The sequence below is a fragment of the Antechinus flavipes genome, chromosome 5, assembly GCF_016432865.1.
Source record: "Antechinus flavipes isolate AdamAnt ecotype Samford, QLD, Australia chromosome 5, AdamAnt_v2, whole genome shotgun sequence".
Taxonomy (NCBI): Eukaryota; Metazoa; Chordata; class Mammalia; order Dasyuromorphia; family Dasyuridae; genus Antechinus; species Antechinus flavipes.
Genome location: NC_067402.1, coordinates 98,786,680 through 98,858,768, shown reverse-complemented (window position 1 = coordinate 98,858,768; position 72,089 = coordinate 98,786,680). Strand labels below are relative to the sequence as shown.

At 33.3% G+C, this 72,089-nt stretch overlaps 4 protein-coding genes across 4 annotated transcripts; all 4 read left to right on the top strand.

Annotated features, from left to right (window-relative positions):
- The first annotated feature begins 5,059 nt into the window (after positions 1-5,059).
- On the top strand, positions 5,060-5,992 carry LOC127564492 (olfactory receptor 13-like). Its single transcript, XM_052001050.1, has one exon. The coding sequence runs from the start codon at positions 5,060-5,062 to the stop codon at positions 5,990-5,992; it is 933 nt and encodes a 310-aa protein (XP_051857010.1).
- Positions 5,993-25,466: 19,474 nt separating this feature from the next.
- On the top strand, positions 25,467-26,399 carry LOC127564517 (olfactory receptor 2A5-like). The gene has a single exon (XM_052001097.1). The coding sequence runs from the start codon at positions 25,467-25,469 to the stop codon at positions 26,397-26,399; it is 933 nt and encodes a 310-aa protein (XP_051857057.1).
- Positions 26,400-45,623: 19,224 nt separating this feature from the next.
- LOC127564513 (olfactory receptor 2A12-like) lies at positions 45,624-46,565 on the top strand. Its single transcript, XM_052001086.1, has one exon. It carries the CDS (start codon positions 45,624-45,626, stop codon positions 46,563-46,565), a length of 942 nt encoding a protein of 313 aa, XP_051857046.1.
- Positions 46,566-69,396: 22,831 nt separating this feature from the next.
- Positions 69,397-70,338, top strand: LOC127564603 (olfactory receptor 2A5-like). The gene has a single exon (XM_052001237.1). It carries the CDS (start codon positions 69,397-69,399, stop codon positions 70,336-70,338), a length of 942 nt encoding a protein of 313 aa, XP_051857197.1.
- The last annotated feature ends 1,751 nt before the right edge of the window (positions 70,339-72,089 follow it).

Genomic DNA, 72,089 nt, shown 5'->3' with positions numbered 1-72,089 from the left:
AAAACTTACAGGCTCTCTGATCTAAATGAGAAAATAATGGGACATTACCTCTGAGTGTCAGTTTTCTCATATATAAAATAATAAGAAGAAAAGCATCTGGATTACAGGGTTATCATGAGAATCAAATGTATAAATGTATGTAAAGTACTTTGTAAAACTTAAGTCATTATTCAAGTGACAGCTACAATATTTTTACAACTTCTCCAGTGTTCTAACTGGAGTGTGATGCTAATGTCATATTATTCCACGTGATTCTAAGGTTTGCAAATATTAAAATAATAAGAGAAATATGGAAATGTTTTTAGAATATGTTTCATAGGAGTTATTTGGGTATGACTTCACTGGAATTCAATGTCACAAAACTGTTTAGGAATTGATGTACCTTAGATACATGAATGAAGTGAAAGATAGATAAATATCTATCTTAATTATCTATCTATATTAATTTGGGGGATGGAGGCAAAAAATGTGACCAAGAACTATTAACTCATTTATGTGATTTGGAGAACAAGATGAAAAAATGCAGTCACTAAGAGTTCTTGGGTGAAATAAGAAGGAAAAAGCTATTTTGACAGCTTCTACTCAGGAAAAGAAAAATCAAGGTGAAGAAGAAGCCTACTGAGACACAAAGGAAGATTAGATTCAGTAGCAGCAGCACCTTGAAGAAGTAAAGAAAAAATGTAGAAAGATAAATTGAAAACTAGTAGAATCAGGCTTTCTAATAATGGGGTTTGTTCTCATTCTATCAACTAGTTGACTAAATTGTCAACTGTCAAAAATAAAAATGTCAAAAATCCCAGGTTACCATGCCTAATTATTTGCTGGCCCATTTCAAGTATCTAGAGCAAGACAGTGAGAAACTCTTGAGAATTCATTGGCTAAAAAATTAGATTTTTGCTTTATTTGTTTACTTGATGAATAAAATAGCTCTTTGTCTCAGCTTCAAGAATAAAAAAGAGGGTTTTATTTTCTTTTAAAAAGCCAAAGAGAATAAAGTTATGAAATTATCATAGTCCCTGACATTTTTCTGAGCTGTTTCTCATGGAGAGATCACTTGAATTTCTAAACTATTAAGATGCCAATGATAAAAGGACAAATAATCACTAATCTAGGAGTCCCTGGGCTTTAAAGAATCCCACAGCTTCCTGAGGAAAAGGACAAAGTGTTGATAGAGAATGATTCCAAAAAGGAGTTTGCTCAATAAGTGTGCCATTATAAAAATAAATCTTACTCAAATTATAACTAATAGATTCCATTGAGATACTCTGGAAGTTTTCTTCCCTCCCCAAATCCTACATTTTACTCCCATTCCTACTACCCAGTGTCCTAAGATCCAGCTCTTAGTTATTGCCTCTAATCTGTGTAGCACAGTATAATGTACTGACACAGAGACTTTGGATTGAAATTCATTCTTTTTTTCACCTATGGAGAGTGTGTTGGGGGAAGATATAAGTGGGGAAGGGGAGGGAGGACCATGAGAAATGAAAGAGCACATACTCTATTAAAAAAGGGGCATTAAAAGGAGTATACAGGAGTGTGATCCAGGAGCCAGATCACTGTCACCTAGAAAAGTATTAGCTTCTCCCAATCTCAACAAATTCATATTCAGGAATGAACAACAAGAGCACATATTTAGTGGAAGGTACTATCTAACATATTAGATGATAATGAATAGAGGCAGCTAGATGACTCAGTGGATAAATTGTTTGGTTTGGAATTAGGAAGATGTGAGTTCAAATTCAGATTTATTCACTTACTAGCTTTTTTTTCCTTGAAGATAACTCAGTGACTCAGTGAATGGAGTCAAGAAGATCTTAGTTCAAATTCAGTCCCAACAATTCACTAGTTGGGTATCCCTGGCAAGTCACTTAACCACTGTTTGCCATTGGAGGAGGAAATAGCAAACAACCTCAGTATTTTTTTTTACCAAGAAAAACCCATAATGGGTCACAAATACATCTCTCAATAATGAATAACAACAATAACAATATGTAATGGATATCTAGAATATGATCTCTGTCTTGAAATTCCTATGTATAGATACTTCTGTGTATTGAAACTTTCTACTTATGGCTTTTCCCTTGAATTTCTCTCACAGGAGCCCTGTGTCATCCTGTAGGGAATAAAGAGGTGGGTAAATGCATTTTGATTAATGATTGGGCTCTTATTTTCCCTGAATGGGTATGATGCCCCATGGACCTTCTTACTGAACTTTGTGATAATTGAGATGTAAGATTATATTTAGTTATTAGGGAATGAAAATTCTCTATTTTTTGAGAGATGACTCTCTCAAATCACATCTCAACTAAAACCAAGGGGGATAGTGAGATTTCAGTATGCAAGACATTTCCAAGACTGATTGCTAAAGAGAATGGGAACTTAGACATAAAATGATAACTTATAGATGAGCCTCAACTCTGTTTTTGGTGAGGCTTCCTTTAAGTTCATGCCCAACAATGAGGTAAAAAAGAAGGGCTTTTTCATTAGGCTCACAAGATATCACATAGAAATCACAGATTTTTGGATGAACAGGACATAGAAAGTCAAAGGATTGTTGAAACACAGATTTGAACTGGAAGAAACCTTAGAAGTCATCTAGTACTATTTTCTCATGTTACAGCTGAGGAAACTGAGGATCAAAGAGGTTAAGTATCTTCCTCACATTTCACTTTTATCATTTACTCTCCTCCATGTAATCTGTGATGACTCAGCATCCTTACTGTTCCTTGCTCACAATATCTCATCTCACTATTCCATGAATTTTCACTTGTCAATACACCATGCTTGCAGTTATCTCTCTCGTTACACCACCGGACTTCCCTGACTTCTTTTAAGTCTCAGTTAAAATTTCACCTTCTATTAGAAGTCCTTTCCAGTCCTCTTTAATTCCTTTTTTTGTTGATTATCTACAATTTATCTTGTATTGTATTTGTTCATGGTTATTTGTTTGTTGTCTCCCCCATTAGAATGTGAGTTTGTCTATCTTTTGCCTTCTTTATGTTTCCAGCAGTTGTCACAGTGCTTGACAAATAGTAAGAATATAAGAAATGCCTGACTAACCAAGATTACACAGTTAATAAGTAAAGCTGGGACCGGAGGTCATGTCTTCTAATTCCAAATGTAGCACTCTTGGGAGGTCTAGGTGATGATTCATAACAACAGACAAGTTCAAGGCATCAATAGCCAGATTAATATCTGGATGGGGATAGCATGATTGGCTCCATTAGCTGCTTTGCTACTAAAATGCTGATATGCATTGTATGGATCCTGGGTACTCTGTTTCCTTTCAATTTCTCTTGTTCATGATCATTGCAGAGAATAGTTGTTGGTAGGAGTTTCACATGACATAACTAAATCCATGAGGAGCCAAAGAGGACAAAGGAATCCTTCTGACCAGATCTTGGCTTATAGAAATTACTGCCAGTAATGTTGGACTGTGCTATTCTCACCCCAGACTACAGACCAGGTAGTTAGTCTTTCTGCTACCAACAGTGATTGTTGCCTGAACTGAACACATTCTAGAGTTAATTTCTTCAGAAGTGGCATAGTAGGTGAGCTACTCTTATTTTCCCTTCCACAGACACTCAGAAGACAGGTAAAATAATTTATTTGGGATGCCCTAGGCAATGAGATGCCAGGAGACATTTGGGGTAAAAATTCTCATTATTCTTTTTCTATTGTCACTACAAAATTGAATTGTGCAATTGAGTCAGGATAACTAAATTTATCAAGTGACAGTCAATATCACAGGAAGGTAAGAAAAGAATGGGATATTGGGGGCCCAAGTAGAAAAGTATAGAGATAGTAAGACAACCTCCCCCATCATGTCCAGCACAGAGTAGGGGCTTAATAAATGTTTCTTCCTATCTTGATTAGGTAATTAGACATTATGGAGATGAGTTTATATTATGTTATTGCTACTTTGGTAATGATCTATTTTTAGCAACACAGATTTGGGCTCCTCAAAAGGACTAATATAAAAATAAAAGTATGAATCCTGGGACCTTTAGATTCACTAATTCTCTCTCTTAATAACCACATCAGAAGGTCTGTCTTTGATCTTTTACTTTTCACTCTTCCAAATTTCCTATTAAATCAAAATGATGAGCTTATCAAAAATCAAGATGCATGTTTCCTGTCCACAGATGCTATTCTGCTTCCTTTGTCATTGATTCTTCTGGATATTTTCCTCCAACAATCACTTTCTTACTTCTCTTCTGCCCTATAACTGCATATGCTAGAAAAAAAGAGTGATTTTTGAAAGTATATGTGTAGTGATGTAATATTTCATTATTAAAATGTGAGTTCTATGAGAGAGATATTTATAGTAAGTGATATTATTACATATAGTATACTATATAGAACATAACACTATAGATATAATATGTGATACTATTACATATAGTAAGCAAAAACTGATTGCTTTTTCTATTTGAAATAAAGGGGAAAATATACACATTTGCTATATAGTATACCTATTATCCAAAAATCAAGCAAAGCAAGACAATAAGGTGATGGGAAATTTTTTAACCTACAGAGAAAATTATGAAGATTACCAAATATAGCACTGAGGGATTGTCATATACTTAAGAAGGAGGATTCACAACAATGGAGACCAGGTATGTTTTTAAAATAATCTCTTTGGCAAGGAAGACAATATGATGTAATGTAGAGGAAGGAATCATCAGACTCGGGAAGGTCTGATTCAAGTCCTGCCTTTGACATATAGATATCAAAGTGTGCCCACATAAGTGTGGGCAAATCCTTTAATCTCCTAGTGCCATTTTGCAATGCTTAACAGCTATAAATTGCAGAGAAGTTACTAATCTTCATTAAAGAAAAATTATAGAAGTTACTTGCTGGAAATTCAATATTTGTGTGGAAAAAGAACTACTACTAATGTGTTATTTTGATCAAAATAAGATGTCTAGAAGTACATTAAAGTAAGGTTGCTCAAAAGATTCCATACTCATACATTTCAAAAATGTACAAAACACTGGATAATAGCTGTCTTTACAACACTTTGCCTAAATGATCTTTTTGTCTCTGTCACAGAAGTATGATAAACAATCAGACAGTGGTTAAAGAATTCATTCTGATGGGATTTCCTGTTGGCCCTGACATGCGAATGTTTCTCCTTGGACTCTTCTCTCTGCTATATGCCTTCACCTTAATGGGAAATGGCGTAATCTTAGGACTCATCTCTCTGGAGGCCAGACTCCACACCCCCATGTATTTTTTCCTCTCACACTTGGCGATAGTTGACATTTCATATGCCTGTAATACTGTGCCTCAGATGCTAGCAAACCTGCTGGACCCAGTCAAGCCCATCTCATATCCAGGGTGCCTAACTCAGACATTTCTCTTTTTGACTTTTGCCCTCACAGAATGTCTTCTCTTGGTAGTAATGTCTTATGATCGCTATGTGGCAATCTGCCACCCCCTCAGATATTCTGTCATCATGAATTGGAGAATGTGTATCTCTCTAGCACTCACTTCTTGGGCCCTTGGGTTCCTTCTGGCCTTGGCCCACTTAATTTTATTGCTGCCATTGCCTTTTTGTGGTCCCCAGAAAATCAATCACTTTTTTTGTGAAATCTTAGCTATTCTCAAACTTGCTTGTGCTGACACTCATATCAATGAGATCTTGGTCTTGGCTGGGGCTGCTTCTGTGTTGGTGGGACCCCTTTCCTCAATTGTAATTTCCTACATGCGAATCCTCTGTGCAGTCTTGCGTATCCAGTCAAGGGAAGGCAGACAGAAAGCTTTTTCTACCTGCTCATCCCATCTCTGTGTAGTAGGACTCTTCTATGGCACTGCCATCATTATGTACATTGGACCCAAGCATGGGAACCCCAAGGAGCAAAAGAAATATCTTCTTCTGTTCCATAGCCTATTTAACCCAATGCTGAATCCCCTTATTTATAGTCTAAGGAACCATGAAGTAAAGGGTGCCCTAAAGCGAGTGCTAGGGAAAGGAAGACCATTCTAAAAGATTTAACAATTAGAATTCAATAATTATGATTATATTCTGATAAGAATTATAAAAGTAACCTGAAATCTGATTTCATATTGCTTAATAAATAAAAATAGAATATAATTTTTCTATAATATGAGGAATATGAACTGGATGTCCTCTGATATCCCTTTCAGCTCAAAATCAATTAACCTATGAGTCTTCAAAAGAATATATATTTCACTTATCTTTTTGAATAGTCTGTAGAAAATTTCTAAGGTACTAAAGTACCAAAGGATACATGGAATACTTCTACTTAGGTGTTTGTAATCAAGTTCCAAGTGTATCCTAAAAGGATTTTGAGTTTGGAAGTTTTAAACAATGATCTGGAAAATCATTCAAGGCTACATTGAAACTCTACATCCTGAAAGCAAATTCCAATACATGACTACCATGCTACAAAAACATTATGAAAATATAAAGTAAAAAAGAACAACACTAGAATTGGTCTTTGTAGGGAGCTGGACAGGCAGGGGAGTTGTTTGGAGGCAGGGCTAATGTTGCATGACTGTACTTAGATAGATCAAAGCCACTGTTTGTTCAAAAATATGTCTAACAACACTTATGGTGGGCAAAAAATTGAAAAGTGAGGAGATACTCATCAACTAGGAAGTGGATCAACAAATTGTGATGTGATTGTGATGGAATAATAATGTGCTATAAGAAATGATAAGCAGAATGATTTCAGAAAAACCTAGGAAAACTTAATAGGAACTCATGTGAAGTGAACTGAGCAGAACCAGGAGAATATTACAAATGGAAACCATGTTGTAAAAGACTTTACTATTCTAATTAATGAATAGCAATGGTCCAAAGGATTTCTAAAAGGTCCATGATAAAAATGCAATTTATCTCCAGAAAGAGAAAAATTTTTGACTATCAATCGCTTTTAAATTATGCTTGTTAGAACTTTCTCTATTTTTCTTTTTTTTCTGTGTTTTCTTTTGCAACATGTCTAATATGGTAATATATTTTCTGTTTTGCATGATATCACATGTATAATTGATATTAAATTGCTTATCTTCTCAAGGATGGGTAGGGATAGGAGGATGGGAAAGAGTTTAGAACTCAAAGTGATTAAATAATGAATGTTAGATATTTTATATGCAATTGGGAAATATTGAATTAAATAAATAGAAGATACATATTTTTTAAATTATTTTTGCCATATCCCTAGTACGTACTTTACTCATGACTCTATTGTTAACATTGTTAAATCTATTCTGTAAGGCAATATATGCTTTTCCATTTCAATAAGTCTATTTTAAAGGCGTTTTCTTCAGATAATTTCTATTTCCTTTTCCAAACCCTCTTGCAAAGTTCTCATTTTCTTTCCCCATTTTATCTCTAATTCTCTTTTAAAATCTTTTTAAAATTCTTCTAAGAGCGCCTTGTGAGATGGGAACCAATTCATGTCACTTTTTGAGGCTTCATCTGGAGATGATCTGCTTATAGTGTCATCAGAGTTTGAAATCTGTTCTTCTCTTTCTCCATAAAAGTATTTATGGTCAGAATTTTTTTTTGCTTTTTTGCTCATTTTTTAAAATGTTGGGGGTCTGTTTTTAGGGCAACAGGGGGATTGTCCAAGCCTCCTCTATAGGTCATGGCTATACCAGGTTGATGCTGAATGGATGTGACCAGATCCCAAGTTATTCTAAGATTCAGAGGCTCACTATTTGCCTTTTGTATTTGCGTTGAATGTCTTACAGTTTATCTGCTGATCTACTGGTTTGCAACCAGGACAGAGTAGTCAGCACTGCTGTAGATTCCTCCAATTAGATTCCTTTGCTCATGGGACTCCACACTACCCTGAGACCCTGCACTTGTCCACACTCAACCCCTCCCTCTGTTCCTGATTGAAACAAACCTTTTCCGAAGTTTTTCCCAACTATCTTCTGAAGTTTGTTACACTCCAAATATTTGTGACTTCTGTCACTCTGAAACCAATTCAGAGGCTTGATTTGGTGTTGATCTGAGAGAGATCAAGGAGAGCTCAGATAAAGATGTCTCCTCTCCACAGTCTTGGTTCTACCCCATTAGTGACTTTCCTAATTGCCATCTTCATATTTAGTCAATTATATTTTTTAAGGAATTGTTTTCTTCAGTGAATTTTTGTTCTTCCTTTTCTAAGCTGTTGAGAATCAACAGCTTACATTTGAGATTGACTTTCTTGAAGTCCTCCTAAGCTATCTTAAATGGAAAATTGTTTCACTCTGTCTCTATGTAGGTTCTGTCACTCCAAAATTTGTTCAGAAAATTGATTTAAAGTTGTTTCTGAGGGAAATGGATGAGAACTCAAGCAATTTAATGGTTTTTCTATGCCATCTTGATTCTGCCCACTGGAATTTTTTCACATCTTTTAAAACTGAGTTCTATTTCTGGTATACAAGGGACACTGTCCCAAGCTTCTTACAGAGGAATACAGGGTCCTGACTCCTTAACTGTTGCTTTGGGATTTCTGGGCCTTGTGGCTTCCCTGCTGCACTGGAGACTGGAAGCTTCAGAGTTGGTCTGCTGTAAATTGTTTGGTCACATCATGAGCATACTTTGTTGGGGTATCAGAGCCTCCGATGTTGATCTGTGCTAGGGTTAAAGGCTTTATACTGGCTTACCTGAGTCACAACTGTGCTGAGCTGCAATTCTTTTTTATATAAATAAAAGATTTTGGAGAGCTCAGACATGTTCCCATTTTTTTCTCTGCCATCTTTGCTTTGCTTCCAACAAAGACTCTTAAAAAGATTTTGGGAATATTTCAGGACGAAGGGGAAGAAACTACTGGACATATGGGTGAGCTGATTTACTAGATGGTTCTTCAATCATTCAACAGATCTTGTATTAGGATGTTGGCTTTTTCCACTTCCTTGTAAGTCACTGTTTGGGAAGGCAGTCATTCAATGTAAATTATTCTGAACTATAAGTTATTTTTATTAATTTTTTTTTATTTTCAAAGCATATATATGGATAATTTTTCAACATTGACCCTTGCAAAACCTTGTGCTCCAAATTTTTCTCTCCCTTCTCTCTATCCTCTCCCCTAGGTGCCAAGTAATCATGTTAAAATATATGTTAAATCCAATATATATATATATATATATATATATATATATATATATATATATATATATATATACACACACACACACACACACACACACACACACACATATTTATACAATTATCGTGCTGCACAAGAAAAATCAAATAAAAAAATGAGAAAGCAAAATGCAAGTAAATAACAAAAAGAATGAAAATTCTATGTTGTGATCCACACTCAGTTGCTACAGTTCTCTCTCTCTGGGTGTAGATGTCTCTTTTCATCATGAGATCATTGGAACTTGTTTCAATCATGTCATTGTTGAAAAGAGCCATACCCATCAGAATTGATCTTCATATAATATTGTTGTTGCCCTGTACAATGATCTCCTGGTTCTGCTCATTTCATTTAGCATCATGAACTATAAGTTCTAATGGCAAAGAGTTTTTGTTATTTTGAAACTCCTTTCTAACAAAAAAAAGACCTTAGGCTTTCTAAGATTATAAATATACATTATGAATTATTTTAATTTCTGCTTATTTTCTTTTGCTTGTGGTAAGAGAAAAGAGAAATAGAAAACCATAATACTGGCTGTGAGTGATAGAAAATGTATCTGAATTCATTTTCTTCAAATTTTGTTTGGATGTATTTGGAGAGAAAAAGAATAAATGTTGGGGGTTTGGCTTTTATCCGAATGTTCACAATTCATTTTTTTCATTTTGTCAAGAAATAACATATGATCTCTTTAAAAAAGAAATTTTTAACCTTTTTGCATGTCATGGAAAGATATCTCTTGAACACAGATTGTCACATTATTGGCACCTGCAACAATAAATAGTTTTTACAAAATAAATGAGGGTGATGTTTGAAATGAAAAAGCTAAGAATGAGATTTAAAATTTGATGTCATCTAATTCATTTTTCATGCATAATTCTAAAGTGTTGGCCTAATTATGTTAGCAAAAATTATGAACTAATTATGATAATAACTGACATTTTATAGCACGTTAAAGTTGCCAAAATACTTTTAATAAATGAACCAGACACAGACTATCATCAAGGTATTGCCATCAGAAATGATGATTGGATACAAATAAATTTATAGAAGGATAAAGCAAGGGTTATCAGTTGGAATAAATATAACTTTAAATAATGTATGACAGTTTTGCAAATTTTGATGTTCTTAACTTTTGGCTCCTATAGTTCCTGAGGCTCAAAAGAATACTCTAGATATCCATTTGTCTTGAACTCCACCAATTCTCCCCAGGTCAACTGAGCTGGATTATTTTTACTATTGGAGACTGCTTTGAGGCAGTAGAGAACAGAGGGAGTTCAGAAAGCTCCTGACATTATTGCTCACCAGAAAGAGAAAGATGTGTAGTCCTTACTAAAATTTCTCTTGTGTAAGAAAAATGCATAGTCCTTATAAAGTATATGTAAATCTTGCATAAATTACATATAGTTTAAATTATATTTGATTTACAATGAAAAAAAATGTAATATATATACATTATTAGTAGGAGTCATCATCTCCCAGCACACATACCAGCTCAGCTACACATTGGATAAACACATTCTAGCTCTTACCATGACACAGAAGTGCTCTATTTCTTTAATTATCAAATCTGGCATTGCTCTATTTGGCCATAATTCCCTATCATTCCAGTTCTCCCCTTGACTAACTTCTCCTAAACCTAATCTTTGCCCCAATGAAGACCTCTATTTATTACATTTGTTATGGCTTCATATTTCTCCCTTACTAATCTGGACCCACTAATTAGCCATATAAACCCTACACTTTCCTTTGCACTCAAATCCTTTGCCTAACTATCCTATTACTACTAATTTATTGACAAAATTCAGCTCCGGATTATTTCTCTCTTCCTAGCTTCCATTCTCTTCTTCCAATCCTATTCATAAACTGACCAATGAAGAAGGAGGAATTCCTATAACCATGTTGATGAGGTAGATTATAAATTCATATTAGCCAACTTAATTGAGCCTTCATTATGACTAATCAGTTCTTTCATCCCTCCTAAATTCTTTCCCTAATCTTATTATCCACAATTTTCCCCAAAAACTTTCTCTTGAATCCAAAACTTCCATAAGCATTTCTACTCTTCTCACCCTCAATCAATGGCTTGCTTATTACTTCAAAGAGAAAATGAAACCATCCAACATGACCTCGCACATTCATTCTATTCCCAGAAACAGAAATATCTAAATCTGACTTTGGGAGATAAATATAATGATATATGCAAAAGTTTATGGCTGTCATTCCATTTTATTCAGTAGATGCATCTAGAATGTCATGATCACTAATGAAGTTCATATCAACTTCATATTGCAATTCATATTAGCCAATTGGACAATTTTGTAGACAATGGTTCCATAATTGTGTTCTATCATTCCTGTAATATATATTCATTTCTCATCTGTTCCTCTTAGAATCTCTAGTTTCTTTCAAGTCTTGTCTCAACTGCCACCACAAAAATGAAGCCTGTCCAAATTCCTTCAATGCTTGATGCCCTTCATTCTCTTCCCCACATAGTACAATGGAAAAAGCCAAAAATTTGGTTCCAATATCACTTCAGATACTTGCTTACTACCCATGTAACCTTAGGCTAGTCCTTTTCCTTCCTAGGAATTCAGTTTCTTTATTTCTCATATGAGGAGGTTGGTTTGTATGGCTTCTGGTGTCTATTCTAGCCCCAGATCTGTTATCTGTGTTTTCTTTCCTCCTAAAATGTAAGGTCTCTAAAGTCAGAGCCTAGTAATTCTCCCTCCTCTACTGTGAAGTAATATATGGAAATGGATTCAGGTTTTGCTTAGGGTAAGTCCAGAGACTTTCATTCCCCATCAAACTCTGGTCTAGTTCCCAACCCAGATTTAAAAGGATTTAAGTTCAAGATAAAAGCAATAAAACTAGCTTCATAGGATTTTTTTTCATACTTCTAATGATACCCTTCTCTTTTATATGGCTTTTCTAGATTTAAAAGTATACTTGTGAATTGTCATTTGTTTCCTTAGGAATCTTATTATATATTACTACTCTTATACAATATTTATCCTGGCTGGTAACTATTTATTCCATTCATGTTAAGATTTGAGTATTAAGGTGGGTGGCTAGGAGGTACAGATTAGGCATATGCCTGATGATGCAGAGAAAATTTTCTAATGCCACTGAACAGTCTCCATCAATAAGCTTTCTGCCAAACTTATCAGTTGAGAATCAATTCAGTCAGTTAGCCTAAAGTAGTTTTTAGAAAGGGGAAATTAAGTAAAGTTGCAAAACACCACAAAAATATTCTTACATATGTCTGTAATTCATGCTTCCACAGATGTGTATAAAGTGCAAGGGGACACTCTATTTGAGCTTGGAAGTACTCATGACAAAACATAACTTAACTTCTGGTTGCTCATCTCCTAATGAGCCACGCTCATCATTTCAGTTCACTGAAATCCAGATATTGTTGTTAATTGATATTAGAAGCTACTAAGAACATTATGGGAAGACATGCAATTTAACATCTTCCAGATATTTTGAAGCACACAAAGTCCTTCTTTGACTAAAGAAAGTCAGTCACCTCTCCTATCAAGTTGTTCTTCCTAAGGGGTTTGATATAACTAGCCTTCTCCTAGATTACCATTCATTAGAATTCTTCTATTTCATCTAAGTTGATAGAATTTTTCTAGTTCATATAGTTTTCTGGGTAAGCAGCCAGGCACAGTTTTAAATGTGAAAACATTTTACAAATAAAATCATTTCAAATGTATTGACCTGCAGTAATTACTAATCACAATTATCATTTACCCTCAAAGCATTATTGCAGTGCTCAATTAAGACAAATGGGATAATATTGACAATTTAGCAATGTGCCTAGCAAGCAGAAGATGCTTTAAAAATACTTATTCTATGCAAAATGGATAATTTTAATTATATTAAATTTAACAAGTTTTGTATAAATAAAACCAATGCAGACAAAATTAAAAGGAAAGCAATAAACTGGGGGGAAATTACATTCAAGGTCAAAAGATATGAACAGGCAATTTTCAGATGAAGAAATTAAAATCATTTCTATTCATATGAAAAAGTGCTCTAAATCATTATTGATCAGAGAAATGCAAATTAAGATTTACCATTACATACCTCTCAAATTGGCTAAAATGGAGAATAAGATAATGATGAATGTTGGAGAGAATGTATAAAAACTGGGACACTAAAACATTGTTGGTAGAGTTGTGAACTGATTTAACCATTTTGGAGAGCAATTTGGAATTATGCCCAAAGATGTGCTGTACATACTCTTTGATACAGCAATGTTTCTATTGGACCTGTATCCCAGAGAGATCATAAGAGAGGGGAAGGGACCCATATGTGCAAAAGTGTTTGAGGCAGTCCTTTTTGTAGTAGCAAGAAACTGGAAACCACGTGAATGTCCATCAGTTAGAGAATAGCTGAACAAGTTATGATATATGAATATTATGAATATTAGTGTTGTATTAGAAATGATAAGCAGGATGATTTTGGAGAGGCCTGAAAAGACTTACATAAATGGATGCTTAAAATGAGCAGAACCAGGAGATCATTATACACAACAACAACAAAATTATACGATGATCAATTCTGATGGACATGGCTCTTGTCAACAGTGAGGTGATTCAAACCAGTTCCAATGGTCTTGTGATGAAGAAAGCCATTTGTACCCAGAGAGAGGACAATAGAAACTGAATATAAACCACAACATAGTATTTTCACTTTTTTTGTTGTCTGTTTGCATTTTGTTTTCTTTCTCATTTTTTTCCCTTTTTGACCTGTTTTTTCTTGTGCATCATGAAAATTGAGGAAATATATAGAGAAGAATTGCATAGGTTTAACACATATTGGATCACTTGCTGACCTGGGGAGGGAGTGGAGAAAAAGGAGGGGAAAAATTAGAACACAGGATTTTGTAAGAGTGAATGTCAAAAATTATGCATATATAAATTTTGAAAATAAAAAAGCTTCAATTTTTTAAAAAATGCTTATTCTAAAAATAGAGACAAGATGGCAGAGAAAAGCTAGCTACTCTCCTGAACTCTCCCTAAAACCTTCCTAAAAACCTTTAAATAATGGCATAAAACAATATCTAGAGCAGCAGAATCCACAAAAGAACAGGATAAAATAATTTTTCAGTCAAATTTATAAGGTAGGCAGGAAAGATCTGTTGTACACAGGTGGGAATGGAGCCATAGTCCAACATAGACCAGGTCAGTGCAGACAAAGCCCCAGAAAATTAGGAGAATCCTTAGAAGCCACTGAATCAGAAGCAGCTAAAGTGGCTGCTTCTCAGTCCATACATTGTAAGGGAGATGAATAACTGAAAAGAAATTACAGGGGCCTCTTTGCTGGCACTGGGGTGCTTCTCTTATACTTAGACCTGGGTTGTAGCCTAGGTTGACAACACTAGGAGAAGGAAGAGCCCTAGCACATAATACTTTGTAGTTGCGGTAGAGCAGGGATTCTTGTCATGTTTCTAGGACAAACATTTAGCAATCAAACTATTAAAAAAAATTGAAGCAAGTTTCTAATAAAGTCTCATGGCTCAAATATATAGAAAACTGAGTCAAATTTATAGAAATAGGAATCAATCCCCAACTGACAAATGATCAAGAGATATGAACAGTTTTTAGAGAGAGTAATCAAAGGTATCTCTAGCCATATAAGAAAGCATTCTTAGTTACTATTAATTCAAGGGAATACATTTGAAACAATTCTGAGATACTACCTCATATCTATTAGATTGACTAATAGGACAAAAAAATGACAAACATTGAATGGGATGTAGAAAAAAATGAGATATTAATGCAATATTGGTGGCATTGTGAATTTACTCAACTATATATTAGAGTAATTTGAAATGATACACAAAGGGCTATAGAACCAAGTTTACTCTATGACCTAGCAGTACCTTTACTAAATCTGAATTCAAAAATATATTTTAAAATAAAGGAGAAAAAGCTAATGTGTACAACATATTTATCACATACTTACCGCAGCTCTTTTCTCGTGGCAGAGAGATGGAAAAATCAGTTGGAAAATGGCTGAACATATTGAGCTTGGTGGTTGTAATGGTATACTTTGCACTATAAGAAATTATGAGCAGGACGCTCTCAGAAAAACTTAGAAAGGACTATCTGAGCTTACACAAAGTGAAATATACTGTGTTCAAAGTAACAGCAATATTGTAAGATGATCAGCTATGAATGACAGTTATTCTCAATAATACAATGAAATGATTCAAGAAAACTCTGAAGGATTTACAATGAAAAATGTTATCTAAGCCTTGACAAAAAACCATGATATCTGAATAGCTTACTTTTTTTCTATGTTTTCTTTCACAACATGACTCCTATGGAAATATGTATTATATGACTACACATTTATAATCCATCTTGAATTGCTTATCTTTTCAATGGAGGAGGTGGGAAGGAAGAAAGGGTAATTTAGAATTTAAGGTTTTAAAAATAATTTTAAAATGTTTTATATGTACTTGGGGAAAATAAAATAATAAGAATTCAAAAAGAAAGCTGAATCCCTTACCAACTTCCCTTTTAAATAAAAGATCATGAAAAAATTCCTCAACCTCAGTTACATCAGATTTCTGATAGTGTTCTTTCACTTCATCCAAGGTCTTTCAAAGACTTTTCACACTTAATTAACAGACTATAGTTAAAACTGTTTGGATGATTGAACATTTTATCATTTATTTTAGGTGGGGCCATGTAATGATTGATTTAATAACTCACTCAACTCATATTTGCATACTAAAGTTTTTTTGCATATCGATGGTTGTTCACTTCATAATTTAAAAGAAAACTTGAAAAAAAATCAAGTTTAAATGCATCTTTATTTTTTCCTACACCCTAGTTCTAAATTTCCAATAATTATCAGCAATTGAATAGTGATACCTTATAACATCATCACAAGCCTAATAATATTGCAAGCCCAAAGCTTAAAAGATACATATGAATCTGTTGAGGTTTATTCACAGTGGGGAAGTGTCATTCATTTACTAAGTGGCAGAGAATATCTTGAACCCAGAAACAATGATTGTGGATCTAGCACTCTTGCTCTTCAATATGCCAAGTCTGTATAGTTTGGTGGCAGGCAGTCAGACTGTGAAGAGCTTCAAATTTCAAGTTAAGTACTGTGTAGCATATCCTAGAGGAAACATGGAGCAACCAAGGACTTTTGAGCAGAGGAGTTATGTCATCAGGCCAATATATGTGTTAAATTTTTTAAGCAGGTAGAACAATTATTTGGAAAGAAGGGAAACTGGACCAAGGAGAAAAAAAAAGAAATTAGAATTATGTTGTCATATTTCGAATCCTAGGAGGATATGAGGGCCTTATGCAAAGTTATATAGGTAGAGATAAGATTCTACCAATGTTGAGGTTTAGGTGATTATAATTTGATTAAAATTGTAAAGTAATAGAAATTGAGAGAGCAATTTCACATTAACAATCCAGTTGAAGTCAGGAGGACCTGAGTTCAAATGTGATCTCAGAAACTTAACACTTCCTAGCTATATGACCCTGGGCAATTTATTTAACCCCAATTGCCCCTGAAAAAAAAGAAAAAAAGAAAAATCCAGTTGAGTTGAGGCAAAACACTGAAATTAAATAAGTATGTTTCACATGTTGATTTTCTTATTTTCTGTAACCTGGAATAAGACACTTTCCCTCTCTGGTCTTCCATTTCCTCATCTGAGAAATGATCAGATTTGAAAAGATTTTATTTAAGAGCCTAAACAGCTTTAAATACTGTGATCTTTAGAATCTTTGAAATGAAAACATTTCATAGTTATTCTCCAGTCACAAACTCCGGGAGAAAAATGTATGTCTCCCCCTTGGGAAAATCTAGTCCCACAAAGCTAAACAATAATAAGTTCCAAAGGGGGCTCTCTAGCAGATAATTTCCTGATCACATTCTATTTTAGGAGTCAGGAGGCTTCAAGATTTTAAACAGTATTGGGCTCTTTGAACCAGTAATAAGCCCAAGTATTTTAGTACTACTTTTTATAATTTATGATTTCCAAGTCATAGGATGTAAACTGCAATTTTTTTTTTGATTTTCCTGTGTGGTAATGAAAATATCTCCTGTATTTACTCTTGAATTCTCCCCTCCCTGGAATCCCAAGAGAGAATAGAAAAGAGTGAGAAGCAATCCCCAGATTTCCCTACAGGGAGGAGATATTTAGATTGATGTCCCACAGATCTTTCTCCTGAGCTGAATCCTCAAGAGTATCTAGGGAAGTGACAGATTTGAACCGATCACAGGGGGAAAAAACCCTTCCTTTCTAAGCAACACCCAGATGCTGCTTCCTATTAGGAGGGACAGTGAGAGCTCCTGTGTGTAGGACTTGGAGATTTTTTTTTCAGGCTAAATTCCAGGTAAAGATCAGTGCTTTTGTCATGTTGAACTTAAGTGATTCATTTGCCCTGGATGATGACTTAGACATGAGGGGTGATTGGCAAATCAGAAATCACCAGCATTGGGAAGGGAAAGCAAATGTCTCCCCTGAGGTGAGCATATTGCTGGCTATAAATCTAGAGTCATAGCAGCAAAGTCATGTACCACTTCCAGGAATAACTTCCAACAAGGATACCCAGTAAACAAATGGTTCTCTGATTCCCCTCAAATCCCAATTTTGGGGAAGTGGTGATTCTTGGTATCAGATGGATCTGGCAAGTTATGTACATGATAAGGAGCTAAAGAGAAATTAAAGGACAACCACACAACTTGAGCATGATCAATATAGGATTACATCTAGAAACAGCTCAAAGTGTGGCTATGGGTCCAAATTTAAAGAAAACAAGGATGTGTTCCACTTAGGGGTGTTTTAATGCTTCCCCTGTCTCTAACATATACATATTCTGGAAATAGTCTTTGGTGTGAGAGGCCAGACAAGAGAACTTCCCTTCTGACTCTCCTTTGGTCACCCTGGTCAGAGCGGATCAGTACTGTGCTCTGTGAGAGTTCTAAACTAGTAAAAAGTTCAGGTCCAGTGTGGGAAGGATTCTCATTTTGATTTTTTACTGTAACAGGAAGAAGTTACCTTTATTGTTCTTTTATGATGGATGCTACAATGCTTCTATGCTATAAGTATTCTACAAAAATTGTTTGAACTTTAGTGAAACAAACGTGTCAGGGAACTGGAACAGGTTTTTTACATATATATATATGTATATATGTATATGTGTGTATATATATAATGAGACAACTCTCAGCCCATGAAGAAATCTGGTAAAACTTCCTTAGCATACGAAGCTTTTCTCAAACAAACTAAGTTTATTCAGTTGTATATTCAATTTGCCTTGATTCAGAATTGAATTCATTTATACCTTCACCATATATTTACTACTATGTTCAAAGGGGGCGGAATATAGGGTTGTGATAGAAAAATGTCTTTAGAGTCAGGAAAGCATGCTTGTGACATATATTGTATAACCCTGATTATCACTTAAATTCTCAATCTTTCAAAAAACTGTTGAGACTTAAATTATAGAAAAGTTGATTAACTATATCCGTAGAGAGATCTTAAACACTCAAGGTTCTTTCAACAATGAAGTCTTTCAACAACAGCAAACAATGAAGGTTTGGATTTTAAGGGTAAAAATACAAAATACAAAAATAAGCATTGAGATAGTAAAAACAGACATCTTTAACCTCTTTTTGACTTATAACTTCATTGAGGAGATTAAGCAGGTATATAAAGAATAATAATTCTCCATATTGTGCCAAAATATCTATGAGAGATCCAAACATGAAGAAAATGAGGTGGGGGAAAGGATAAGGGAAAAAATACTTAGATGTCAAGGCACAGGTGACAGCATGAGTAAATTCACAGGACATATCATAAGGTTGTCACAGTACTCACATTGGTAAGTGGTTCAGTTTATATTATGAATATACTGAATACAGCTCTCTTATTCCTGCTCCCTTTTATATAGTGGAATTATTATTGAAGCATCAATGACCAAAAAAATATTTTCCCCCTAATTCTAGGACTGCTGCTATTTACAAGATTCTCTGCTATTTTTATATTCAACTTTTATTTACTTTTGAAAAGGAAAATAGAGGTAAACACAAAATATCTATTGTTAATTGAGCCTTTGAATAATAAGGAAAGATACAGGGATTCAAAGGTAAGTTTTCAATGATCTAATTATATCATTGGAACTAGAGTGGTTCCTGCTTAAAATTGGGTTATGGCAAGTTGGTTACTTTTATCATTAATCTTCACTTTCAATGATTACATTCTTAAAGATTACTGTTAACTGTAACTAGCTCTTATTGAAAAGACAATTGGCATTAAACTACTGCCAGCTCTACAAACAAAAACCGTTTCTTACTTCAAAGTATCATAGACATGAAGAGACCTTAGAATGACATCTAACCCAACCCCCCTCATTTTATAGATGAGGAAACTGAGGCCTGGAGAATGAAACTTAGTTGTTCAAACCCACACAGCTAATAGGTGGCAGTCAGGATTCTCCCAATTCCAAATTCAATGTTCTTTCCATTTTGCCATGTAGTTTTGCAGCAGATCAATTCTCAAGGGTTACAGCTGTATAAAGAAACCATCCTCCTTGGTGTATTGTTATTTCCATTTTCTTCCTGCCCCAGTGCCTTCCTCAGAAGGAAGTCTTATTCCTTCCTGGACCCCTAGATAGATCAACCTCAATATTGGTGTCTTCCAGTCTTAAAAGTTCTGTCACATTTCCTGAAATGTTCATAATAAATATAGTTTTCTTTTGCCATTGTCCTTTGAATTACTGAAAGTCATAGAAGCCGAATAGAAACACAGAACTTTAGGGTTAGAAGGAACCTTAGATATCATTTGCTTCATATCCTTTATTTTAGGATGCCCAAAAAGATGAAGTGGCTTTCCAATAGTCAGGTTTGAAAGGAAATGTGATGTAATAGAAAGAGGACATGATTGGGAGTCAGAAGACTTGCATTCAAATCCTGGCTCTATTACTTGCTACCTGTCCTACCTTAGATAAAGGACCTTAACTCTCTGGTTCTCCCTTTCCTCATCTGAAAAATGAAGGGGTTGTACCAGATAAGTTTCGAAGTCCATTCCAGATCTAAATTCCCAGTGCTTTGCATGGGGCCTGAACTATAAGGAATGTCTATTGACTGATTGATTAAAATTTATAATGCTATGAATTCCTGTCATCTGTTGTTTCGAGGAATGCAACACAGTGAGGTTATATAATTTACTGCATACAAAACTTACTAAGGTTAAAATATACTTAAAGATCATTTTATTCTTCTGTTTGTTCTTATATGGTCCAAACTGAACAACATACTGGATTAATCCATCTTTGTTTCTTATCTTATTCAAGTCTTGCTTTTTATAAATAATATTTACCTAGCTTATGCATTTTGAGTTTTACTTTTCTTACATGTATAAAATGAAATAATTTGAAAATTATTTTAATTTGTATTTTATTTTGGTCAATCTAATGGAAATGAGATTATGAAATAAGGAAGAAAACTCCTTGTTGACAATAACATATGGGGAGAAATTTAATACTTGCCTACAATGTCAAACAACATTTCAAATCTAATCTTGCATTTTTTACTGAAGGAAAATTAGTGAATAAATAAGGAAGAGAAATATTGTTGGGATTGTTTTCAATTCTTCAGAACAGCTCACACTGGAGACTAAATATATTATATAGAAAAAAAGCCTGGAAAATGGAAATCAAAAATCTATAGTATTTATTAGTGTATCTGTAATAATAATTATTGTAGTACTATAACATATATTTGTGTATTATCTGTAGCACTTATTATTTCCAGCCTCAAATTCTCATTCTAACAAAAATAAAACTAGAAGGGATTAAGTAAAGGCAAGAATAAGGATCTTTAATTGAAAAAATGGCAAACTTGATGGTGTGGAAAAAAATATGCAATTATTATACTCCTAAAGCAAAGAAAATAATTTTAAATAATCTCTTTTTGTATTGTTTTCTCTGATAATAGATAGATATCTTAAGAAGTAACAATTCTAATTGTCTAAGTGACTAATTCTAAATGGAATTAGAGATTTTAAAAGGGTCACATCAGTAGTCAATGTCAAAGGGAGATTTTGTAATCCATTCTCACTTTAAAAAAATTTGTTGATATATTTTTATATAGCTTATATGTTTCTTATATCCTTCTTCTATCCCTCTCAGCAAGTCATCCTTTATAATCAATATTTTTAAGAGGGGAAAAAAAGCAAAACTATTTGATACTTTAAAAAAATCTGACTTTAAATATTCATTTTTTTCACTCTTGTAAACCTATAGCTCGGCATATATAACTATAACTCTTTTGCAGAAGGCGAAATCTTTTAGTTCTAAAGTCTCTAACAATTTGTTAATTTTATATTTTTTCCATTCATTAACTTTTCTCTTAGATTTTTCCATCCCTAAGATCTATTCATTATTTAAGGCATCATTATTATTTTTTTTTTGCTATATCTCTTTTTTTTAAATTTTATTTTATTTAATAATAACTTTGTATTGACAGAATCCATGTCAGGGTAATTTTTTACAACATTATCCCTTGCACTCGCTTATGTTTCATTTTTTCCCCTCCCTCCCTCCACTCCCCCCCAAGATGGCAAGCAGTCCTATATATGTTAAATATGTTGCAGTATATCCTAGATATAATATATATTTGCAGAACCAAACAGTTCTCCTGTTGCACAGGGAGAATTGGATTCAGAAGGTAAAAATAGCTCGGGAAGAAAATCAAAAATGCAAATAGTTCACATTCGTTTCCCAGTGTTCCTTCTTTGGGTGTAGCTGTTTCTGTCCAACATTTACCCATTGGAACTCAGGTCTCTTTGTCATAGAAATCCACTTCCATCAGAATACATCCTCATACAATATCGTTGTCGAAGTGTATAATGATCTCCTGGTTCTGCTCATCTCACTTAGCATCAGTCCATGTAGGTCTCTCCAAGCCTCTCTGTAGTCATCCTGTTGGTCATTTCTTACAGAACAATAATATTCCATGACATTCATATACCACAATTTACCCAGCCATTCTCCAATTGATGGGCATCCATTCATTTTCCAGTTTCTAGCCACAACAAACAGGGCTGCTACCAACATTTTGGCGTATACAGGTCCCTTTCCTTTTTTTAGTATCTCTTTGGGGTATAAGCCCAATAGAAACACTGCTGGATCAAAGGGTATGCACATTTTGATAACTTTTTGGGCATAATTCCAGATTGCTCTCCAGAATGGCTGGATTCGTTCACAACTCCACCAACAATGCATCAGTGTCCCCGTTTTCCCGCATCCCCTCCACCATTCATCATTATTTTTTCCTGTCATCTTAGCCAATCTGACAGGTGTGTAGTGATATCTCAGAGTTGTCTTAATTTGCATTTCTCTGATCAATAGTGATTTGGAACACTCTTTCATATGAGTGGTAATAATTTCAATTTCATCATCTGAAAATTGTTCATATCCTTTGACCATTTATCAATTGGAGAATGGCTTGATTTTTTATAAATTTGAGTCAGTTCCCTATATATTTTGGAAATGAGGCTTTTATCAGAACCTTTCATTGTAAAGATGTTTTCCCAGTTTGTTGCTTCCCTACTAATCTTGTTTGCATTCGTTCTGTTTGTACAAAGGCCTTTTAATTTGATATAATCAAAATTTTCTATTTTGTGATCAGTAATGGTCTCTAGTTCATCTTTGGTCACAAATTTCTTTCTCCTTCACAAGTCTGAGAGATAAACTATCCTATGTTCCTCTAATTTATTTATAATCTCGTTCTTTATAAGGCATCATTATTAAATACCCACTAAGTTTGTGCCTTTTTTCCCCTGATCCATGAATTATTGTTTCTTTTGCATTGTGACATTAAAAATGTGCTTTGTATTTCTCTCTTTTTGTATTTATATGCAAATTTTCTATGTGTTTATATGTGGACTATTTTTGAAAGTGACATATGGTAGTGAGGATTACATACATTTTAGTGGCTTTTTTCAGAAGGAAATCTTTTAGCTCAATTCTTCAACATTTTGTTACTTCTATATTTTTCTATTTGTTTACACTTCTGTTGTATTTGTCCACCCCTGAAATCATTCCTATTGGGTTGAGTCTTTGCCCTTAGTAGCTTCTGCCAGGATGGGACTGGTCTCAGATTAATTTCAATCTCTTTACTTTAGCACTGATAAAGCCACTTATACTGCCCACCTGCCCAAATTCCTTGCAAGGCTCTCTTTCTTTTCTCCCTTTCTTTAAATAGAAGCATCTTCCTTTCTTGTATATATTTGAAAGTACTTTGTGTTCTTTTGCATGTGTACACATATACATACATTTGAACCCCATACTATTTCAGAAACACTGAAATATCTCAATCTGTTAACAACAAAAATAGTTTTTAAGTATTAAATAATTAGTTTAACTATCAGATAAAAATCTATCAAATGTCCTATATCTTCTTTGCCACTTACAACAATGCAGTCAAGCTGTTCTGTCCACCAAAAACAGACAGCTAGGTGGCAAAGAGAAAAGAGTACAAGACTGGAGTCAGGAAAACTTGTAAATACAAATCTGGATTCAGACACATATTAGATGTGGCCAACTCATTTAGCCTTATTTGTATCAATTTCCACATCTATTAAATGAGTTGGAGAAGAAATTGCAAACCATTCTACCATATTTGCCAAGAAAACCCAGTTAGGTTTATAAAAGGTAAAAAATGACTGAATAACAATAACAAAAACAAAATACCTTTACTCTGTTCTAACCTGTTGTCCTGATTCACTATTCCCCCTACCAACTGAATTAATCTTAAAGAGTACTGATTTGAGAAGGCTTTTGTTGCTATGTGATGCTTGACCTGGTCATATTTTTTGAAACTTATCCTAGGCAGGAAAAATGGTAGGTATATCTCTGATGTTTAAAGAGGTTTTTTTTGTTTGTTTGTTTGTTTGGTTTTTTTTTTTTTTTTTTTTTTTTTTTGCTATCTCACTGGATATTTAGGAGACATCTTAAACTCATCCAAAACAGAACTCATCTCCCCCCTAAATCTTCCAGTTTCCCTTCCCTATTACTTACTGTAAGGCAGTGCCATCCTCCCCATCCTTCTTGCTTACAGGTTAGGAGTCCTCCTGGATTTTTCACTATACTTTATACTCTCCCCTATATGGGTATGAGAGCTTGGGAGCTATTGCTAAGAGTCTGTTCATTTCATCTTTGCACTTAGCTCCTCTCAGATACTGCTATCACTCTAGTGGTGGCACTCTAGTGCAGACTCTCACTACCTAACCAGCATTTTTGCAAAAAATTTGTCTCAAGTCTCTCTGCAGTTCAATCCATCCTCCTTTTAATCATTAAAGTTATTTTTCTTAAAGTACAGATCTGATCATATCATTGTGACCCCTTATTCTATAAATTCCAAGGGCTGCCCATTGGCTACAGGAGAAAATATAAAATTTTCTGCTTGATATTCAGAATCCTTCAGTTTCCTCTCCTAATTTTATTGTCTTCTTCCTCAGTGCTACTCTTCTAGCTACATACTGGCCTCCTGGCTGTTCCATAAAAAAGACATTCCATCTCTGAGCTCTAACCATTCTTTCTGGCCAGCTCCCTTGGTACTCTCTCCCTTCTCCACCCCAACTATTGCTCTCCCTGGCTACTTAGAGGCTCAGCTAAAATCTCACTTTCTATAGTAAGCCTTCCTCAAACATTTTTAATTACGTCTACCCTCTACTAATTACTTACCATTTTTCCTGTATGTAGTTTGTGTGTACATAATCATTAGTATGTTGTTGTATTCATTAGATTGTGAGTTCGTTGAGACAAAAGATTGTTTATTGCTGCTTTTTGTATCCAAGCACTTAGCATTATGCCTGGCCTATGGTAAGCACTTAATAAATTATTATTGAATTGAATCTCATCATTTTACATTTGAGTAAACAAAGGCTCAGGGAGCTAAAGAGACTTGGCCAACATCACAGACACAATCCAGAACTTGTTCCCCTTCACTATGTTACATTTGCTATTGGCAAGCAATAATTGCTTTCTGGGACCTGATTTCAAATCTGACCTCAGATATTTAACACTTCCTAGCTGTGTGACCCTGGGCAAGTCACTTGACCCCAGTTGCCTCAGCAAAATAATAATAATAATAATCTTTTGGTACCTATTTGAGCTATATCTTACATTATATTTTCTTCCTTTTTTATCTTGGATTCTAAAAATTAACCATAATATCTCTAAAACTGATTGTTTTAAAATCTGGAAAACATAAGGAATGATGCCTAAACACTATAATTTAATTTAGTAAATAACCAAGATTCAAAAATATTTCTCAGCTGTCATGCTTGACTATCTCTGTCACAGGAGGATGTGGAAAAATCAGACACTGATCACAGAATTTATCCTTCTGGGATTTCCTGTCAAGCGAGAAATACAGATATTCCTCTTTGGGCTCTTTTCCTTGTTCTATGCTGTCACTCTTCTGGGGAATGGCATCATCCTGGGACTCATCTGTATGGATTCTCACCTCCATATTCCCATGTACTTCTTCCTTTCACATCTAGCCATTGTTGACATGTCCTATGCTTCAAACACTGTACCAAAGATGCTTGTAAGTCTACTGAACAAATTTGGAACCATATCTTTTGTTCCCTGTATAATGCAGATGCTTTTATATTTGGGCTTTGCCCATGTGGAGTGTCTTATCTTGGTGGTGATGTCTTATGATCGTTATGTGGCAATCTGCCATCCTCTCAGATATGCTATAATCATGAGCTGGAGAAAATGTAGTATTTTGACTCTCATTTCATGGGCATTTGGTTTCTTCCTTGCCCTGATCCATGTGGTTCTCTTTCTGAGACTGCCCTTCTGTAGATCCAGGGAAATCAACCACTTCTTCTGTCAAATCTTGTCTTTGCTCAAGCTTGCATGTGCTGATATTAGACTCAACAGCCTTGTTATCTTTATAAGTGCTGTGATCATCCTAGTTGGACCTCTCAGCTTGGTTCTGATCTCCTATATGCATATTCTCTCTGCCATCCTGAGGATCCAGTCTAGGGAAGGTCGGAAGAAAGCATTCTTTACCTGTTCCTCGCACCTCTGTGTAGTTGGGCTTTTCTTTGGTAGTGCCATCATAATGTACATGACCCCCAAATCCAAGGATCCAGAGAAACGACAGAAAATTCTCTCCCTATTTTATAGCCTTATTAACCCTATGCTGAATCCCCTCATTTATAGCTTGAAGAATGCAGAGGTGAAAGCTGCTCTGAAAAGAGTTTTGAGGAAGGAAAAGCATTTCTAAAATATATGACTTGCTCATAACCAGTTCCAATTTTTTGTTATTATTGGTGCTTTTCATCTGAGTATAAATCAAAGATGTCTGCTTTTTCTGTATCTCTGACCAGTAATTTTATCTTATTTTTAAGTTTATTTTTAATACACATTGCTTTATGAATTATGTTGGGAGAAAAAAAAATCAGATCAAAAGGGAAAAACCATAGGAGAGATTAAAAAACAGAAAAAAGAAGTGAACACAGCATGTGTTGTTTTACAATTAATCTCAGATTTTTTTCTGGATGCAGATGGACTTTTCTATCCAAAGCCTGGGATTGCTATGGGTCATTGAACTCCTGAGAAGAACCAAACCTTTCCTAGTTGATCATCACACATTCGTGTGGTTATTGTGCTCAATGTATTACTTATTCTGCTTATTTCACTCAGTAGCTATTTGTCATAATGTAACTTCTTTCCTTATTATTCCTTACAAAGCACTATCCTCCATACTAAGGGTGGATCTTACTTTTCAAAGAGGCTATAGCAGGGACTAAACTATATAAGAATACTTCCATTGTATGAACCTTGGATGAATTCTTGAATAAATTATTTTATTGATGGAAGAGACCTTGTAAGTTATTTAAAAAACTACTGTCTCAGATGTCATAGCTTTTGTTTTATAATGTTTTAATGCAATAATATGTGTTATTATATATTATTTATATTTACATTTTAGCAGAACATAAGGCTCCTAAATCCAAATCACTTTTATATTTATATTCTCATCAGGTTGTGCATGTCTGTCATATAGAAGGTATATAATAAACAATGATTGGTTGATTAATTAATTGTTCTTTTCCATTATAAACAAAATATGGGTATCAACCATTTTTTTAAAGTTCTCACCATCTTACACTATGATGCATATTGTCAAGATTATTTGAATAAATGTTAGATAAAAGAATGAATATAATGTGACCTACTCAGAGAATAATGATGGTAATAACAATTCATTTTCATGTAGTGCTTTAAAATGTATATTTTCCTTTTCTAATCTTATAAATTAAAGAGTTTAAATTTTTTCTCTGTTTTATGGAGGAGAAAACTGAGTCTCAGAAGAAACAGACAATTTGCCCAAAGTCTCTGATCTAGCAAATATAAGAGCTGAATTTCAAAGTTATGCCTATCTTCTTTTCAATAACCCAAATAAGCTATTTGCCAATCTCTGCTTGAACACTTTCAGTGGCAGGGAGTTTACTACCTTTATGGGTAGTATTCATTGATACATAAGTTTAATTAAATATGTTCTTTCTTAACATTAGTCCCAAATATGACTCCCTATAATTTTCACTCATTTATCCAAGTTTTTTTCTGAAATTATATGGCATAAATCTAGTCTTTTTTTTTTTTTTACTGGGAATCTTATTAATGGGAAATATCCTAGGCCTATGAGTTTAGCATATACCACATAATAACAGCCTCCCTGATCCAATCTTGAAGAATTAAGTGAGTCTTTAGGTCAATAGAATAGATTTGATAAAGTATGAATTTGGAATTATATGTCTATAAGATGAGTAAAAACTTCCCAGAACTATCTATCAGTAATAAAGAGGATTTCTTTGGATGCTATGTATAACTAGCTTCATGAACAATACTAATTGTGGTAAAGAAGAGATTTTCACAGAAGGCAAAATTGAAATTGAAAGAGAATTGGAAGAGTTCTGATAGTAGCTTCTTAAAGACTATGACTTGTTATTTTTTAAAATAATCCTTGTCTTAACACCGAAGACAGTGCTTTTCACATAAAAGATATTTTATGAATATTTGTTTGATAACAATAGCTCTATAAAATTGAATATACTGTGTTACCAGGATAAAATATAGGTTAGTTATGGATAACAACTGATGTGATTATATTAATACAGTTGGAACCAACTTTTTTCATCTTCATGCAAAATAAGAGAAAATTTGCTTTAGACTGTAAAATCAAAGAGCACATGGTACAAAGAAAAGATAATTTTATAATAGATTTCGAGCCAGAAGAGACCTCAGAGGTCACGTCATCCAACTCCTTCATTATTACATTAGGGGAATTAAAAAATTAAATGACTTTTCCAAAATCACACAAATAATAAGAGAAAGAGCTGGAATTTGAACTGATGTCTTCTATTTCCAAAAAGACAAATAGGTAACGAGAGTGCCAAGTCTGTAGTAAGAAAGACTCATCTTCCGCAGTTCAAATCTGGCTTTAGACACAACTAATTTTATGAACCTGGGCAAGATAACTCTGTTTGCTTCCATTTCCTCAACTGTAAAATGACTTGGAGCAGGACATGGCAAACCACTTCAGTATGTTTGCCAAGAAAACCTCAAATGAGGTTACAAAGAGTTGACATGACTGAAATAACTTAATAACCTGTCTCCAAACCCAGTGCTTTCTCCACTATATCATGAGAACTCCCTGACTTAATTTCTGTGTCTAGAGAATTTTACTTTCATCCTATCCATACTGAAATCAATTTCAATTCTTTTAAAAGCATCAGAAAGAATACTGGTAGGAACAAAACCTCCAAAATACTATACTACAACATCCTTTCTAATAAACTGGTACATAAAAAGCTGAAGTTAGAGCTCTTAATAGACGTCGCATTTACTTGGGACCTTCAATTATGTTGACATCTTGGTCTCTTATGGCCAATACAACTGCTTCATCAGGTTATTTCAGTCATCTGATGACTTTGAATATAGGAGTGTGTGTGTGTGTGTGTGTGTGTGGGTGTGGGTGTGTGTGTGTGTGTACATTTTCAACAAAATAAAATCTGATCTTATAGTTATATCAGACCTTAATGGCAAGTCCAAGTAATTCCTCCATGTATTACCTTGGTTGAGACCATGATATACAGTCACTTTGGAGTTTGACATTAAGCTGTCTCTTCTCAAAAGATTTCTTTCAGTCTAACAAAAGGGATTGATTTCATGCCAATCATGGAATCTAAATTGCTGTCACCACATCAAACATGTTCCTTGAAATAGTAAGGTTATAGGTAAGTATTCTGTGAGGTACTACATAAGGTAAAAAGGTAAAGAAGGACAAACATCAAATCTGAAGAATTCACTATTCAACCAAACTGTGAGAAAAACTAGGAAACAGTGCCATTGTATTCAAATGGCTCATGAAGATAAAATTCAAAAGGATATATGACTTAGTCATTAAAGGTGACATCATAAGAAAATGTGAGGAGCAATGAAGAAATTACTTTTGAACTATTTGTATATGGGGAAATTTCATAACCAAAGAAAAAATAAAAATGATCATAAAAGATAAATATAGTCATAAAATTTGTGTTTTGTTAAAACAAAACCAATGCCCTGAAAATTAGAATGGAGATAGGTAATTGTGGAAAAAAATATAGTAAGTGTCTCTGCCAAAAGTCTCATATTTCAGAGCACGTCTTGAAATTTGTAAAACTGAGAGGAATACTCCCATAGTAAACTGGTCAAGTCATGAACCATGGATTTTTGGGGAAAAAAACCTCAAGATATGAACAATATAAAAAAATGCTCCAAATCCTTATTAGAGAATATAAATGAAAGTAACATTTAGATTCTACCAAATAATCTGTGAGATTTTTGAGCATGGCAAAAGAGGAAACCAATAAATGCTAGAGAATTGATAGGAATACAGTCATGTTATGGACTTTAATATGGTAGTCAGTTTAACTAAGATGACGAAAAGGTATTGATAAATGTTGGAGGGGATGTGGGAAAACTGGGTCTCTAATGTATTGTTGGTAGAATTGTGAAATGATTCAACCATTCTGGAGAGCAATTTGGAACTAAGCCCAAAGGGCTATAAAACTGTGTATACTTTTTGATCCAGCAATGCCACTACCATGTCTATATCCCAAGAAAATGATAAAATTTAAAGTAAGAAATCTAATTAACTAAAAAAACTAAGAATTGGTTATGTGGGAAAAAAATCCATTAAAATAAATAACCTTTGGTTCATTCGATTAGAAAAAGGAGAAAAGAAAACTACATTATCAGAATTAAAAATGAAAAGGGTGAACTTACCAACAATGAAGAGGAAATTAAAACAATAATTAGGAACTATTTTGCTCAACTGTATGGTAATAAATCTCATCATTTAATTGAAAATGGATGAATATTTACAAAAATATAAATTTCCCAGATTAACAGAAGATGGAATTAAACACTTAAATAATCCCCTTTTAGAAAAAGAAAGATTTTCTGTTTGACCCATACATTCTTTAAGATTAGATTATTTAATTTCTAATTAAATCTAAATAAAAATTTCTAAAATTAAATCTAATTAAATAAAGTCTATTTTTCCATGACTCCTTTTTACACTTATTTTTATTGCATCATGATCTGGAAAGGATGTATTTAGTATTTCTGCCTTTTTGAATTTTACGGAGAGATTTTTATGCCCCAATACATGATCAATTTTTGTGTAAGTTATATACCACTGAGAAAAAAGTATATTCTTTTCTATCCCCATTCAGTTTTCTCCAGAGGTTGAGAACATCTAATTTTGCTAGAATTTTATTCACCTCCTTAACTTCTTTCTTGTTTATTTTGTAGTTAGAATTATCTTATTCCAAGAGGAGGAGTTTAAAGTCCCTAGCTAGTATAGTTTTGCTTTCTATTTCTTCCTGTAGCTCACTTAACTTCTCCTCTAAGAATCTGAATGCTATGCCATTTGGTATATATATGTTTAATTTTAAAATTTCTTATCTATGGCACCTTTTTAGCAAGAAGCAGTTTCTCTCCTTATATCTTTTAATTAGATCTATTTTGCTTTTGCTTTGTTTGAGATCAGAATTGTTACTCCAGGTTTACTTTACTTCAGCTGAAGCATAACATGTTCTGTTCCAGTTTTTTGCCTTTTGTATCTTTCTGCTTCAAATGTATTTCTTGTTAAACAAAATATTGTAGGATTCTGGTTTTTAATCCACTTTGCTATCTGGTTCACTTTTATGGGATATTTCAATCCATTTATATTCCGAGTTTTGATTAATTACTGTGTATTTACCTCCATCCTCTTTCCTGTCTATTTATACTTTTCTTTCTCTTTTTATCCTGTCCCTACTCACCAGTGTTTTCCTTCTGACCCCAACCTCCCTTAAGTTGTTCTACCTTCTATCAGCCCCCCTCCTTTTATTTTTTCCTTTCCCCTCCTAATTCTTCTCAACTCTTTTATCAGCCTCCTTTCTTCCCTTTTATTTACCCTCCTACTTCCCTATAAAGTAAGACAAATTCCTATACCCTACTGTGTATTTTATTCCCTCTTTGAGCCATATGCAATGCTATTAAGGTTCAAGCAATGCTCATCCCACTCCCTTCTTTCCTTCTTCTATAATAGGTCTTTTGTGCCTTTTGATGTGGTATAATTTAACCCATTTTACCTCTTCTCCCAGTATAATCATTTGATTCCACCCCTTAATTTCTTTCTTATATCACAATCAAAATCAATTTAAACTCACAACTTCTTTGTATGTCTCTTCTAGGTCCTGATAAAGATACAGTACTCAAGAGTTACAATGATCATCTTCTCATATAGAAATGTAAACATTTTCACCCCAAATAATCATTTTTTTTTCTTTCCTCTTTGGCTTTTTATGCTTCTTTTGAGTCTTGTATACAAAGAATAAATTTTCTATTCAGCTCTGGTCTTTTCATCCAAAATGGTTGAAATTCCCCTTTTTCAGCAAGTACTCATCATTTCCTCTGAAAGATATGCTTAATTTTGCTGGATAATTGATTCTCGCTTGTAGTCCTTTGCCTTCTAAATTATCATATTCCATGTCCTCAAATTGTTTAACATAGAAGCTGCTATATCTTGGGTAATCCTGAGTGTAGTTCCTCAGTCTTTAAATAGTTTTTGTCTGGCTGCTGGCAGCATTTTTTGCTTGACCTGATAATTCTGGATTTTAGCTACAATATTTCGCTACAATATTCTTTGGAGTTTTCAGTTTGGGATCTGTTTCAGGAGATCATCAATGGATTCTTGCAATGATTATTTTATTCTTTGGTTCTAGGATATCAGAGCAGTTTTCCTTGATGATTTATTGAAAGATGCTTGAAAGATGTGGCTTTCAGGTAATCCCATAATTCTTAAATTAGCTCTCTTAGAAATAGTTTCTAGGTAATTTTTTTCCATCAATGAGGTATTTTACTTTTTCTTCAATTTTTTTTTGTTATGTTTGACTGATTCTTAATGTCATAGTTTGGTGTCATTAGCTTTCACTTGCCAATTCTAATTGTCTTCAGTTCATTTTATCTCTCTTTTTCCATTTGGCTAATTCTACTTTTCAAGGAGGTGTTTTCCTCAATAGATTTTTTTTCCCCATCCAACAATTTTATTTTTTATGAAATTGTTTTTTTTTTCAGTTAATTTTTTTGCTTCCTTTTACAAACTGCAATTCTTTTTTCCCCATCATTCTTGTCCTGTATAATTCTAATTTATTTTCCCGATTTTTTCTATCTCAATTACTTGATTTTTGCAATCTTTTTAGTTATTCCAAGTTAACTTTTTGAGCTTGAGATGAATTCAATTCTCCTTTGAGGCTACATATGTTGACATTTTGTCATTGTTGATATTTTCTGAGTTTGTGTTCTGGTTTCTGTTACCCTAATAGATTTCTATGGTCAGAGATCTGCTGGAATTTTCTGCTTATTTTTTGAAGTTTAACATTGCATTTGGATCACAGAAGACACTATCACAAGCTTTTTTTTTTTAAACTCATTTTCAATATAATAGTATTTTATTTTTCTCCAGATACATTACAAGAAAATTTTAAGCATTCATTTTTATAATGTTTCCAAATTTTTCCTCCCTCCTTCCTTCTTTTCCATTACCACTTTTTGAGAAGGTAAGTAGTTTAATCTAGTTTATAGATGTGTTATGATGTAAAAACATATTTTCATATTAGTCATAGTTATGAAAAAAGAAATGGATAAAAAAGAAAAAATGAGAAAGAATAAAATAAATGAAAAAAATATGCTTTAATCTCCATTCCACATCCATCAGTTTTTTTATTTCAGTGGCATTTTCATTATAATTCTGTCTTAAATTATTGTATTTCTGAGCATACTATAAAACTGTTTTTACTTTATACATAGTACATTTCACTTTGCATCAACTGATGGGTGGCTAGATGGATGGATGGATAAATGGATGGAAGTCTTTTCAGTTTTTTCCCAATTGATGGGAATATTTTTACACACATAGGCTCTTTTTTCTTTTTTTATATCTTTTGAGATATACATCTAGTAGTGGTATTATTAGGTCAAAGGGTATACAAAGTTTTATAACCCTTTGAATATAGTTCAAAATTGCTCTACAGAATGATTAAATCAATTCACAACTCCATCAAGATTGCATTAATGTCTCATTTTTCTCACATCCCCTGAAGCATTTATCATTTTCCTTTTCTATTCTATTAGCCAATCTAATAGGTAGAATTATTTTTAATGCATTTATCCAAATAATAGTACTAGAGCAGTTTTTTTTCATATGGCTATGCTTAACTTTGGTTATTTCATATGAAAACTGTTCTAATTTTTTGATCATTTGCCAAATGGGGAATGGCTTTTATTTTTATAATTAAGTTCTCTATATATTTGAGAAATGAGGTCTTTATCAAAGAAATTTGCTTTATTTTTTCCCCAATTGTTCTTGGGAACTATATTTCCCTGCTGTTAATTCTATTCTCTCTCTCTCCTTTCTTCCTGTCTCACCAAAAAAAAAAAAAAAGTTTTTTGCTTCTGACTACTCTTTCTCCGAGTCTATCCTCCCTTCAATCATCCCAGCATTCCCTTCTCTTCCTACTAATATATAGAATAAGATATAGCCATATCCAATTGAATGGATATATTATTCCTTCTCCGAGCCAATTTTGATGAGACTAAGATTCACTAATTTCCTCATAGTTCCCTCTCTTCACTACTGTTAAAAGCTTTTTTCTTGCCTCTTTCATGTGTGATAATTTATCCTCCCCCTTTTTTCTCCTAGTATATTTTTCTATCATCACTTAATTTTATTTTTAGATAAAATACCTTCACAATTGACCAACACTTATGCCCCCCCCTCTCTCTCTGTATATATATATATATACATATATATAATATATATATATGTCCTCCTTCTGACTACCCACATGATGAAAAAGTTCTTATAAATTACAAGTATCATCTTTCTATGTATAAATGTAAACAGTTTAACCTTAAGTTCCTTATGATTTCTCTTTCCATTTTATACTTTTTTTTTTTTTTGCTTCTCTAGGGTCTTGTATTTAAAAGTCAAATTTTCTATTCAACTCTGGTCTTTTCATCAAGAATCTCTGAAAGTCATCTATTTCATAGGTTATGCATCCCCATTCCCCCAAAGGATTATATTCAGTTTTGCTAGGCACATGATTCTTGATTATAATTCTAGTTCTTTTCCCTCCTGAAATATCATATTTCAAGTCCTTTGATCCTTAAATGTAGAAGTTTCTAAATCTTGTCTTATTTTTATTATGGCTCCACAATACTTGAATAGTTTCTTTCTGTCCACTTCCAATATTTTCTCCATGACCTCAGACCTGTGGAATTTGGCTATAAGCATTTTTAAGTTTTATTTGTGCTCTCTTTCAGGAGGTAATCATTGGATTCTTTTAATTTCTATCTTACTCACTTGTTCTAGAATATTGGGGCAGTTTTCTTTGACAATTATTTGAAAGACAATGTTTAGGCTTTTTTTGATCATTACTTTCACATAATCTAAAAAAATTCAAATTATCTCTCCTATATCTATTTTCCAGATCAATTGTTTTTCCAGTGAAATATTTCTTCAATTTTTTCATGACGATTTAATTCTTCCCAAGACATTTTCCTGTTTCCTCAGGTTGTGTTAATGTGGCCTGAGTTGGATTATGTGCTACTCTCACCCAGTTACAATATACTTTTCTTGCTCACCTTCTAAGTTGTCTTTGGAATTTTGTGGCTGAGAAGTTTAGAAACTAAAACTGCTGATGTCAATTCAATTGCTCCAAGATTTATTTGTTTGCTTAGGTCAGAATTATGCTGGTCAAGCAGACTGTGTTCCACTCTCTTCCCAGTGTGACAGATTTTTCCTGCCTGACCTTCCAAGTTGTTTTATTCTGGACAATTCTGCCTTTTGAGTTCTAAAATTTGTTTAGAATTATTATCTAATGGTAGTTGAAGAGATGTGAAGAAAGATCATTCAAGTTCTTGCTTTTACTCTATCTGCCATCAAAACTTCCTTTGCTGGGGAACACAGACCTTGTTACTGGCTTTCCTCACTGGGGACAATGGTACTGGCAGCTTGCCTACCACACTGAGTTAGCTTCTCCTAGTCACATCTGTTGTGCTGGTGTTCCAAGATGTAATTTGCCTTCTGTGATGGGACTGGAGGCTGTCCTGATGAGTTAAGACAAGAGGAGCTGATCTATACTGCAGATAAGAGTTTCCAGCTAGATTACCCATATTGAGCCTGTACCAGTCTATGCTCCCCTTTTATCCAAATGAGAAAGACTTTTCCTGAAGTCCTACTAAGTTAACTTAGGTTGGAAAATTGTTTCACTCCTTTTTTTTTTTTGGGGGGGGGGGGGGTACTGTCACTCCAAAATTCATTTAGAGACTTCATTTAATGTTGTTTCCAAAGGGAAACCAAAGAGAGATCAAGCAACTTCCTGATCTTTCTCTAACATCTTGGCTTGACCCCACAGTTTGGAGGCAGTCAGACTTATAGACTGAGGACTTTGGAGTATATCTTACTGGAAAGAGGAAGCTACCAATGATTTTGAGTAAAGGAGTTATGCCATCAGGCCAATGTTATAAATTTGTGAAGTGTTAAATCAATCAGTTGGAAAGAGAAGAATCTGAAACAACAGTAGTAGCAGCAATAACAACAGCAGCAGCAGCAGCAGCAGCAAAATTGGAATCATGTTGTCATATTCCTGAACTTAGGAGGAGATGAAAGCCTTTATCAGAGTTCTGTCTATATAAGTACTTTTACCTTCTGGTCCTCCATTTCCTAATCTGAGAAATAACCAGATTTGAACAGATTATAGTTAAGAACCTCTCCAGCTCTAAAGATTATAATCTTTACAATCTTTGAAAGTGAAAACATTTCATAATTATTTCTTCTGCACTCACAAACTCTGGGAGAAATATGTATGTCTATCCCTTGGGAAAATCTATTCCCCCAAAATTAAACAATAATAAGTTCTGAGGGGAACCCTGTAGCAAAGATTTTCTGATCACACTCTATTTTAGGAGTTAGAAGGCTTAAAGATTTGAAACAGTATTAGGATATTTGAACCAATAACAAGTCCAAGTATTTGGGTACTATTTTTTATGATTTATGATTTCCAAGCTTTTGGATATAAATTGCAGTTTCTTAACTTTCCTTTGTGGTAATGAAGATATCCCTCCCTGGAGTCTCAAGGGAGAATTACAAAGAAAGTGAGAAGCAATCCCTAGATTTCCCTACAGGGAAGAGATATTTGAAGTAATATCCCATGGACCCTTCTCCTGCACTAAATCCTCAAGAGTGTCTGGGCTGGTGAATGATTTGAATTGATCACAGGAGGGAAACCCTTCATTTCCAAGCAACACCCATTTGCTTTCTCAGTCTCTGTTAGGAAGGACAAAGAGATACTGTGTTTAGGATTTGAAGACTTTTCAGACTAACTTCTAGGTAAAGACAAATGCTTTTGCCATGCTAAATTTAAGTGCTCTGGAAGATGACTTAGACATGAGAGAAGATTGGTGAGATAAGAAATCACCAGAATTGGGTGGGGAAGTAGATGTCCTCTCTGAGCTGGACGTATTCCTGGCTGTGAATATAGATTCACAATAGCAAAGTTGGATATTTCCAGAATGCAGACCCAGTAGACAAATTGTTCTGATTCCATTCAGGTCCCACATTTTAGGGAGTGGTAATTTTTGGTGTCAGATAGACTTAGCAAGCTGTGTCCCTAATAAAGAGCTAAAGAAGATTAAAAGAAACATGCTACAATTTAAGTATGATTTATGCTTATGCAAATATCTCAATGTGTTGATGCCTGCCCCAAATGAAAAAGAACATGGAAGTGTTCTGACCTTTCCCCTGTCTCTGATACATACATATCTGGAAATAGCCTTTGGCATAAGTGGCCATTAGAGAACTTCCCTTCTGACTGTACTTTGGTAACCATGGTCAGAGAGGATCAGTATTGTACCATATGAGAGTTCTAAAGGAATTCATGTCCACCGTGGGAAGGACTCTTATTTGAGATTCTTACTAAAAAAAGAAAGAGGTTACCTTCATAGTTTTTTTTTTTCCCCTGAGGGATACTATAACATTTTCTGTGTTATAAATATTCTACAAAAACAATCTGAACTCCAAAGACAAACCTACCAGGACATGAGAATAACTTAGACAGATATACTGTCTTGTTTTTGAGTAGCTGTGGCTCTATGAAGAAATATGGTAAAGCTTCTCCCCCCCCCAAAAAAAGCATTTCTTCAAAACATCAAATTTATTGAGTTATTTATTCCTTTTGCCTTGATTCAGAATTGAATACAGCTGTTCATTCAGTTTTTCACCAAATAGGGACTATTTGTTTAAAGTGAGAGGTAGTGCAGGATAGTGTAGGTATCAGGTGGGGTAGAGAGCAGTCTTTGAAGTCAGAAAAACTTGCTGCTGACAGATATTATGTGCCCCTGATATAGGCATTTAAACTTTTATTCTTCAAGAAAACTCTTTAGACTAAGTTATTGAAAAGTTGAATATTTACATCAATGAGATATAAAAAAAGTCTAAAGACTCTAAGGGAAAAATACCAAACCCAGAAGTAAACATTGAGATTTAGTAAAGTAGATAATATCCTCATCCTCTTTCGACTTATAAACATAGAGGGAAGATTAAGCAGGCATACAAAGAATTATAATTCAGCATATTGTGCTGTAAGACAGATATAAGCTTTTATGAAATCTGAACATGAAGAAAATGAATGGGAGAAAGAATAATGGAAAAGGGACATCTTTAACCTCTTTTTGACATATAACTTCATTGGGTAGATTAAACAAGTATATAAAGAACAATAATTCAGCATATTGTGCCAAAAGATCTATGAGAGATCCAAACTTGAAGAAAATGACATGGGGGAAAGGATGAAGGAGAAAATACTTAGGTGCCAAGGCACAGGTGACAGCATGAGTAAATTCACAGAAGGATGTATCATAAGGTTGATACAGTACTTGTTTCAATAAGTGGGTCAGTTCAGATTATTAATATATCAAATACAACTCTATTTCTACTCCCTTTTGTAAAGTGGAATTATTATTGAAGCATCAATAACCACAAAACTATTTTCCCCCTAATTCCAGGACTGCTGTTACTTACAAGATTCTCTACTATTTGTATATTCATCTATTACTTACTTTTGAAAAGGAAAATAGAGATTGACACAAAATATCTTTTGTTAATTGAGCATTTGAAATAATAAGGAAAGATATAGGGATTCAAAGGTAAGTTTTCAGTGATCTATGTGATTATAGCATTGGAACTGGAGTGGGTTCTTGCTTAAAATTGAGTTAGTTACTTTTATCATTATTCTTCACTTTCAGCAATTGTATACTTAAAAGTTACTGTTAACTGTAACTAGTTTTGACTAAAAAGACAATTGGCATTAATCTACTGCCAGAATCCACAAATCCACAAACAAAAACCTTTTCTTAGTTAAGATCATAGACATAAGATTAGAAGAGATCTTAGAATGGCATCTAACCCAACCCTCTCATTTTACAGATCAGGAAACTGGCCTGAGAATTAAACTTAGTTGCTCAAATCCACATAGCTAATAGGTGGCAGACATCTATATACAATTAAATGTATACGTATAATGAAAATATATCTATATACAACTAAAATATATACATATAGTTTTGCAGCTGATGCAGTTCTCAAGGGTCACAGCTATTTACAGAAATCATCCTGTTTGGTATATTGTCCTATCCATTTTCTGCCTGCCCCAGTCCCTTCCTCAGAAAGAAGTACTATTCTTTCCCAGAACCCTAGACAGATCAACCTCAGCATTGATGTTTTCCAGCTTTAAAAGTTCTGTCACTTTTTCTGAAATGTTCATAATAAATACAAAATTCTCTTTTTGCCATCTTCCTTTGAATTACTGTAAGTCATAAAGCAGAATAGAAACACAGATCTTTAGAGTTAGAAAGGATCTTAGACATAATTTGCTTTAACTACATTTTTATTTTACTTTTGAATGTCCAGAAAAATGAAGTGGCTTCCTAATAGCAAACTTTGTTAGGAAATGTGATATAGTAGAAAGAGGACTTGATTGGGATTCAGAGGACCTGCATTCAAATCCTGATCTACCACATGCTACCTGTCCTACCTTAGATAAAGGACCTTACCTCTCTTGCTCTCCCTTCTCTCATCTGAAAAATGAAGGGGTTATACCAGATAATTTTCAAAGCCCATTCCAGATCTAAATTCCCAGTATTTTGCACAGTGCCTGAAACATAAGGGATATTTATTGATTGGTTGATTAAAATTTATGATGCTATGAATTCTTGTCATCTGTTGTTTTCAGGCATGTTAGCACAGAATGATGCTTACTGTCTGTGAAACTGACAAAAATTAAAATATACTTAAAGATTATTTTATTCTTCTGTTCATTCTTGTGTGGTCCAAACTGAGCAAAACACGGGATTAATCCATCTCTGTTTCTTGTTTTATTCAATCTTGCTTTTTATAAATAAAATTTACCTAGTTATATGAATTTTGAGTTTCACAATTCTTATATAAAATGAAATAATTTGAAAATTATTTTAACATGTTTTATTTTGATTAACCTAATGAAAACAAGGTCATGGAGTGAAAGGAAAAAAGGAAGAAAATTACTTGATTCTCAATTATAACATATGGGGAGAAACTCAGTACTTACCTACTAAATCAAAAAAAAAATTTACTAGATCTCACTTTTGATTTTGTATTGAAGGAGAGTTAGAGATTAAATAGGGAAGAAAAATCTTGTTGACATCATTTTTAAATTTTACAAAATAGGTCACATTGGGGACTACATATATTGTATAGGAAAAATCCTAGAATATGAAATGAAAAGATCTATAATATTTATTGCTACATTATCTGTAATAATATTTATTATACTATGATATTTACTTATGCATTATCTGTAGTATTTTTTTATTTTTAGTCTCAAATTCACATTCCAACAAAAATAAGATGTAGAAACAAGCAAGAATAAGATTCTCTAAATGCATAAATGATAGACTGGATATCTCAGAAACAATCTGTTTCTTTTACTCCTAAGGAAAAGAAAATAGTTCTAAATAATCTTGTTTTGTACCATTTTCTCTGATAATAGATATTTTTCTTCAGAAATAATAATTCAGGTAATATAATGGGAATATATAAATGGAATAAGAGGTGGGATGCTATGTATTCTTAAAGGAGTCACATCAGAAGTAAATGTCAAAGATGAACTCTGTAATCTGTACTCCTTTAAAAAAAATAGTAGATTTGTTCATATCTTTTTTTTTACCTAACCTTCATGCCTCATATCCTTCCTCTAATGCTCTTACACCCTCATTCTTTACAACCATTTTTTTAAAGAAAAAAAATCAGTAAAACCAGAAAAAAAATCTGACTTTAAAATTTCATTGTTTCACACTTGTGAACCTGTACTTCTGCAAAGGAGATAAAGAATATCTTTTGGGGACAAATCTTGACCATTATTATTGCAATAATTCTGTTCAGGTTATTTTATTATTTTTATTTCTATTTATATTGTTTTGTTCAGTGTTATATTGTTTTCTTGATTCTTCATAGTTTGTTTGCATCTGTTCATATAAGTCTTTTTATGCTTCTCTTTATTCATCTCTTCCATTATTTCTTACAACCTAACAATATTTCATTATTATCATATATCATTATTTATTTAAATATTCTTCATCTGAGGACAGCTATATGGAATAGTGTGTAGAGAACCAAACCTGGATTAAATTTATATCTGGCCTCAGGAATTTATTTGCTATGTGACCCTAAAAAATCATTTAACTATACTTGCCTTGCTTTCCTCATTTATAAAATGAATAGAAGTAAATCGCAAACTAGTATCTTTGCCAAGAAAATCCCCAAAATTGGGCCCTGCATAGTTGTACATATCCAAACAACAACAATAATTCCACATTAAATTGTTTTTCAGTGTATTTTTGGACCTTAAATTTTGCTATTAATTGCTGCACAACAAAAATTAAATTGATGATATTCCTACCACCATTAATCTAATGTTGTTTTGTTTTGATGTTTGCAATTTTTTGCTGAAGCTATTTGATTTCTCAACTGATTTATCAGGATTTTTAAAGTAAAACATCATGTCATTATCAGATAGGGATTTTTACTACTTTTTGTCTATTTTTATATCTGTTGTGTCTATAATTTCTTTTGTCTTATTGCTTCTGGTAGCTTTTCATTAATTAATATCAGATTTTGCTCAACATAAGCATCATTGCTATATATCTATATATCTATATTTATAGGGAAAGATCTTACCATATCCTCATAAGACACATTTCTTACTTTCACTGAAGATAATTATTTCCTATCACCTTTTTAAGAAGGAATCCCTATTTTTTATTTTTTTTTACTTTGTATTTTTATACTTTGAAAGTTTTTTTTTTTTCCCTAAATGAGAGATGTAATTTGTCCAAGGCTTTTCCTACATCTTTTAAGATAATCAAATTTTGGGGGTTCTTTTGCTTGAATATGATTATGTTAATATATTCCTTATATTAAACCCTTTGCATCCCTGATCAGAATTACTATTTATTTTTAGTTGCTATAATCTTTCTGCCAGGTTTTTATTTTATTTGACGGGATTTTTATTTACTTAAAATAAAAATGATATTGAACAATAATTTTTTTTTTTTGCTTTACTAAACTTCCTTGGTTAAGTTATTAAGACTATATTTGCCTCATAAAAAAGTTTGTTGGAATGGTTTCATTCTTAATGTTGGAAAAGAATTGTGTAATATAGGCATTCATTGTTTTTTCAAAGTTTGGTAGAATTCTCACATAAATTGATCTGAAATATGAATTTTTTCTTCCTTTTTTAGTTCTTTTAAAACTATTTTATTTACTTTTCTGAGATTGAATTGTTTGATGTTCTTTTACTTTAGATATCTTATTTTTCAACAGGTAATATTTTATTTCATTGTATTAGAGTTGTGCTATTATTTATTTGTACAAAGAACATGTGTACATTTTTTTTCGAGTTTTGTTGTGATTTTACCTTGTTCTAATTTTATTTTTTTGATATAATTTTCCACTTCTTCATTTCTTATTTTTAATCAGGCTGATTAAATACTTATCAATTTTGTTAGTTTTTTCAAAGAATCAGCTTTCTGTTTATAAGTGCTTCTGTCTATCTCATTTTTGATTTATCTATTTCTCCTTTAATTTTCAAGATCTTCCTTTTGTTGGGTTGGTTTATTTATTTGTTGACTAATTTTTTAAATGCATGTTTAGGATATTGGTCTTCTCCTTTTCTATTTTATTTATATAAACCTTTAGAGGTTTTTTTTAAACCTCTGAGGATTTTGTTAGTTATATCCCAGAACTTCGGATATACTATTTCTTTAGCATCATTGTCTTTCAAATAATTATAGTGTTTCTTTTATGTATTCAGTGATCTATTCATTATTTAAGGTGTCATTATTAATTTTATGTTTATTTTGTGCTTTTTTTGTTCTCTGAATTATATTTCTTTGGTGTTGTGACTAAAAAATTATGCTTTGTCTTTATCTTCTTTTAAATTTATTTGTAAATTTTCTGTGTGCTAATACATGGACTATTTTTGTAATGGGGTTATGTAGAGATGAGTAATGTGTACCTTTTTGGTGGTTTCTTTCAGAAGCTGAAATAAACTTTTTAGCTCTAAGTTCTCCCACATTTTATCAATTCTATATTTTTCCATTTTTAGACTTCTGGTTTATCCAACTCTGAAATTGTTCTTACTATGTTGAGTATTTGCCCTTAGTAGCTTCTGCTTGGACAGGACTGATCCCAGATTGATTTCAGTTCCCTTACTTCAGACTTGATATAGTCACTCACACTGGCCTCCTACCCAAGTTCCTTTCATAGCTCTTTTTCTTTCCTTCTGATTCTCTCCTCCTCCTCATGGAAGCATCTTCCTTTCTTACCTCATATATACATTTATCTAAGTATTTTGTATTCTTTGAATATAAATGTACATACACACACACACAGATACACACACACACACACATATAATATGGATTCTATACTTCTTCAGAAACATTGAAATATCTGAATTAGTTAACAACAAAAATAGTTTTTAAGCTATTGAATAATTAGTTTAACTATTAGATTTAAAAAATTATCAATTGTCCTAGGCCTTCTTCCCCAGCTACAACAATGTAGTTAAGCTGCTCTGTCCATCAAAATGAATAGCTAGGTGGCACAGAAAATAGAGTACCGAGAATCAGGAAATCTTCTCTTCCTGCATTCAAATCTAGCCTCAGACACTCATTAACTTGGTGTCCCTAAACAACTCATTTAGCCTTGTTTGCCGCAGTTTCTTCATCTGTAAAATGAACTGGAGAAATAAATGTCAAACCATTCTAGGATCTTTGCCAAAAGATCACAATAAGACACAAAAGAAAAACAACAACTAAAACAAAAAGAACTTTACTATATGGAGAGACCAGGTGTCCTGGATCACTATTGCCCCTACCAATTCAATTTATTTTAAAGACCATTTATTTGAGAGTTCTTTTACTACTGTGGGATGCTTGATCTGATCATATTTTTGAAACTTACCCCTAGTAGGGAAAGTAGTATTTAATCTTTATATCTCTAATATTTAAAAAAAAAAGTTTTGCTATCTCACTAGATGTCCAATAGACATTTTAAACTCAGTATATTCAAAACAGAACTCATCTTTTCCCCTAAACCTTTATCCCTCTTACCTTATTTATTACTGTAAAGATCAAACCCTCCTCCTAGTCTTTCAGGCTCATAGTCTAGGAGTCACCTTGTATTCCTCACTATCTTGCATCTTCAAATATAAGCCATTGCCAAGGTCTTTTCAAGATCACTCAAATATGTCCCTTATTCTTCTACTCTGGCATGGGCCCTTACCACCTCACCTTCATTATTGAAAGAATCTGTCTCAGGTCTCTCCCCACTTCAATCTTTTTTTCCACTCAATCACTAAAATTATTTTCCTAAAGTGAAGATCTGAATATTACACCATAACCCATTACTCTGTAAATTATAGGAATACCTTTTGCCTCCAGGAGAAAATAGAAAATGCTCTGCTTGATGTTCAAAATCCTTTATAGCTTACTCTTTTATTTTAACAATATTCTTACTCTTATTCCCCAGTATTATTCTCCCATCTACATACTGGCCCCCATCTATGCCACAAACTAAGCATTCCATCTCTGGAATGTAACCATTCATTCTGGCCATCCCTCATACATGGAATGCTCTCCCTTCTCTGCTTCAATTACTGATCTCCCTGGCTTCCTTTAAGTCTCAACAATAATCACACTTTCTACAGAAAGCTTTCCTTAAACCTTATTAATTACAGCAAATTCCCTCTGTTAATTATGTACTATTTTTCCTGTATATAATTTTTTTGTATATAATAATTTGCATATTGTTATTCTCATTAGATTGTGAGCTCCTTGAGAGCAGTGATTATCATTTGGTTCTTTTTGTATTCTTAGGATTTAGCACAGTTCTTTGCCCATGGTATATATTTAATATTTATTCAATTGAATTTCATCATTGAACATTTCAGTAAACAAAGACCCAGTGAAGTAAACAGGCTTGCCCAAAGTCACAGAGACAGTGAAGGTCAGAAGTGAGACATAAATCCATACCTCTGTCTCATAGCCAGAACTTGATTCCCCTACAACATGCTACATTTGTCACTGACTATCAACAGTTATACTCCTATTCCTATCTGAACTGCATCTTATATTACATTTTCTTTCTGTTTTATTTTGGATCCTAAAAAATAACCCTGATATCTCTATAATTGGGTGTTTTCAAATCTAGAAAGCATAAGGGATAGTGCTTAAACATTATAATTTAATTCAGTAAATAATCAAGATTCAAAAATATTTTTCAACTATCATGCTTAAATATCTTTTTCACAGGAGGATGTGGAAAAATCAAACACTGATCACAGAATTTATCCTTCTGGGATTTCCCGTCAAGCCAGAGATACAGGTGTTCCTCTTTATGCTCTTCTCCTTATTTTATGCCATCACTCTACTGGGGAATGGCATCATCCTGGGACTCATCTGTCTAGACTCCCATCTCCATATTCCCATGTACTTCTTCCTCTCAAATCTGGCCATTGTCGACATGTCCTATGCCTCAAACAACGTACCCAAGATGCTTGTGAACCTACTGAATAAGGACAGAGGCATCTCCTTTGTTCCCTGTATATTACAAATGTATTTGTATTTGGCCTTTGCCACTGTGGAGTGTCTTATCTTGGTTGTGATGTCCTATGATCGTTATGTGGCAATCTGCCATCCTCTCAGATATGCTGTCATCATGAGCTGGAGATTGTGTGCCACTCTGACCACAATTTCCTGGACATTCAGTTTTCTCCTTGCCATGGTCCATATGATTCTCCTTTTGAGGCTACCCTTTTGTGGACCTAGGGAAATCAACCATTTCTTCTGTCAGATCATGTCTTTGTTCAAGCTTGCCTGTGCTGATACTAGACTTAACCAGCTTGTTATGTTTTCAGCTTGTGTATTTGTCCTAGTTGGACCTCTCAGCTTAATCCTGATCTCCTACATGCGCATTCTCTATGCCATCCTCAGGATCCAGTCTGGGGAAGGAAGAAAGAAAGCATTTTCTACCTGCTCCTCCCACCTCTGTGTAGTTGGGCTCTTCTATGGTAGTGCCATCATACTATACATGACCCCCAAAACCAGCCATCCTGAGGAGCAGCAGAAAATCCTCTCCCTATTTTATAGCCTCATTAACCCTATGCTGAATCCCTTGATCTACAGCCTGAGGAATGCAGAGGTGAAGGGTGCTCTGAGAAGAGTGTTGGGGAAGAAAAAACAATCCCAAAACATGTGATTTGCTCATGACCAGTTAAAATTCATTAGTATTCTTGGTGTTTTTATCTACCTGAGTATAAATCAAAGTTGTCTGCTTTCTCTCTACCTGTGACTAAATAATTCTAGAGATTAATTTTGATAGTGTTTTGTTACTGGTGATTCATCTTCAAACCCTCTGTGTGTGTGTGTGTATGTATGTGTGTGTGTGTGTGTGTGTATTTAAAGAGATAATCACAATGTCACATTTATATTGGGTTTATATACCATGCTCAGTGATAAATATTTGCTTTTAGAGGTATGAGTGTATAGAAATATATATGTATGTGTATCCCAAATTGGATAGATAATAGGAGGCATAGATCGATTGATCTTGACCTCATCCATCCATCTTGATCCTACATTTGGATTTCTTTTTTTATTAAATTTTTCCTTTTTTAATACCAAAGGATTTTAATAGAAGCCTACATCTGCTATATTATCCATCCCTGGTGGACCTTAATAGACTGTTGGTCCCATGACTGTTAATCACACAATGACCTATCTTGTTAAGTCCCCTAAGTGAAAGGTATTTCTCATGCCTTTTGATATCATATAGCTGCCTTTTCCTTCAGTCTCCTTTAGAAGGAATATTCTTCCACTCCCATATTATTTTTTGTAAAATATATCTCCCCTGCTAAGGGTGGATCTGAGAATTCAAAGTGGTATTAGAAGTTACTTCATCCAACTTCCTAACCTAGAAAAGATTACTTCCATTGTATGAATCTTAGATGAATTATTGAATAAATTATTTTATTGATTGAGAAGTCCTTGGAGGTTGGATAAAATATCTGTTGTTTAATGTCATAGCTTTTGTTTTACAACTTTTAATGCAATTTATATGCTACTGTATATTAATTATTTATGTTTCTGTTTTAGCAAGATATGACTTCCCCCCCAAAAAATGACATAACTTTTATATTTATATTCCCATCACTTTGCACAATATCTGTCACATAGAAGGTATATAATAAATATTCATTAGTTGCTTAAATTGCCCACTAGATTATAATCAAAAAGGGTATCAGTCATTTTGATAACTTCCATTAGCTAAGAACACTATGGTGTATAGTGTAAATGCATAAGAGATTATTTAAATAAATGTCAGATGAAGGAATGAGTCTAGTGTGAGCTCCTACTCAGAGAATGATAATGATAATGATACCAATTGATTTTTATGTAGTTCTTGAAAGTGTATATATTTCCTGCACTAATCTTATGAATGGAATAGTATATTTTTTTTTCCATTACATAGAAGAGAAAGCGGAAACTCAGAAAAGTTAGAATTCTGACACAAAGTCTATTCAGCTAGTAATTATAAGAGTTGATCTGCATCTATGAATTTGGCACATATTGCATAATAGTAGTTCCCCATCTCTTAGAATCAATGGGGGCCCTTAGGCCAATAAGATGGATTTGATAAAATGTAAATATATGGAATCTGATATATATAAAAAGAATAAAAATTTCCTGAATCTGTTTGTCAATGATAAATTAGAGTTTCTTTGGCTATAGTTTTTAACTGGTTATCATGAGCAATCATAAATTGTATCACTGGAAGCCCAAAATGAGCAACATAGTTGTAAAGAAGAAAGATTTTCAGAAAAAGCCAAACTTGAGAATGAAAGGGTATTGGAAAAGTTTTAATAATACCTTCTTAAAGACAATGAAATTATGTTGTTTAAAAAATCCTTATCTTAACATATAATGTACTTTTCACATAACTGATATTTTAGAAACATTTGTTGACTAGATAATAGCTCATGCTGGTATTCTTAAAAACTAAATCTATTATATTCGCAGAATAAAATATATGTCAGGGTGACAATCGAAGTGTTGAGATTGATGTGGTTACAACAATCTAGTTAGGGTAAAGGGTGTGGAAAATGGTCTTTTTCTACCTTCATGCAAAATAAGGAAAAGTATTTGCTTTATACTGGAAAGTTAAAAAGTAAAAGGGAACTTTTAGGAAAGGTACAGTGATGATTGAGGAGCAAATGAATCAATCAAATTGTCAGAATTAAGACAGGTAAGAAAAGAAATAATGTAAACTACCTTGATAGACATCTCCAAATGAATAACTACAGATTTAAAACATGAAGCAAAAATTAATATTGTTAGGAACATCTTAAGAAAGGTCAAAGTTTTAAAAGAATTTGAAGAAAGATTTATTTTAAAGTTCAAGGTGAACTCTAGAAATAAAACATTGCACAGAGGATAAAATACTGGGCCTGGAGTCAATGAGACCTGAATTCAAATCTTACCTCAGGTACTTACTGACTATTGACTATGGGGTAAATCACTTAAACACTATTTACATGAATTTCCTCATCTGTAAAATAAGCTGAAGAAGGAAATAGCAAACCATTCTAGTATTTTTACCAAGAAAATCCCAAATGGAGTCGCAAAGAATCATGCTTGACTAATAACAACAATAACAACAACAACAACAACAAAAAAAAAAAAAGATGGTAAGAAAATAATGAAGAAAATAACAAGAATAATATTATGGAAAGCATAACAGACACAATTAACAACATATCTACTAAAACTTAAAATGATAAAATTGAACACAACTAAAAGAAAATTGGAGGTTTAGGTCTAAAAATACTATACAATTATTCAAACTAGAAATCATGAAGATTAATGTAACACAGCTATGGGATATAGAATGTTGCATCAATTTTAAGATTATTGACATTCCAGAAAGAGATAGAATTTGAGGACAATATTCCAGGAGATCATTAACTAAAATATCCTGGCACTAAAAAATAAGCAAAAGAAAATACAATTCACATAAACCCAGTGAGGAAAAGTAAAGATTTTACATGCCTACCTATGTTACATTAGCATTAAATTAAAATTAATGTCCATAATTTTTTTTAAAAATTAAAAAATTAAAGTATGGAAATCACTTACCAAAATTAATAATCAAAAAACTAAGACTATTCAAGGATGACACATTAAAATTGAAGAAATTGAAAATGACTACATGTAAAATTTAGAAATATGAACTAGAAACTTAGGAAAATCTGAAAAAAACAAAACTTCAGTATGCATTCTAAGAATGAATGTCTACATGAGAAGTTCTCTTATATTTTTGAGAGTCCAAGCTCAAAGAATAATAGAGGTCTCGTTGGCTATATCCTGAAATATCTCAGTAATATGAGCAAGAATATCCTTATGATTTATAAAACCAGAAAAAGGAGCAAGGAAAACTGCAAGTTCTTTGAGGAAATTGAGGTATTTTTGAAGTGTCATCTATGGGATTGCAAATGGGAATGGCGTTTAGAGATATTGAAAGCAGAAATGTTAAGGAGAAGATACCTCCCAATAGTGGGTTTCAAATAAGTTGTTTGTAAGAAAATGTGTTTGTATAATAGGAAAATATTATTTCTACATTAATAATAAACATCAATAAAATTGACTCTAATAATGAGAAAGTTCTTATGAGTTACAAGTATCATTTTCCTACATATGAATGTAAGAAGTTTATCTTTATTAAGTCCCTTGTGATTTTCTTTTTCTGTTTTCTTTTTTATTCTTCTCTTGAATCTTGTATTTGAGAGTTGAATATCTATTTAGTTCTAGTCCATTTATCAGTAATGCTTGAAAGTCCTCTATCTCCAATGTCTATTTTTCCCTTTAAAGATAATATTAAATTTTGCTGAGTAGATGATTCATGGGTATAGTCTTAAATCTTTGCCCTATGGAATATCATATTTGAAGACATCTGATTATTTAAAGTAGATGTGCTAAATCTTTTGTTATTCTGACTGTGCCTCCATGACATTTGAATTGTTTCTTTTTGGTTGCTTGCAGTATTTGGAATGAAGCTATGACATTACCAGTTTTCATTTTGAAATCTCTTTCAGTGTGTGTGAATGTATATTAAATGGGTGAATTAGACACATATACGTGTATAATTGTAACCAACTCTCTGGTGGGAGAGAATGAAGATTTTTTTTTTAATTTACATGATAATTTGTTGTATTTTTTAAATTACTAGCATGGTAGATTTGCAGATGCGTGTACAATTGTCTTTTTTATTGTACTATGTTGTGGAAATTCATATCTTACTCCATAAATTAAGAATAAAATTTTAAAAATAAAAATAAATATGAGAAAACATTTTCTATTTTACTCTAGGTTTTCAAACTATCAGGGCAGTGTTCTTTGATAATTTCTTTTAAAAAATGATGTCTTGGCTCTTTTGTTGATCATTACTTTCATTTTTTCTGGATCTATTTTCCAGGTCAGTTGTTTTTCCAATGAGATATTTCAAACTCTCTTCTCTTTTCATTCTTTTGCTTTTTGTTTTATTTTTTCTTGATGTCTCATAAAACCATTAGCTTCATCTTGCTCAACTGTAATTTTTAAAGAATTGATTTCTCCAGTAAACTTTTGTAGCATTTTTCCATTTAGTCATTTGTACGTTTTAAAAAGTTTTTTTTCTTCAGTGAATTTTTGTCTCTTTACATTTGGCCAATTATGCTTTCTTTTTTTTTTTCTTTCTTTTTTTTATTTTATTTTATTTTTACTGTGTGTTATGTTTATTTATTTATTTATTTTTAATATCTTTTTATTGATAGAACTCATGCCAGGGTAATTTTTTACAGCATTGTCCCTTGTGTTCACTTCTGTTCTGATTTTTCCCCTCCCTCCTTCCACCCCCTCCCTCAGATGGCAAGCAGTCCTTTACATGTTGAATAGGTTACAGTATATCCTAGATACAATATATGTGTGCAGAACCGAACAGTTTTCTTGTTGCACAGGGAGAATTGAATTCAGAAGGTATAAATAACCCAGGAAGAAAAATAAAAATGAAAGCAGTTTATATTCATTTCCCAGCATTCTTTCTTTGAGTGTAGCTGCTTCTGTCCATCCTTGATCAATTGAAACTGAATTAGCTCTCTTTATAGAAGAGATCCACTTCCATCAGAATACATCCTCAAACAGTATCATTGTTGAGGTATATAATGATCTCCTGGTTCTGCTCATTTCACTTAGCATCAGTTCATGTAAGTCTCACCAGTCCTCTCTGTATTCATCCTGCTGGTCATTCCTTACAGAACAATAATATTCCATAACGTTCATATACCACAATTTACTCAACCATTCTCCAATTGATGGGCTTCCATTCATTTTCCAGCTTCTAGCCACTACAAACAGGGATGCCACAAACATTTTGACACACATACAGGTCCCTTTCCCTTCTTTAGTATCTCTTTGGGGTATAAGCCCAGGAGAAACACTGCTGGATCAAAGGGTATGCACAGTTTGATAACTTTTTGAGCATAGTTCCAAATTGCTCTCCAGAATGGCTGGATGTGTTCACAATTCCATCAACAATGTATCAGTGTCCCTGTGTTCCCACATCCCCTCCAACATTCCACATTATCTGTCCCTGTCACTCTAGCCAATCTGACAGGTGAGTAGTGGTATCTCAGAGTTGTCTTAATTTGCATTTCTCTGATTAATAATGATTTGGAGCATATTTTCATATGTCTATAAATAGTTTCAATTTCTTCGTCTGAGAATTGTCTGTTCATATCCTTTGACCATTTATCAATTGGAGAATGGTTTGATTTCTTATAAATTAGAGTCAATTCTCTACATATTTTGGAAATGAGGCCTTTATCAGAACCTTTGATTATAAAAATGTTTTCCCAGTTTATTGTTTCCCTTCTAATCTTGTCTACATTTGTTTTGTTTGTACAAAAACTTTTTAATTTGATATAATCAAAATTTTCTATTTTGTGGTCAATAGTGATCTCTAGTTCTTCTTTGGTCATAAATTCCTTTCTCTTCCACAGGTCTGAGAAGTAAACTATCCTATGCTCTTCCAATTTATTTATAATCTCATTCTTTATGCCTAGGTCATGAACCCATTTTGACCTTATCTTGGTGTATGGTTGTCCTGTCCAGCAGGACATCAACAGTGGGTCATCGAGGGGAGCCGGGGCCGAGGAGGAGCAAAGGCTCCGTAAGACAACAGTCTGTAAGGCACACGTGCCTGGGAACAGGATCGGAGAGACAGAGAGGCAACTCAAGATTTAAGATGGTGAATGTCTCTGTTTAATGAATGAAGAGGGTTTAATTAAATATGATTTCTGAGTGGGGGGTTACAATGAGAAGAATGTCGGACCATAGGTGTGGCAGAAATCCTGGAGTATACTGTTATCTAGATCCTGGGCAGAGATGACCGATTTCTTGGGACACACATTATCTAATCTCAGGAATTTAGGGTGTTTGCTACTCTTCTTAGCTCTTTGTCTCCTGCCTCCAAGGACATGGTCTCCGGCAGTCTTCAAGGACATGGTCTCTGACATATCCTCAAGAACATGGTCTCTGGCATATGGTGTTAAGTGTGGGTCAATGCCTAGTTTCTGCCATATTAATTTCCAATTTTCCCAGCAATTTTTGTCAAATAATGCATTCTTATCCCAGAAACTGGGGTCTTTGGGTTTGTCAAACACTATATTATTAAAGTTATTGGCTGTTTTGTCCTTTGAACCTAACTTATTTCATTGATCAACTAGTCTATTTCTTAGCCAATACCAAATGGTTTTAGTAACTGCTGCTTTATAATATAATTTTAGATCTGGTACAGCTAGGCCACCTTCATTTGATTTTATTTTCATTAATTCCCTTGAAATTCTTGACCTTTTGTTTTTCCATATGAACTTTGTTGTTATTTTTTCTAGTTCATCAAAGTAGTTTTTTGGGAGTCTGATTGGTATAGCGCTAAATAAATAGATTAATTTAGGTAGTATTGTCATCTTTATTATATTTGCTCGCCCAATCCAAAAGCATTTAATATATTTCCAGTTGGTTAGATCAGACTTACTTTGTGTGGAAAGTGTTTTGTAGTTTTGCTCATAAAGTTTCTGATTTTCCCTTGGCAGATAGATTCCTAAATATTTTATATAATCAGTAGTTACTTTAAATGGAATTTCTTTTTGTAACTCTGTTGGGTTTTGTTAGTGATATATAAGAATGCTGATGAATTATGTGGGTTTATTTTATATCCTGCAACTTTGCTGAAGGTATGGATTGTTTCTAATAACTTTTTAGTAGAGTCTCTGGGGTTCTGCCATCATATGGTATGCCATCATATCATCAGCAAAGAGTGATAATTTGGTTTCCTCATTGCTTATTCTTATTCCTTTAATCTCTTTCTCAACTCTTATTGCCAAAGCTAGCATTTCTAATACAATATTAAATCATAACGGTGATAGTGGGCAACCTTGTTTCACTCCTGATCTTATTGGGAATGGTTGCAGTTTGTCCCCGTTACATATGATGCTTACTGCTGGTTTTAAATAGATGCTACTGATTATTTTAAGGAAAAGTCCATTTATTCCTATACTCTCAAGAGTTTTTAATAGGAATGGATGTTGGATTTTATCAAATGCTTTTTCTGCATCTATTGAGATGATCATATGGTTTTTGTTAATTTAATTATTAATATGGCGAATTATATTGATAGTTTTCCTAATAATGAACCAGCCCTGCATTCCTGCTATAAATCTTACTTGATAGTGGTGTATTATCCTGGGGATGATTTTCTGTAGTCTTTTTAAATATCTTATTTAAAATTTTAGCATCAATATTTATGAGGGAAAATGGGTCTATAATTTTCTTTCTCTGTTTTCAACCTACCTGGTTTAGGTATCAGTACCATGTCTGTGTCATAAAAGGAATTTGGTAGGACTCCTTCATTCCTTATTTTTTCAAATAGTTTATAAAGCATTGGAGCTAATTGTTCTTTGAATGTTTGGTAGAATTCACATGTAAATCCATCTGGTCCCAGGGATTTTTTTGGGGGGAGTTGATTAATAGCTTGTTCTATTTCTTTTTCTGAAATGGGACTATTTAAGCAATTTACTTCCTCCTCTGATAATCTGGGAAGCCTATATTTTTGGAGGTAGTCATCCATTTTGCTTAGGTTATCAAATTTATTGGCATAAAATTGGGCAAAGTAACCCCTTATTATTTCTTTAATTTCCTCTTCATCAGTGGAAAGTTCTCCTTTTTCATTTTTAAGACTGCTACCAAGTATGCTTTCTAAAGAGTTCTTCTCCTCAATGAATTTTTCTATATCAGTTCTCCATTTGGCTGATCCAGCTTTTCAAGGAATTCTTCTCATTTTTGTTCCTATTTTACTATCTAGTCTATTCTGCTTTTTAGGGTTCTACCTCCAGATCAATTCTAATTCTAATATCATCTATGTTTCTATAACTCTAAGTCATGCTCAAGTGATTTTGATCTCATCTATTCAGAGTTTCTGTACAATATAAACAGAACAATATGGTACCTTGATATCAGGGGTTTTAAATTGATTCATACACAAATATAACTTACATGGGTTGACCATCCCTCTATTATACAAATTTCTAGATCATTTTCTTTTCTAAGACAAAGTAAATATTTTTATGCTTCTTCATAAATGTCTAATGTTACAATATCTATCACTATTTAATCAATTAACTAGGCTTTTATCCAAAGTTGCCATCATTTATTAATAAACTAGAAAAATGACTTTTCCTGTGAATTTTTGCAGATCTCCCTTTATCAACCTCTATTCTATTCCTGACCCCTAATATCCTAGGCTTACATTAAAAATCAAGGACAGAGAACATATGATAAGTTAGTAATATACCCCCCAAAATATATACATATTTATATAGCTATTACTTTTTCATCTCAGAGAAGATCACAACCAGAGTCAACTTTAATCATAACTACAACTGCAGAACTCAACTAAATGCTTTAGTTTAAAGTCATTCAAATTAAGTGACTTACTTAGGGCCACACAGCTAGAAAATGTCTAAGGTTTGATTTAAATTTAGGTCCTCCTAACTCCAGTATCAGTGCTCTATGCATTATACTCCATAGCTGTGTCTGACCTCTCCTAACTTCTTGAAACACACCACTATTCATAAATACTGTTAAAGAGTTCTCCTTGAAGATTTTCTACATATTTCTTCAAAGATAAAAGTTAAAACAATTCTCTGAGCAAACAGGTTTTTACTCGTTGTCTTTCTCCATCTATCACAATTAATCAAGACTCTAGGATAGCAATTAAACTTAAAGTTTTTTAAGGTTATATTTCCTCTTAAAGATACAACATTAATACTACAAAGAGTTCTTGATCTTTTTTTGTGTCCTGGTACCCTTTAGGATTCTGGTAAATCCTATGAACTCCTTATTAAAATGTTTTAAATAAATGAAACTCAATGCATAAGATTACAAAGGAAATTAATTATATTGAAATAAAGATTCATTTTTGTATCAAAATTTATGCAACCCCTCAAATCTATTGATGGATCATAGACATTAGGTTAAGAAACCCTGATCTCTATTGTCTCTGAAAGATATTATTGAAATTAATAGTACAACTCTATTTAAATAGAGCATTTGGTATAGTGTCTCTTCGACTCAAGAGCTTCTAAGTTACTTTCTAGCTCTAAAATTATGATATCATGATCTATGAATTATGGGAAATGAGTGAAAATATATGGAAATAATAGATGGATTATGTTGTAAGGGAGGAATAGCAAGAAAGTCAATTTGCCTGGACCAGAGAAAATGTAAAGGAGAGTAATCTATAATAAAGCCTGAAAAGTAGCTTGGAGATAAAATTGTGAAAGACTCTAAATGTCAAATGAAGAAATTTCTGTTTGATCCTTGAAGGAATAGGAATTACTAATTGGAGTTTATGTGAAAAAAAAAAAAAGATCTGGGGATTTGTTTGCTATAATTTTATGTGAGCCAAGATGGTAATATCATAACCAAAAAACTGAATGGGAAAATCCTGGGTAGAAACTCCATTCTTCTAAATAAGTATAGTTTTAGGAAATAGACTGTCACTCTTAATAGAAAAAAATATAAATTTTGACATTGAAATGAAATGCCATCATTGAAATTCTTTAAAAATTGTCTAGATGACCACTTGCCAGGGCTCATAGTAGATATAGTATTGGGGAGGGAGTACTAGAACCATGGACTTGGAGACAGAAAAACCTTCCTTCCAATTTCTGCTCTGACATCTCCTAGCTGGATGATCTTGGGGTAAGCACATTGCCTCTGAGTCTCCGGTTCCTCATGAATAAAATAAGCACAACTATTAGATTCTTTTGGGTAGGAGGTGACCTGGACATCTCCCAATATTTTTGCCAAAAGATAATAGTAATATGGTATTCCAAGTAATTCTGAGATTTTAAAATGTTTTATTAGAATGATGATATGGAACTATTTTTAGAAGATGAGTCATAGAGAGTTATTGGTGTGTGACAGCATTGGAATTCAATGTCAGCAAAAAGCATTGATGTGTCTTAGGTAAATGATTGAAGTATAGAGTGCAGATTTAGATTATTTTGGGCAATGGAGGCAAAAATGTGGCCAAGAACTATTGTCTCATGTGTTTGGGTGGATAAAAAGAAGGAAGACCTAAAATAAAAGACTTCAGGAAAGATTTGTCTCATTGGGCAGGAAAGAATATGGCCCAATGCAGGTACAATGAAGAGAGGCCTGTCAAATCTAGTAGGAGGCTTTTAGCCAAAATGCATCAGCATTGGTTATTCTGACCTGATTCAGAAGGCCAGTGGATCAGAGGACCAATTGTGTGTCCTATAGTGTAATTATAAAAGGCAAATCGTGAGCCTTTGAACCTCAGTATAATAGGCAGAACTTAGCCAGGCCCAGCCAGTGTAGTAGGAAAACCTGCAACACCCTCAGCACCAGCCTCAACCCAGCTTAGTCAGAGAGAGATCCCTGTTCCCCTGCAGAAAAGCTTGGGACAACTTTTCCTGTGTCCTAAGAGCAGGGGATCAACTTTTTCAAATGAGAAAAAAAAAAATAAAACAGCTTTTCCAGGGGTCCTTAAACTACGGCCCCGCGGGCCAGATGCAGCAGCTGAGAATGTTTATCCCCCTCACCCACGGCTATGAAATTTCTTTATTTAAAGGACCACAAAACAAAGTTTTTTTGTTTTTTTTTCTTACTATAGTCTGGCCCTCCAACAGTCTGAGGGACAGTGAACTGGCCTCCTATTTAAAAAGTTTGAGGACCCCTACAGTCTAGTACATGGTCAGTTTGTGAGTACATCTCATGTACCACCAAGAAAAAGATATATTCCTTTTTATTCCTATTCAAAATTCTCCTAAGGTCTATCATACCTAACTTATCTAAAATTCTGTCCTTAATTTCTTTCCTGTTTCTTTTGTAAATAGATTTATTTGTTTCTAATACAGGGAGGTTCAGATGGAAGCAATTCTTAGAGGAAATTTTATATCTCTAAATGCTTACATGAATAAAATAGAGAACAAAAAGATTGATGAATTGGGCATACAACTAAAAAAGATTTTAAAAAACAAATTAAAAACCCTCAGTTAAATATCAAATTAGAAATTACGTAAACCAAAAGAGAGATTAATAAAATTGAAAGAAATCTATAAAATTAGAAAAACTTAAGAATTAGTTTTACCAAACACACACACACACACACACACACACACACACACACACACAATAAAATACATAAACATTTAGTTAATTTTATTAGAAAAAGGAAAGAAGAAAGCCAAATTACCGGCATCAAAAATGAAAAGGGTGAATTTACCACCAATAAAGAGAAAATTAAAGAAATAATTAGGAGCTATTTTACCCAATTGCATGAGAATAAATCTTATAATCTAAGTGAAATGGACGAATTCTTACCAAAATATAGGTTGTTCAGATTAACATATGAAAAAAAAATTCATAGAAAAGAAAATTGATCAAGACACTAAGGAACTTCCAAGAAAAAAATCTCCAGGGCCAGATGGATTTACAAGTGAATTCTACCTAGCAGTTAAAGAACAATTAATTCTTATACTATACAAATTATTTGGGAAAATAGAGGAAGAAGGAATCCTACCAAATTCCTTTTATGACAGAGATACAGTGATGATACCTAAACCAGGAAGAGCTAAAACTGAGAAAGAAAATTTTAGATGAATTTCCATGATGCATATTGATGCAAAAAATGTAAATAAAATATTAGCAAAGAGACTACAAAAACTTATCACCAGGATAATACACTATGACCAAGTAGGATTTATACCAAGAAATATGAGGAAAACTATCAACATAATTGATTATATCAATAACAAAACTAACAAATCATATCATTATATCAATAAATGCAGAAAAAGCGTGTGACAAAATTCAAAACTCAGTCATCTTAAAAACACTAGAAAGCATAGGTATAAATGAAGTTTTCCTCAAAATGATAAGACATAGATTCTGGTTGTTGGTGTCCTCTTAAGCAGTGAATTTCTAGCCAGTCCTTTTGTGGATTTCAGTGAAGCTACTGCTGTCAATTTACATTCGAAGTCACTAAGAGACTAATAAGAAAATAACCAACCTAATATCTTCCAGAATCTTTTAAAATCATAAGGCTTTCCTTTTTCTGAAGGAAACTCACTTCTCCCCATCAAATGATTCTTCCTAAACTTACCATTAAGCATAATTACTCCATTTCACCTATTTTGATGGAATTTCTCATTTCAAATACTTTTCAGCATAGGGAGCCAGGTATAAGTGTAACAAGTATAAAATGAAAAGCTATATATGAATGAAATCATTTTAAATGCACTGAGGGCACTAAACTGTTTTAAAGACCTGTAGTAACTAATTCTAACATCTTATTATTGTAAAGCTCCAAAAAGAGATAAAGTAATTAGCACATTGTCTGGCAGATAGCAGGTCCTTTTACGATGCTAATTCCATTATCCCTTCCCTTTTAAATAAAAAGCCAAGACAAAATACTTCAGCAAATTAGATCATACTTCTGTGAGTTCTGTTTCACTTCATCCAAACATTTTCAAAGATTTTAACACTTAAATAAAAGTCTATGGTTGAGATTATTGGGATGATTGAATATTCCATCATTTATTTTAAGTGGGGTAAGGTAATAATTGATTTACTCGGTTACTTGCATACTGAAGTCTTCATAATTAAAAAAAAAAAAAACGGGAAAAACACAATATTAAATGCATGTTTCTTTTTCTCGTAGGTATTAGATTTATATTTTCACTGACTGCCACCCATAGAATTGTGATATCTAATAATAGGATCATAGCTCTAATGGTAGAGTAAGCCCAAAGATAAAGGAGGCATTGTGGATTACATTCATGTGACTCCACTGAGGTTCATAGAGGGGAAGTGATATGAGTTCATTCATTTAGTGTGCAAAAGAAATGAGTCTTCAACACAGATCCTCTCACTGTGGATCTAGCACTCCTGTTTTTCCAATATGCCATGTCTGTACAGTTGGTGGCAGTCAGACTGTGGAGAACTTCAAGTTATAGACTGAAGACTTTGTAGTCCTCTATGGAAGAGGTAGCTACCAATGATTTTTTAGCAGAAGAGTCATAATATTAGGCCAATGTCTTAGATTCGGGAGTCAGTTGGAAAGAGAAGGCACTTTAACAACAAGAACAAGAAGAGCAAGAATAAAAACAATTAAAAATAAATATTCCAGACACTAGCAGGAAATGAGGGCCTTTAGCAGAGTTCTGACTATATAAGTAGAGACAAAATTTTACAGCTGTTAGATTCAAGTGAGATTAGATGACTTTCCAATTCTAAGATTTTTAGAACTATTAAATCTGGAAAATACTAAAAACTGAAAGAGCAATTTGACATTAACATAATCCACTGAGTTGAGCAAAATGGTGAAATTAGATGAGTAGGACATACATCTTGATTTTCTAGTTTTCTGTAGACCTTGTAAAGTCCTGGCCCTTCATTTTCTCATCTCAGAAATGAACAGATTTGAACAAACTACATCTAAGATCTCTCCAACTTCAAAGCCTATGATTCATAAAATCTTTGAAAGTGAAAATATTTCATAGTTATTTTGTTCCAAGTCATAACTTCTAGGAGAAAAATATATGTCTATTCCTTGGGAAAACCTATTCCCATAAAATTAAATCATAATAGGTTTCCAAGGGGCATATTTAGTGGAGATTTTCCTGATCTCACTTTCTATGTTATATTCTGTGAGGTTGCTTCAGTATTTGAAGCAATATTGGGATATTGAACCTATAACAAGTACAAGTTTTGGGGTATTATTACTTGCGATGTAATCCTAAGGGATATAATTTGCTATTTCTCGAGTTCTCTATGGATTTATAAAGATATCTCCTGTATTTACTCTTGAACCCTCTTCCTGTATTCCCAAGATAAAATAAAAGAGAGTGAGAAGCAGACCTTAGGTTTCCCTACAGGGAGGAGATGTCTAGGTATGATGTCCCATGGACCCTTCTCCTACACTAAATCCTCAGGAGTATCTGGGAAAATTGACTGATTTGAATGGATCACGCGGGGGAAAAAACCTTAATTTCTAAGCAACACCCAGATTTTGCCTCAGTCCCTGTTAGGAAGGGCAGTGTGTAAGATTTGGGGACTTCTCAGACTACCTTACAGGTAAAGACTATTGGTTATGCCGTACTAGGTTTAAGTAGTTCGTTTTCTCTGAATGGTGACCTAGACATGAGAGAAAACTGGTGAGATAAGGAATCACCAGCACAGGGAGAGAACAGCAGATGTCTCCTCTGAGCTGGGTATGTTCTGGGCTATGAATCTAGATTAAGAGCAGAAAAATCATGTACCACTTCCAGGAATAACTTCCAAGAAGCATTCCCAGTAGACAAGTAATTTCTTGGATTCCATTCAAATCTCAATTTTGAGTGTCTGGTGTTTCTTGGTGTCAGTTATATTTGTCAAGCTGTGTCCCTGATAAAGAAATAAACAGGAGTAAAGGAAACACTCCACAATTTGAGCATGATCTATGCAGGTTACCCATGGAAGCAACTCAATGTGAGGCTGACAGTCCAAACTGAAAGAGAACAATGAAGTGTTTTGCTTAGAGGGGTTCTAATGCTTCTGCTGTCTCTGAAACATACATATCCTGGAAATAGTCTTTGCAGTGAGTGGCCAGATTACAGAATTTCCTTTCTGACTGTTCTTTGGTTACTCTAGCCAGAGAGGATCAGTACTGTGCCCTGTGAGAGTTCTAAAGAAGTGAAAAGTTTATTTCCAATGTGAGGACTCTCATTTTGGTTTCTTACTATACAAGGGAGAAGTTACCTTCATAGATTTTTTTTTCCTCTGATGAATGCTACAATACTTGCTGTGCTGTGAGTATTCTACAGAAACTGTCTATAATTCAGATAAAAACAAACCAGTTAAACCATGAAAATAAGTTATATATGTATATATATATAATATGTTTTTAGAGTAGCAATGGGCCTATAAAGAAATCTGATAAACCTTCCCCAGCATGAAAAGCATTTCCCAATAATATCAGTTTATTGACTTGTATATTCAGTTTGCTTTGGTTCAGAATTGCATACATCTGTTCATTCATTTTTTTACTATATATTTACTATTATGTTCAAAGTAAGTAGCATAGGATAATAAGTAAAGGTTTTTCTTTCAAGTCTGGAAAATATGCCTCAGACAAATATTGTATGTCCCTGAAATAATCATCTCTCAGTCCTCTAGAAAACTCTGCAAGACTAAGTTATTGAAAAGTTGCATATACACATGAATGGAGGAGATCTTCAGCACTGATATTTTCTAACTTTAAAAGTTCTGTCACATTTTTCAAAATGTTCATAATAAATAGAAAGTCTCCTTTAATCATTTTTGTTTGAACTATTGTAGGTCATAGAGCACAATAGAGCACAGATATTTAGATTTAGAAGGGATTTCAGATAGCATTTACTCAACTTCTTTATTTTAGGATGTCCAGAAATGTAAAGTGGCTTCCTCAAAGTCATTTTTGATAGGAAATGTGATGCAAGAGAAAGAGAGCTGGATTGGAAATTTCAAATCATAGGTCTACTCCTTGCTAACTAAGTGACCTTGGTCAAGAGACCTGGGCTCTCTGGCCCCCACTTCTCTCATTTGTAAAATAAAGGAGATGTATCAGATAATTTTTTAAAGCCCATCCCAAGTCTAACTTCCCAGTGATTCTCACAGTGCCTGGTGCATAGTAAGTACTTAATGAACTTTTGGTTCATTAGATTGGTTAATTAAAATTAAATTTAAATTTATGATGTGATGAATTCCTGCCATCTTTTATTTGTATCTGTGCAGCACAGGCCAGTTCTAAGCAGATTATCTTCTTTATTTTTCTCTTCATTCTTGGACAATCCAAAATGAACAAGGTACTCATTGTTCAATTTCTGTTTTTTAATGTAGTTTCTTTACATTTGTAAATGATATTTTCCAAGTTATCTGCATTTTGTGTTTCCCTATTCTTATACATATAAAATAAAATAATTTAGGAATTAGTTTAATTTTGAACTTTTATTATGATGAATCTAATATACCTAGGTCATAGAATATAAAGAAGAAAATTGTTAATTGTAATATATGGGGAGAATCCCTGTACCTGCCTACTATGTCAAACAACATTATAAGGTCTAATCTTTGATTTTGTACTGAAGAAGAATTAGAGTTTAAATAGGGAAATCTTATTGATGTCATTTTTTTTAGTTCTTCAACACAGTTCACACCTGAGATTAAACATATTGTACAGTTAAAGGCCTGAGATATGGAATCAAAAGGACTAAATTAAAATGTTATTTCTATACATGAGTCATTTCCCTCTGGACTTTAGTTTGAATATTGTGAGGAATTTTCCACCTTCTCTGGATGGTTCATTCCAAATCTACAGCTCACCCATAATCTTGTAAAAAAGCACAGGGAAAAGCCTCTGTCATTATATTCCATTTCCTTTGTCTCCTCCTTTTCTGTTTCCATTAATAGGACATATTGGAAAGAGGCTCTATCCCGCCACAGACTAGTAACTCAGCTCAGATATCTTCTGCCTTGGTGGAAACTAATCATGTTCAGGGGATATGGCAACAGCCTATCTCCCCCACTCTACACCATGTCTGTTTAATTTGGTGGATGGAAGCAAGCTCTAGTCTCTCCTAGACAAGAAATGAGTGCAAAAGAATTATGCCCTAAGAACCAAGAGACAATTCTAAACTGTGCTCCTATCTAGCTATGTGATATTAGTTAAATCACCTCGTCATTCAGAATATCATTTTCCTCTCTTGAAAAATGAAGGTGGGGGGAGGATTAGATGACCTCTATCATGTCTCCCACTTCTAATGGTCTTTGACATATATCTCCAAAATAAAAAGAGAGTCAAGACAAGACATCTGTGGGTTTCAGTCAAGGTTTGAGGTTAAACACCCTTTGTGTCACTGTCTACCAGAGACTTTGGATCTTCATTCTTAACATAGAGGTTTTTTTTGTAACAAATGAAAGACTTGCCAATTAGTAGAAAATGTTTCTGGTCTTAAGATATATGTAATTGAAAAGAAAAGTATAAATATTTTTCTTTTCTGAATATTGCATTCTAGAATAATGCCTACTTTGCTTATCTCTATTTGGAGGCAGTTGGATGGTAAAGTGAGATAGAGTGCTGGGCCTGAAGTCAGGCAGCCTGGAGTTGAAAAGGGATCTTAGACATTTACTAGCTACATGGCTTTGGCCAAGTTACTCAGTCTCTCTTTGCCCCTCTTTCCTCATTTATGAAAGGCATATAATAATAACATTTACCTCTTAGGATTGTTGTGAAAATATGTAAAGCACATAGTTCAGTACATAGCACATAGAAGATGCTTGCTAAATGCTTTTTTACTTTATTTCCATTCATAAGTTGTTCATCATAATCAGTAAAATCAACTATCAATTATTTATTAGTGCATAATCTGTGGCACTTGTTATTGATCACATCAAATTCTCATTCCAATAAAAATAAGACTCTTAACAGGGTCACATCAGAAGTCATTGTCAAAGGCAAGTCTCTTATTTTTACTTACTTTAAAAAAATAGATTTTTATTTAAATCTTTTTTACTTTCTTATATTTCCCCCATATTCTTTCCCTACTCCTCTGAGAGTCATTCCTTGAAAAAAAAAAAAAAAAAGAGAAAAAAAGAGAAAAGAAAAAAAAAAATCAGTGACACTATTTAGTATATTTTTTAAAATTGGATTATATATTCAATAGATACAGAAGAAGGAATTTTTAAAATAACTCTATTATTTATTCTGTAATAAAACTTGACCTTTACAATTTCAAATTATTCTGTTTAGATTGTTTTATGATTGTTATTATCACTTACATTGTTTTGGTCTGTGTTAATATTGTTTTCCTGGTCTTTCATACTTTATTTGCATCATTTAATGTATCTTTTCAAGCATCAATGTATTCACTTCCATTGTTTCTTATAACAAAATAATATTCTATTAAGTTATGAAACATATTTTGTTCAACCATTCCTCAATTTAGGACAACTAAGGGGTACAGTGGCTAGAGTGCTGGACCTGGAGTCCAGAAAACTCATATTCCTGAGTTCAAATATGACTTCAGATATTTAGTAGCTATTGGAGTTGTTCATTTGGTTCCAGCTATAGCTTTTCAATTTCTCTCTCTTCTAAATGATAAAAGTATTCTTTTTTGGGAGGAAAGTTGGGATTCATCTCCCGCACATAGTTAAAAAAGTTATAAAAAGTTATACATCTTGTTTCTCCTGATTTTTATGGTATAATCTTTATTGTTAGGTTCACATTCACTTTGAGCTAAATTTCCATGCTGATTGCCAGTTTTCCTAACAGTTCTTACAAAGCTCTTTCCCAGTTATATTGTCTTTTTGTTTGTGTCCTAATATTTCTTTTTCTATTCTGATCTACTTTTTCTTTTTTTTTAATCAGTAGGAAATTTTTTCAATAATTACTGTAGTATACTATCATTTGAGATATAGAAATCTTATCCTCCACAATCCTATCATTAAAAAAAAAAGATTCACTTTATATCTTTTTGATCTTTTGTTCCTCCATATGATTTTATTATTTTGTGTAGTTCTTTATAGCATAATTTTTATCGCACGATTGAAATAATACTTAATATGCAAATTAACTTTGGCAATATTGCCATTTTTATTACACTGGACCATCTAAGCCATGAGCATGTTTCAGTTCTGCTCTGTTTCCTTAAGATAAAATTTTGTAATTTAACTCATAAAATATTGTGTATACTTTCATATATTGACTCCAAAATATCTAATGAATTTTTAAGTTATTCTTTAGTGAAATTTTGCCCCTTTGAATTTACATATGAATTGACAGGAATGCTATAACTTTTATTTGGTTGTTTGTTTATTTTGGAGGGGGCTCTGCAATCTAAAACTTTTAAAGAAGCTATAAGGTATTTATTGATTCCTTATTATTTTTTAAGTAAAAGATCCTTCATTCTTGTCTATCTTTATGACTAAAACTTTGCTCTTTTGTCTTATTACTGTTAGTGGCTGTTCTATGACATACCAAATTTTGGTAAAGAGTGATGTCATTTTTTTACTCCTATATATTGGAAAAGCTCTTATTATGTCCCCAATAGTTAATAATGTTTGTTTTTCATTGTAGAGAGATATTTTCTAGCATCTTTTTAATAAGAGACCTCTGTCTGTATCTAGTTTTTTTATGTTTTATAGGTTTGTTTTGGTTTGGGTTTTTTGCAAAAATGAAAAATGTATTTTGCCTGAGGCTTTTCCTGCATCTTTTAAGATAAACTTTTTGTATTCTTTTATTTGATTATAATTAATTAGGTTGATTGTTTTCCTAATATGAAACACATATTCCTGATATAAAAGTAGCTTGGTCAGAATGATTGATTTCTTTTTTTTTCAAATTGTGATAGTTTGATTGGGGGGAGGGGGTAGCTAGGGTTTTTACTTAATTGTAGAAATAATAAAATTGAGCTATAATTCATTTTTTTCCTTTACCGAACTTCCTGGGTTAAAGCTTTAAAACTATATTTGCCTCATAAAAGGAATTTGATAGAATGGTTTCGTCCCCAAAGTTGGAGAATACTTTGTGTAGTATAGGCAATCATAGTTTTTTTTAAAGTTTGGCAGAATTCTCATCAAAATTGAATTGAACTATGGGTTTTTTTCCTTTGTTAGTTCTTTTAAAGCTATTCTTGTTCCTTTTCTGAGACTGGACTATTTTATATTCTCTTAGTCTGGTTATTTTATTTTTCTAAAGGCAATATTTTATTTCTCTTGTATTTCAGCTGCATTATTTTATTGTGCATAGAAGGTTCATAAAATCATTTTTTCTTCTAGTTGAGCTCTCACCTTATCCTATTTTTATTTTGTTGATCTCATTTTCTACCTTCTTATTTTGGTCAGGCTAATTAAATACTTATCAATTTTTAGTCTTTTTAAAGAATCAGCTTTCTGTTTATGTTCTTTAGTCTTTTTCTTTTTCCAGTTTATCTATTTCTTCTTTAATTCTCAAGGTTCCCTCTTTTGTTATATTGTATGTATTTGTTGGCTTTCTAATTATTTCAATATATATTCAGTTTGTTAATCCTCTCTTTTTCTATTTTTAGTAAAGCTTTGAGAATTTGTGTGTATTTTAACTTCTGAAGATTGTGTTAGCTCTACCCCAGAACTTTGAAGACACTTTCTCTTTACTATCATCTTTCAAATAATTATATTCTTTCTATTATTTGTACATTGACTTTTTTTATTATTTAAGATGTCATTATTGAATCTTCTTTTAGGTTTATGTCTTTTCTTTGTACTTCCTGAATTAATTATTATTTATTTTGTGTTGTGAACTAAAAAATATTTGCTTTGTATTTTTCTTCCTTTACCTTTTTTTTTTTTTTGCAAAATTTCTATCAACTAACACATGGACTATTTTTGTAAAAATACCATATGGTGATGAGAAATATCTAAGAAAGATCTTTGGTGTTGCTGAAAGAAAGACTGGAATCAAATTTCCAGCTCTCAATTCTCTATCATTTTGTTAATTCTATATTTTATCATTTGCTTTTCTTTCTACTAGATTCATCCAACTTTGAAATTATTCCTACTAAGTTGAGTCTTCGCCTTCATAGCTTTTGCAAAGACTGATTGGTGTTACATTGATTTCAATCTCCTTTTTTCAGATCTGAAATAGTCATTCACACTAGCACCAAACCCAAATTCCTCCCAAGGTCCTAGTTCTTTCCTTCCCTCCTCCAAATGGGCATATTTTTCTTTCCTACTTTGCACATATTTGCATGTATTTATATTAATTTTCATGTACTATTTATATTTGAAAGTAAATTCCTTGAGAACGACTCCTTGAAATTCTCATCTTTTTGTACTTGTATTCCCAGAATCTAACAAAGTTCCTGATGCACTCTTGAGTACTAATTGACTAATCCATGGCCTTAGAACACAAAAGCTCTAATTATGATATAGGATCAGACTGATTGAGAAGTCTTTAAAAATTTGAAGGAATAAATTATTAGTTTTTTGGTTTATGACATCAATGAACTATACATTTTTCTGCTTCTACTATTGAAAGAATTATGGAACAAATAAACCTACCAAAATACCAAAAATAGCTTTACTTTGTTCTGAAACCTATTATCTTGGATCACTACTTTCTTCTGCTAATTGAATTTATCTTAAGGAATATTTATTTGATGAAAAAAAGAATATTTATTGGGAGTGCTTATGTCACAATGAGATGCTTGATCTAGTCCTTTTTTAAAAACTTACCTCATATGGGGAAAATGGAACTTATATATCTGATATTTAAAGAGATATGTTTTGCTGACTCTCTGGAGATCCATTAGACCTGTTATAATCAAACTCATTATATTCAACATATCCATCATTTTTTTCTCCCAAATCCTCACACCTCAAACCTTCCCTATCACTGTGAAGGGCAATATCATCCTCCCAATATCATAAGCTCAGAACTCAGCAGTCATGCTGGATTCCTCACTTTTATGGATATGGATCCAAGAAGTTTCCCCCTTCTCTTCTCTAACATTGCCACCATTCTGTTGCAGGTCTTATACCTTACCCTGATTGTTGCAATTACCTGTCTCAAAATTCTCCCTGGTCCAAACTGTCCTCTATTCAATCACAAAGCCACTACCACTGTTACTCTATAAACCACACTCTTCACACACTTAGTCCCCAACACTATTCTTCTATCCACATACTGGCCTCCTGGTTGTTCCATTAATGAGACATTCCATCTCTGGCCATCTCCCATGCCTGAAATGCTCTCCCTTCTCTACTTCAACTGCTGGTCACCCTGACTTCCTTAAATCCCAACTAAAATTCCACTTTCTACAAAATGCTTCCCCAATCGGTCTTAATCTTATTTCTGTTGATTATTTACTATATTTCCTATGTATATATCTTGTTTGTATATATTTGTTTGTTTGTTTGTGGTTGCTTTCATTACATTGTGAACTCCTTAAGGCAAGGTCTTTTACTTCTTATATTGCCAGCATTTAGCATGGTAGCGGCTTATAGTGAGAACTTAATAAATGTTTATTGAATTTCATTTCAACAATTTACATGTGAGTTAGGAAAGGCCCAAGAGGTAAAGATGCTTGACAAGGTCACACAGGTAATGAGGTTCAGAGCCAGGACATGAATCCAATCTTCTGACATCAGAACCAGAACTCGTTCCCCTACACCATGCTCTATTTACTATTGATCAGCAATAATTATCCTGCTATACCTATCTGAGCTGCTTCATACATTACATTTTCTTCCTGTTTTACTTTGGTCAAAAAAATTTTTTTTAATATCTCTTAAACTGATTATTTCAAGATACAGAAAACATAAGGAATAGAGACTAAACACTGATTTACTTCAGTAAACAACGAAGATTTTAAAATATGTTTTCAGCTGCCATACTTGACTATCTCTGTTACAGGAGGATGTGGAAAAATCAAACACTGATCACAGAGTTTATCCTTCTGGGATTTCCCGTCAGGCCAGAAATACAGATATTCCTCTTTGTGATCTTCTCCTTGTTTTATGCTATCACTCTTCTGGGGAATGGCATCATCCTGGGACTCATCTGTCTGGACTCCCATCTCCATATTCCCATGTACTTCTTCCTCTCACATCTGGCCATTGTCGACATGTCCTATGCCTCAAACAACGTACCCAAGATGCTTGTGAACCTACTGAATAAGGACAGAGGCATCTCCTTTGCTCCCTGCATTATGCAGATTTTTTTGTATTTAGCTTTTGCCCTTGTGGAGTGTTTTATCTTGGTGGTGATGTCCTATGATCGTTATGTAGCAATCTGCCATCCTCTCAGATATACTGTCATCCTGAGCTGGAGACTGTGCATTACTCTGACCATCATTTCCTGGGCATTCAGCTTCCTCCTTGCTCTGGTCGATGTGATTCTCGTTCTGAGGCTGCCCTTCTGCGGACCCCGGGAAGTCAACCACTTCTTCTGTGAGATCCTGTCTGTGCTCAAGCTTGCTTGTGCTGATACTAGACTTAACCAGCTATTTATCTTTACATCCTGTGTGTTTATCCTAGTTGGACCTCTCTGCTTAGTTCTGATTTCCTATATGCGCATTCTCTATGCCATCCTGAAGATCCAGTCTGGGGAAGGAAGAAAGAAAGCATTCTCTACCTGCTCCTCCCACCTCTGTGTAGTTGGGCTCTTCTATGGTATTGGCATCATACTATACATGACCCCCAAAACCAGCCATCCTGAGGAGCAGCAGAAAATCCTCTCCCTATTTTATAGCCTCATTAACCCTATGCTGAATCCCCTGATCTACAGCCTGAGGAATGCAGAGGTGAAGGGTGCTCTGAGAAGAGTGTTGGGGAAGAAAAAACAATCCCAAAACATGTGATTTGCTCATGACCAATTAAAATTCATTAGTATTCTTGGTGTTTTTATCTACCTGAGTATAAATCAAAGTTGTCTGCTTTCTCTCTACCTGTGACTAAATAATTCTAGAGATTAATTTTGATAGTGTTTTGTTATTGGTGATTCATCTTCAAACCCTCTGTGTGTGTGTGTATGTATGTGTAGTTGTGTGTGTGTATGTGTGTGTGTGTGTGTGTATTTAAAGAGACAATCACAATGTCACATTTATATTGGGCTTATATACCATGCTTAGTGATAAATATTTGCTTTTAGAGATATGAGTGTATAGAAATATATATGTATGTATATATCTATATATGTATGTATATAGATATATACATACCTATGTACATGTGTATATATATAAATGTATGCATATCCCAAATTGAATAGATAATAGGAATCATAGATCAATTGATCTTGACCTCATCCATCCATCTTGATCCTACATTTGGATTTCTTTTTTTTTTTTAATTTTTCCTTTTTTAATACCAAAGGATTTTAATAGAAGCCTACATCTGCTATATTATCCATCCCTGGTGGACCTTCATAGATTGTTGGTCCCATGACTATTAATTACACAATGACCTATCTTGTTAAGTCCCCTAAGTGAAAGGTATTTCTCATGCCTTCTGATATCATATAGCTGCCTTTTCCTTCAGTCTCCTTTAGAAGGAATATTCTTCCACTCCCATATTATTTTTTGTAAAATATATCTCCCCTGCTAAGGGTGAATCTGAGAATTCAAAGTGGTGTTAGAAGTTACTTCATTCAACTTCCTAACCTAGAAAAGAATACTTCCATTGTATGAATCTTAGATGAATTATTGAATAAATTATTTTATTGATTGAGAAGTCCTTGGAGGTTGGATAAAATATCTGTTGTTTAATGTCATAGCTTTTGTTTTACAACTTTTAATGCAATTTATATGCTACTGTATATTAATTATTTATGTTTCTGTTTTAGCAAGATATGACTTCCCCCCAAAAAAATGATATAACTTTTATATTTATATTCCCATCATTTTGCACAATATCTGTCACATAGAAGGTATATAATAAATATTCATTAGTTGCTTAAATTGCCCACTAGATTATAATCAAAAAGGGAATCAGTCATTTTGATAACTTCCATCAGCTTAGAACACTATGGTGTATAGTGTAAATGCATAAGAGATTATTTAAATAAATGTCAGATGAAGGAATGAATCTAGTGTGAGCTCCTACTCAGAGAATGATATTGATAATGATAACCAATTCATTTTTATGTAGTTCTTGAAAGTGTATATTTTTCCTGCACTAATCTTATGAATGGAATAGTATAATTTTTTTTTCCATTTTATAGAGGAGAAAGCTGAAACTCAGAAAAGTTAGAATTCTGACACAAAGTCTATTCAGCTAGTAATTATAAGAGGTGATCTGCATCTATGAATTTGGTACATATTGCATAATAGTAGTTCCCCATCCCTTAGAATCAATGGGGGCCCTTAGACCGATAAGATGGATTTGATAAAATGTAAATATATGGAATCTGATATATAAGAAGAATAAAAACTTTCTGGATCTGTTTGTCAATGATAAATTAGAGTTTCTTTGGCTATGGTTTTTAACTGATTATCATGAGCAATCATAAATTGTATCACTGGAAGCATAAAGCAAATACTTTTCCTTATTTTGCATGAAGGTGGAAAAAGACCATTTTCCACACCCTTTACCCTAACTAGATTGTTGTAAC

Bases quoted from the DNA above. Each gene is read 5' to 3' on its own strand.
- LOC127564492 (XM_052001050.1), top strand. From the start codon at position 5,060: ATGATAAACAATCAGACAGTGGTTAAAGAATTCATTCTGATGGGATTT.
- LOC127564517 (XM_052001097.1), top strand. From the start codon at position 25,467: ATGTGGAAAAATCAGACACTGATCACAGAATTTATCCTTCTGGGATTT.
- LOC127564513 (XM_052001086.1), top strand. From the start codon at position 45,624: ATGTGGAAAAATCAAACACTGATCACAGAATTTATCCTTCTGGGATTT.
- LOC127564603 (XM_052001237.1), top strand. From the start codon at position 69,397: ATGTGGAAAAATCAAACACTGATCACAGAGTTTATCCTTCTGGGATTT.